Genomic DNA, 72089 nt, shown 5'->3' with positions numbered 1-72089 from the left:
ACAACGAGGAGCCAGTTGCACCCCAGCCCAACACTGACTCAGGTCCATCTGAAGCAGCTGAACAGAAGCCATGTTCACCTGGACGTGACTCAGCCGACCTACAGAGTCCAGGCCAGTCTGACCCCAGCCAAGGTTCATGTTAATTCTGTCCTGTTTTATTTTGTTTTATTGTTTCTCCTCTGACTGATTGAGATGTCTGGTCTACTAGCTCCTGCTCGTGCATTTGAAGCCTTTATCCGCCATTCAGAATGTCATGAATCATTTAATTAATCAAGTAGTATTTTCCTGATTCACTGTTTAAAGATATTTGATTATTAATCACATTTAGTCTGTGGCTATCTGATCCTCTGAGATACTGCCGTTCATGTAAGACAACCAAATAAACTTGCAATCTCGTATATTAACATGTTCTTTTGTATGTTTTTGCAGTTTCATTTGCCTCCCTTTATGAAGTGAGGACAAAGATTTCTTCGGGAGGATTCGGCACTGTGTTCCGAGGGATTCACAGATCTGATGATCAGGAGGTATGGTCCCTTATTTATTCATTTATTTATTTATTTTAAACATGCAAATCAGACCATTGATCAAGGCTTAGATCAAAGCATGTCAAAATCATTTTGAAAGGAAAATTGTGTTGGTCACAGTATGTAATGTTATTTATTTATAGACTCTAAAGATTTAATGTGAATTTTCTTTTTTTGCAGGTTGCCATCAAATTTATCCCTAAGAGGAGCACAGACCAGTATATTAGGAGGGTAAGTTGGCTAACCTTAATGAATCTATATAAATACACATACAAATCAAACATACTCATAGTAAGCCTTTTTTTCCTCTAGGCTGGGTATCCCAAGCCACTGTTGATGGAAGTAGCTCTAAATCTCCTGTTGAAAAAAGCTCCTATAAGCCCCAACATCGTGTATATGCTGGAATGGTTTGAGGAGGAAGATCAGCACATCCTCATCATGGAGTATCCACAACCCTGCCACAACATAAAGACGTTACTCAAGTACAATCGCCATAAACTGGATGAGACGCCGGCACGCAGCTTGATGTTGCAAGCAGTGCTCGCAGCTAAGCACTGTATCGATCAGGGTGTCTTCCACCGCGACATCAAGCTAAATAACCTACTCCTCAACACAAGGACCATGGAAGTCAAATTAATCGACTTCGGCTGCGGGGACCTTGTCAAAACCTCTGGCTACCAATATGAATTCAGAGGTGAGCTGGCTTTTTCTGTTACTAGCGCAATAAGCTCTAATTGGATCAGATCATCTTGTGTGTAGTGATTTGTGTATTGATTATAAGAACAGATATGTGAAATAGACAAATGGATATCTGCAAAAGTCATCAGTGAATTGAGCTGAAAATCTCTTGCTTTGATGAGCAGGACGATATCGCCCACCTGAGTACTACACGAAACACAAATATCACGCGGGCCCAACAACAGTCTGGACACTGGGCCTTGCACTGTTCAGAATGGTAACTGGACATCATGCTTTTCAAACTGAAAAGGACATTTTAGCTGGCAATCTGACCTTTGACTCCAGTTTATCCAGAGGTGAGAGAATAACACAGACAGTAACACACATGATCTCAGGGAGTTCTTAGCAAAAGCAAATCCCTAAATATCACATGCAAAGTGACAGAGAGGACACTTAAAATGATTCAATGATATGCAGAATCCAGGGAACAAATTACAAACACACTTTAACACACAACATGCTGCATATTGTGGAATCTTTTCCGCACATGACAACATTTTTGTCCACGTGACACACTAAGGACATACGTGTCTAACCAGCAGTCTTATGAAAACCTCCAGAATGCCAGGATGTGATAAGCCGGTGCCTGATACGTGATCCAGACGACAGAGCGACATTACAGCAGCTCTTAGATCACAGATGGTTTAAACAGGAAGATGATCCAGCAGTAGCTCAGGAGTCAGGTAGTGTAACGTAGAAGTGAAGAAAGTGCATTCAAACTAGTAATTGTGAAAGCTGAAGCAGTGCTATCACAAGCTTGAAGTTGTCTTATTAATTAAGCAGATGAATCAAATGATTTCCAGTGAGGACAAGCAGAAACCATCAGACAGCCTGAAGATCCAGAGGAGCAAGTTCAGTGTAGAAAAGGAGCACAACATTGAACAGGAGCACACTTAATGAAAAAAGGAGCACATTTCTTTGCACTAAAAGGAGCAAACTGTGAAAAGTGTAAAACAAGTATTACATCTTATGCTTTATATGTGTTAAAGGGGTCATATGATGTTGCTAAAAAAAACATTATGTTGTGTATTTGGTGTAGTGGAATGTGTTTATGTGGTTTAAGTTTAAAAAAATATTAATTTCCACATAATGTACATTATTAGTGCTCCTCTGTGCCCTGTCTTTCAGAAACATAGATTTTAACAAAGCTCATCGGTCTGAAAAGCGAGGTGAGCTCTGATTGGCCAGCTATCCAGTGCATTGTGATTGGCCGAATGCCTCAAGCGTGTGACGGAAATTTTACGCCTCTTGACATACTGTGATGTCGAGTCTCAGCACGAGGAGACAAAACCAATAAAACCCATTACAAACGAGGCATTTGTTGCATTCAGTGGAGACATAATTACTTACACTGTCTATTTATGTGTTGTGTTGCACCGCTTGACAAAAACAGCACCACAGTATCAGTTTAGTTTTGTCTCAAAGTGCCTTAAAGTCATAACCAGCCATGAAGAAAAGACTAGATGACCAAGTTAATGACTAACTTGTAAGAGTAGCAGCCTATAAGTTTATGCAATCAGTTTTACAGTTTTACAGTCATTGCTTGTGGATATAATAAAAAAATAAATAAAAATCATATATATATAAATTATTTTTATAAGACTTCTCTTATAAAAAGAAATTTTTATTTTATGGTAAATAGACATGTTTAATGGTAAACATGTTGAAGATTAGCGGACAAGCAGTTTCTAAAGTCTAAAGTGTACTGCGTATTGAAGCACACACAAAAACCTCTCACTTCAGTGGGGGGATAAAAGAAGAAGGATGGGCCTCCTCTCGTAGGTCTCCGATTGAGAAATGCTGTCCCGCGCTTCAGACATCTCACAGGTATCGCACAATGGATGCAGTATTCTGTATTCATATTCTCAGATTCAATGAGGCAGTCTAAAACAGTGAATGAACAAAGTCACTGACAGTTTTAAAGTGCCTCACTCATAGAAAACTGTGTTCCACTTCCAAGAAGTGGTACTTCTCATCCAGTGTGTGACCCTCTTTACAAATTGTTTTGTGTAATGTTTAAGCTCCTGGTTGGAGGATTTTTTGACCCTCAAAACTGTCTTGTGGGTTGATTAGTGTATTACCAGCATGGCTGATTTTCACCTGTATTTGGCAGATTGGTGGGTGTTAATTTAAACCCCTGTTCATGACGTAATGCCAATTCAGCTGTCAGGTAGAAGTTTGCTGTGGAGCTCGGCAGACATGTACATTGAGGATGCATCACAACTGCCACCCTACTGTAACCTAACATGACTAATGGGACACCCTACTCCAGGGGTTGGCAACCTACGGCACGCGTGCCAACAGTGGCACGCAGAGGGATAATCGCTGGCACGCAAGCAATGAGGAAAACTGTATAATGACGTACAGTTTGATGTAATAACTTCTCATAGTCACACAGCCTGTTAGGAGCTACAAATACTATTAAAGTGTGAGAATTAACTTGCATGGATGCACGTGCAAACACTGCACATACTAGGTGCTTCAGATCAAAGCCTCGGTCTAACAGCACTCGTCAATGTCAAAATCACTGAGATGGCCAATCAGATCAAAGTAGGCGGGGTTTACTGTTCACAGAAGCAGAGCGCGAAGCGTCAGTTTAACGTTAAAGAGAGTGAGGTAAGATGAAGCTGCAAATCAATTAACATTAGTCAACTTTTAATAATACGTTTTACCATAGAAATGTTAAATGACCTAAAGCTATATCCAGTGATGAAAAATTTTCTGAAATATGGCCATTTTGAGAGAAAGAAAGTGGGGGGCGGGGGGGGTAAATTGTCTCTCTCTGCAGACAATGAAGCGATTTTGCCCCTTTGTTGTTGAGAAATATATTGTAGCGATTCAGTATCGATTAATAAAAGTAGCGTGACAACACTCATAGGTTTATGAGCTTCTGAATGCTACTTTTTGCACAGCACGATCTCAGATCTCTGTGTGCGAGTGGTGTGTGTTGTGTGTGTGTGTGTGTCTGTGTGTGCACGTTCATCAATTAAAGCAGTGCATTAACGTTGATTAAACGTTAAAAAAACTTTTTTTAATTGTATAATAAAAAATTGTGTATGTACCGTTTAAATACAGAATTATATCGGTGTGTGGGGGGGGGGGGGGGGGCTGTGCACACTTGGCACAGTGGTTAACCATAAAAATAAAAAATGGCACGTCATGCCGAAAAGGTTGCTGATCCCTGCCCTACTCTCTTGTGAACTTAACACACAAACTGCAAGCCTGCAAGACAACATGTGCACATGAAGTGCGTTACTTGGGACAGTTAGCTTGTATTTGACTGTGGTCATGTCAAGTCAAGTCAAGTCACCTTTATTTATATTGTGCTTTAAACAAAAAAGATTCAGTCAAAGCAACTGAACAACATTCATTAGGAAAACAGTGTGTCAATAATGCAAAATGATAGTTAAAGGCAGTTCATCATTGATTTCAGTGATGTCCTCTCTGTTCAGTTAAATAGTGTCTGTGCATTTATTTGCAATCAAGTCAATGATATCGCTGTAGATGAAGTGTCCCCAACTAAGCAAGCCAGAGGCGACAGCGGCAAGGAACCGAAACTCCATCAGTGTCAGAATGGAGAAAAAAACCTTGGGAGAAACCAGGCTCAGTTGGGGGCCAGTTCTCCTCTGACCAGATGAAACCAGTAGTTCAATTCCAGGCTGCAGCAAGGTCAGATTGTGCAGAAGAATCATCTGTTTCCTGTGGTCTTGTCCTGGTGCTCCTCTGAGACAAGGTCTTTACAGGGGATCTGTATCTGGGGCTCTAGTTGTCCTGGTCTCCGCTGTCTTTCAGGGATGTAGAGGTCCTTTCTAGGTGCTGATCCACCATCTGGTCTGGATACGTACTGGATCCGGGTGACTGCAGTGACCCTCTGATCTGGATACAGACTGGATCTGGTGGCTACGGTGACCTCGGAACAAGAGAGAAACAGACTAATATTAGCATAGGTGCTATTCTTCTAATGATGTAGCAAGTACATAGGGTGTTATGGGAAGTGTTCCCGGTTCCGGTTTACCTAATTAATGCAGCCTAAAAATCCTTTAACGGATTTGGATATTAAAAGCATATTAGTGTGTTATGTGTGAGCCAGGTTAAAGAGCTTCCCAGGGGCATGTCCACAAGGGTAAAAATGAGCTCTGCCACCCCAAAGAGAGAGTGGGATCGGAGCGGAGTGGGAGAGTAGCAGCAGGATTTTAACTGAAGCGATTTCTTTGAAAGTCAGTGAATGGTTTTCACTTTCTCGAGCGCTCCACTACTGCTTCATTTTGAGAACAATTAATGCCAACAGCCCATAAAACAACTGCATATTAGCATGGATTGAAGGCTAGACAGCAAGTGAAGGCAAGTGTGTGATGTTATAGTTCTGAAGGAACTGGATACTCGATATTGATTGGGTGAATGCACATTTTAAACAGTTTATTGTACAGGTGGTTAAAGGCCATTTTAAGCTGGTGCTGCCTATATGATTGTAGCGCACACAAACACAAACAGTAGCTCACACTTCAGATACAGATTGCAAGCACAAATAAACAAAAACATATTGTCAACACAGTCAGTAAAATAGCTTAGAAACTGAAAAGAAATTAAAACCCACTGTAACACTTTCTATGAAGCCTGTATTAATAATACATTATAAAGGTATTCTTAAGGAATTATAATGAATGCATAATGCATCATAAAAAACCTTACAGTATAATATGTTATATCATCTCATAAATATTCATAAGAACAGTTGTAATATATTATAATATTTACTTATTTGTCGTTATACTGTAGCTTTATAACACAATGTACAACCCGAATTCCGGAAAAGTTGGGACGTTTTTTAAATTTTAATAAAATGAAAACTAAAAGACTTTCAAATCACATGAGCCAATATTTTATTCACAATAGAACATAGATAACATAGCAAATGTTTAAACTGAGAAAGTTTACAATTTTATGCACAAAATGAGCTCATTTCAATTTTGATTTCTGCTACAGGTCTCAAAATAGTTGGGACGGGGCATGTTTACCATGGTGTAGCATCTCCTTTTCTTTTCAAAACAGTTTGAAGACGTCTGGGCATTGAGGCTATGAGTTGCTGGAGTTTTGCTGTTGGAATTTGGTCCCATTCTTGCCTTATATAGATTTCCAGCTGCTGAAGACTTCGTGGTCGTCTTTGACGTATTTTTCGTTTAATGATGCGCCAAATGTTCTCTATAGGTGAAAGATCTGGACTGCAGGCAGGCCAGGTTAGCACCCGGACTCTTCTACGACGAAGCCATGCTGTTGTTATAGCTGCAGTATGTGGTTTTGCATTGTCCTGCTGAAGTAAACAAGGCCTTCCCTGAAATAGACGTTGTTTGGAGGGAAGCATATGTTGCTCTAAAACCTTTATATACCTTTCAGCATTCACAGAGCCTTCCAAAACATGCAAGCTGCCCATACCGTATGCACTTATGCACCCCCATACCATCAGAGATGCTGGCTTTTGAACTGAACGCTGATAACATGCTGGAAGGTCTCCCTCCTCTTTAGCCCAGAGGACACGGCGTCCGTGATTTCCAACAAGAATGTCAAATTTGGACTCGTCTGACCATAAAACACTATTCCACTTTGAAATAGTCCATTTTAAATGAGCCTTGGCCCACAGGACACGACGGCGCTTCTGGACCATGTTCACATATGGCTTCCTTTTTGCATGATAGAGCTTTAGTTGGCATCTGCTGATGGCACGGCGGATTGTGTTTACCGACAGTGGTTTCTGAAAGTATTCCTGGGCCCATTTAGTAATGTCATTGACACAATCATGCCGATGAGTGATGCAGTGTCGTCTGAGAGCCCGAAGACCACGGGCATCCAATAAAGGTCTCCGGCCTTGTCCCTTACGCACAGAGATTTCTCCAGTTTCTCTGAATCTTTTGATGATGTTATGCACTGTAGATGATGAGATTTGCAAAGCCTTTGCAATTTGACGTTGAGGAACATTGTTTTTAAAGTTTTCCACAATTTTTTTACGCAGTCTTTCACAGATTGGAGAGCCTCTGCCCATCTTTACTTCTGAGAGACTCTGCTTCTCTAAGACAAAGCTTTTATAGCTAATCATGTTACAGACCTGATATCAATTAACTTAATTAATCACTAGATGTTCTCCCAGCTGAATCTTTTCAAAACTGCTTGCTTTTTTAGCCATTTGTTGCCCCCGTGCCAACTTTTTTGAGACCTGTAGCAGGCATTCAATTTTAAATTAGCTAATTAAGTGGATAAAAGTGTAAAATTTCTCAGTTTAAACATTTGCTACGTTATCTATGTTCTATTGTGAATAAAATATTGGCTCATGTGATTTGAAAGTCTTTTAGTTTTCATTTTATTAAAATTTAAAAAACGTCCCAACTTTTCCGGAATTCGGGTTGTAGACATTGCATCAACTTTTACAATGTTTCTCATAGTTATAATGTATTGTAAGTCTCGTATCTTGCCATTTGTCTGATGTTACTTTACGTAAAGCGCTCAAAGACCACTTATGAGAAATAATAATAATATTAATAATAAAAAACAATTCTCTCAAACAGCCATAAGATCAGATATCAGATCAGGTTAATGTGTAATATGACACATTTGCTTTTAACTATTTTTACTGTAATATCAGTTTGATTATTTTGATGGTACCCTTTAGAGAGCTGTTGATAAGTAACTCTGCAACTATATCAACTAGCAGTCATTAGAGTATTAATATGTCTGCTACTGTAAATATATGCTAACACTTTATTATGATGGTCAACCAACAAATAAACTGACTATAAGTGTCTATGCAAGTACATCATCTTATTCTACCAGACTACATTCTACCATTCTTGAGCATACTGATACTCTAATGAGAGTTAGTTGGCATGTAGTTGCAATGTCACTTATGGTCGATTGATTAAGTGGACCATCAAAATAAAATGTAACCATATAAAACAGAGTATTAAGCTCACATCAATTAATTAACATTTGTTCCACAGGAAACACTAAATTCACACTTAACATCCAACCACTCACAAGCTGTAGTAAGATATGATACAGTCCATTATACTGTAAATAAAGTAGATTTAATATGGTGTTGATTATGTGTTATAAATAATCATTCTCTTAAACTTATAACCACAAATGCGTAAGTATTATGATGTATTATAATTTTTTTATGATTAATTCATGAGTTGATATAATATATTATAATGTTTTTTATAATGCATTATGCATTCATTATAATGCCTTAAGAATACCCTTATGATGTAAGGCAAGTTTATTTATATAGCACATTTCGTACACAATGGCTATTCAAAGTGCTTTACATAAAAGAAGTCTTTAAGTAAAGCCCGACCCAGTTTTCCAGTCTCTCTAGTAGTATGTTATGATCGACAGTGTCAAACTTAGCACTGAGATCTAGCAATACCAGCACCGATATTTTGCCAGAGTCAGAATTTAAGGGAATATCATTTATTATCTTAATGGGTGCTGTCTCTGTGCTGTGATGCGGTCGAAAACCAGATTGGAAATTGTCCAGGTATCCATTTGAGTTTAAGTATTTGTTCAGCGGTTTAAAACGACCTTTTCTATAATTTTGCCTATAAAAGGAAGATGAGATATTGGTCTTAAATTGCCTCAAATGGTGTTATCAAGATTGCTCTTTTTCAGGAGGGGCTTAACAACTGCATTTTTCAGGGAGTTTGGACATGTCCCAGAAAGAAGTGATGCGTTCACCATTTCTAAGACATCTGCTTCTAAACACTTAAGCACACTTTTGAAAAAAGATGTGGGAAGTGTGTCAAGATAGCAGGTTGACGATTTTAGGTGCTGCACTATTTCTTCCAAAATTTGCTATCAATTGCTTAAAAAATAGACATAGTATCTTTTTGATATTGCGGCCGATGTCATTGCTGATATGAAGCCCCATATGTATTATAAATACAGGCTTCATAGAAAGTGTTATCAAACCCACAGCTTCATGAATAGTTGAGAGATGCTGCTTAAATAGGACTTACTGATATGCAATCATGCTCTCAAAAATGCATTCAAATAATCTTATCTGCCTCTCTTTCTGTGGGGGGAATGATGGAGACACGAATAAACAGGCATGACAGACAGAGTCCAGGGCGCTGATGAAGGAGAAAGGAGCCAGGGAGGAAACACGGAGGGGCCCGGAGCAGGAGGAGCCCAGCTAGACCCAGGCCACAGCCATGATGTCAACCCACTGTAGAGTCGATGGAGGGAGGAGCCATAGTGGAGGAATGGCTGCTGACCAGGGGGTGACCAACAGCGACGGAGCAGGTTGTGGAGGAGCCCGAGGTGGAGAGCCAACGAGCCAGGGGGATGCTGGGGATCCAGGGGGCCAGGATGGAGCCGAGGGCTCTGGCGATCAGGTGCGAGAGTCAACTGTCGTGCTGCCAGACGACAGCGGTGGAGGAGGCAGGAGCGGGTGGGTGGGTATCCGTGAGCCTCCGGGCTCTCAGGGCTGCCCTTGGGGATCAGAGCCCACTCCTGACTGGACTTGGGGACAGGGTCTCTCTTTCGGCCCTTTTGGACTGGGAAACAGGAGCCCACTCTGGGTAGGATGTGGGAACAGGTTATGAAGGAGGGCTGGATGTGACCAGCGGGGATGAAAGAGAGAAGGGGCAAGCTGTTTCCCAGTCTATAATGATCATGCTCACCCTCAGCCGCGGTGCAGGGGGCGGAGCGCCACTCCACACTCACACCATCCACGGCTGGCTCCTTGCAGCAAGCACGGTAGGCTGGGCTCTGGGAGTAGATCTAGTGACTGCATCCTCGGAAGTGACGTGAGAGGTGATCCTTATCTCACCAGAATCCACTCCACAAATGCAGCAAAATCCTCGAGGACAATCTTTGGACGACAGCGCTCTGCACTCAATGTTTAGACTGGTGACGAAGAACACACAGAGCCCATCGTCCGGGTAGCTGGTGATGTGTTCTAGCAGCAAACAACTGTCTAGTATGGTCCTTGAGAGCTTTGTCCCGCCGCTCCAGCAGGAGGAGGAGCTATTCGGGGTGAAGAAGGGCATCCATCCAGTTAAACACAATGGAAATAAAAACACTGAGAGAAAACGGGAAACAAAAATGGATGTGTAGACACATGGAGGTGACGGTTTAGTGTTGGGTCTGCTGTCATGAAGATGCTGTGGTAAGAACGATGGAGACACAGAGACACGTTCAACAGTCTTTAATGCTTGAATCACAGGGGAAAATCCACAACAGAAACACGGGAAACACACAACATCCAACAAGTAGACCCAACAAAAACAAACTGAACAGACTGGAGCTTTTCAATCAGAGCAATCAGGAGAACTCAGGTGCATGGAATGAGTCAATAAACTGGTACACAGACCACATGGGGAGGGAAAACACAACTAAACCAGTCCAGGGGCATGACACTATCTGTATCTGATTTAATAACGGTTAACATAACTGATAAAAAATATACTGTTATTTTCACCCTTCCAAACAAGAATCGACAGTGACACATTTAACTTTTTAACGTTGATAACCTAAGCTTGGCATATTGCATGTCTTGCAATAAAAAGTAAATGTAATGCCCACCTATAGCTGACTTAAATAAAAGAAAAGAACACATTTATCTATTATTATTATTATCTGATCAGGAGAAGATACCTGCTCAAGGGCTCTTATGTTTATATTTACTTTTAGCCAAAGCAACCAGCATTGCATTGAAAATATGGTATTTTCTAGTCATGTTCATACATTACCTGAGGTGGAACCCATGATTCAGGCTTTGCTAGCACCTTACTTTACTGATTGACCTGATTTACAAGGTCGGAGAGAGCAAGCCAGCATCATATTAATACAAAAGATGACCCAGAATGATCATCCACTTCCTGCTGCTGCCTCATGATGGTTTTCAACTTACAGTAACCAATTATTACGTGTTTATTTTATGTATTCTGTGGTTCATGGACATTTGCCATCCCGTTTTTTTCTGTTCCTGTAGCTCATCCGATACAGGTCCCTACTAAGTTTCCATTATTTCCATTATGGATTCGATTTTTAAGAAATATAGAGTAATCCACTGTAAAACAACCTTTCCTTAATGGAGTCTTGGTTCCTCCCAGTGTCGTCTTCATAAGAAAACATCTGTCTATAAAGCTGCTTTGGGACGATATGCATTGTGAAAAGTGCAAATGTTGTGCAATAATTTCCAATTAGGTGCTTTATATTAATATGAAGCTTTCCAAATGAATTGTTAAAAAATACAACTGAAAGCATACCAAGTATTTTGCTAAAAGAAGAAACTAATTTAAACTTCTCAATGTGACGATTTCACAAAAAAAATGGGGCACACATTTTGCAAGTTTTTTCTCAACGAACATGTTTTCTCGTTCAAAAACTAAAATTGCAATATTGACATTAGCACAAAAACTTCAAATCAGGATTTTGACATTATTTTGATCATCATGTTCATCATCATTAACGTTATGCATATATAAATGAACATTATGTTATGGATGAGGAGGCACTACACCAGCAAGGAGGTCGATTTACATCAACTAACTATGAACACACACACACACGTCCTCTACACTGCAAGAGAAACATTCACAACATAAACCTTCATCCCTTCATTTGCATAAAGTACAAATCAACATTAAAAATAGAATTTACATTACACGCTCTTTACTCTCTCAACTTATGTGTTTGTTTCTACTCAACACAGTTGTACAGTTACGGTAGAATATAATCTTAATAAATTACATCATCATATACAAATATGACAGCGTGGACCCACACGCATTTATACAGGTATGGTACATAGTGATTTCATCGCAGTCAAAACCAAATTAATACAATATGGTACCTATGCATTACAGTGTTATTTTTTCAAAGCGTTGATCTTTAGTTACCCAACATTAACAATAACACTATTATTTTCTATACATAAACAACTCATACACACTGATTATAATAAAGAGGATACTCCCCAATACGACAAGCCCGATATGTGTACCCTTCGTACTTCTTTTTGTGTACATATTACAGAATACTTTAACAATCCGAGGTCTTTTTTTTTCTCTTTTCTTTTTTCTAGACTGAACAGTTTTAGACAAATCACAAAGGTGCTGGGGGATCTTTCCTCTGAATGTACTATTCATTTTTTCACTCCCATACTAAACCCCATGAACGATGCACATCCACATATTCACAATTTAGTTTGAGTGATGCCACCTAGAAACAAATTTCAATAACAGGCACGTGAGAATCACGGCTTGTATTATCAGAATCATAGCTTACCATCATATAGACTTCAGCAGTGAGAGGAATAAACACAAAGGGTTCCCAAAAAGTATTTGGACACTTGAGTCACACTTAAAAAATTTGATGGCTTAGACAATAAAAATGTCAAAATCCTGCACATGGTTTTAACCATCTATCTGACAAACCTATAACTACTTTTTGTGAAATTTTTGCTTGAAAAGTGTACTTGTGCTATCATTCTTTCAAGTATATGAAGTGGTTTGATATATATTTTAATATAAAAATGGAAACTGTCATCATTTACTCTCCATCAAGTTGTTCCAAACATAAGAAGATACTTTGAAGGATCTGTGTAACCGAACAGTTGACTATGTTGCCTATGGAAGTCAGTTAGCTAATGTTAATTGTTTGGTTACACATGTCCTTCAAAATGTGCTCTTTTTTGCAGTCAACAGAAGAAAGAAACAAAAGGTTTGGAATAACTTGAGGGAGAGAAAATGAATGGGTGAACTATCCCTTAAAGTGTCCAAATACTTTTTGGCTCACTGTACAGTATGTTGCCTGCAAATCATAGTTTGGCATCATGTTTCAGCTTTTATTTTAGTATTTCAGAAAGATTTTTATACGCTCTTAGTTAACAGGCCATGAAACTACATAGAATCAGTTAATCAGTTGTGAATATAGATAACAGTAGCTTTTGAGCTCGATGCATGTGGATGTACAGGGGTGGAATTCACTGATGGATTTAGCTTTGCATACAGTAAGTAGCCCAAATAAAGCATAGGAAACATTCATGTCCATCTGAAGAACCTTAATTTGGTATCAAGAGGTGACCATGAACAGATGCCAAATATAGATAATGCTGATACAAGACCTTCTTTAACATGATTTTGAGAACAAGAGATGACTGTGCATTGATCAACCAGTTAGACATTTTGGGCTATGTTCAGAACAACATGCTTGCTTATCATATGCATACTGGGAAAAGTACACAAAGTTCATAAATGCATGGAATACCTGGATGATTTTGTTTATTTACAACATAGCACGGACCCCGTTATGCAATGTGCAGCTTGATGAATAAAAAAACCACGGCTTTAAATAATTCAATTGAAGTATCATTCAATTGAAATTCAAGACTGATTGTATTATGTCATGATACCTGGATGCCACTTGCATGCAATAATAGATCTTAGCCAGGTTAGACACCACGTTGAATTTAACGAAGCTGTGAGGGATAGACTTACAGTCTTTACAATGGCACACACTGTATGAAGGTCCTAGATCGTGTCATTTTGCCGAATCACAACTTTCAAAACACTTTGGAGTTTTTGTCTACTGAATGTTTTTCGTAAAGATGTTGTTAAACACCAATACAATCCCTCACAGTCTCGGTTTCATTCCTGTCAAAAATTAAATACACTACCCTGACGGAGGTCTATTGCATGATTCTGTTGTAGCGTAATGCTCACTGTTTCACATGCTATCTTCAATAATAGTTTGCGGTATCCATACTGCTGCTTAGGTAGTATTCTGTTCTGAACATAGCCTGAGATTGCCGTCACTTCCAGGTGAGAGGTTAACATGAGTCTGCTGCCCTCTGTGGTCACTGTGGGAACTGCATACAGTACAGATGGCCTGAGGAATCAACGGCTACATGCTCCATAGCACATGCTGCTATGTATAAAGACACAGACATCAAGAGAACGATACCTAATATAATAATCAGCGCAACGAGGCATAGACCGGTGGTGAGAGTAAGAGAAAAACCGAATAGCCCGTTGTGAGTCATTTTCTGTTTAACACGTGACACTGGACGAGTACCCCATAACTGCACACCGACTCCATTTGATGAACTTTGAACTAAAATACAGCAGCGTGGCCACATGGATATCTGTTCAGCAGGATATTATGCTAATGTCAGTAATAGAATTTCAAATCACATTTAATCTGCACATATAATGTGTGTAGCCTGTACTTGCATAACTGATGGGTCATTTCTTTGTTTGTTTGTATGTATGTATATACTTTTTAAATATTTGCAAATAGATATTAGTAGTGAGCAAGCTCTTCCTCTCCTCCCAGATAAGATCAATATATACATTGTGGTTTTCTTTACTAAGATTTTTGGATTTTAAACAAGACTGCATTGCACATCTTCAGGGAAAGTCGTTCACGTTAAGTCTTTGGCATTTTTGCCATGTCGATCGATCGGACAATCAGAGCTGCCTCCAAAGGTGTGTTGTCCTCCAGTCAGGTGATCAGATTTCCTCAACGTAGTTGGCCGGGTATAAGCCTGTCTGGCCACTGTCCATACGACCTCTGCACCAGCCCTGGTCATCTTCCTCTTCGATCTTTGTTAACTCATCACCTGTGGGTGACACAGAGTCCAACTGAGATACCCAACGTATAGTCATGACGTATAGTCAAAACATCATGCGGTGTGTGGATGTCTTCATTTTCATCATTTACATGAATCCTTCACTCGTTCCAAACCTGTATGAGTTTCTTTCTTCTGTTGAACACAAAATAAGATATTCTGAAAAATCTTAGTGTCCGAACAGTATTTTTGTTTCCTACTATGGGAGTCAATGGTGCCCATCAACTGTTCAGATACTAAAATTTTTCAAAATATCTTCTTTTCTGTTCAACAGAAGAAAGAAACTCATAAAGGTTTGGAAAAAGTGGGGGGTGAGTGAATTGTGAAACAGTTTTCAACAACTTATTCAGCAAAAACTAAACTATGTTTTTGCTCTAGTCTGCCTTAATGATATAGTGATGATCTTACATCATTTATTTTTCTTTGCTGTACTTCACCTGCTTTGAAGCTTAGCTCATCCTGCTCTTGGCCTTCGTAGTCGTAGAGGGCTCGCACCCGCACTCCTCCTCTGCTGCTCGAGTCTTCCTCAAAAGAGTTCGCTCCGCCGTTCGTCTCGTTGCCCGAGTAGCCCGCGGGCTGCTCGTCATCTGACCATTCTGTGGAGTACGCCTGGTTCTTTTCATAGCTGCTCACACTAATCAAAGACAGGGCACACATGCTGTTAGCAGGAACCATTCCACCTTAGTTTGTGCACTTGTACAGCTATAAATTAAAACCACAAGTTTTACAGCCAGATGCCAACAGAACTTTTTGAAGTTTGGCTTTTTGGAAAACCATCTATGTGCATCATGTCTCAATCAATCAATCAATCAATCAATCAATAAATCAATCAATCAGTGCTCTGGGGCTGAATTATAATGAATGGTCACAATACATGATGTTTTTACTTGAGATTTAAATGTGCACAATACTGTGAACACTACGATCATTTTTAAGTGCTTTTTAGTTTGTCCATTTAGACTTAGATTAAGCGTCCAGTGTAACCCCTGCCAAAGTAAATAAAAATAGCTATTTAATTACCACAGGGTATGCATAATATATCTGGCAAAATTACAAATAAAATTAAATGTTTTAAATATCATGATTTATAATGCATCCGCTCAGTCAAATTAAAAGTCCTGAAAATCCTGTTGATAATTTGCTATAATGCGTTCATCATAATTTTAAGACAGGGCTGTTATTACTGAAATAAAAGAGATATCAAATTATTATTATTATTTTCATTTAGTTGGATATCTGGCATATCTGCCAGCTCAGAAAAGCTGAAAAGAAAAAACGCAGCCATTTCATTATTGGCTAATGAGTCTGAAACCGCCACATGCATTTCAATCTGCAGCAGGTTTCTAGTAAATATATATTTGAATAAGACCACCTCAAAGCCATATATGGAGTCCAAGGCAGCAATTGACACCTATGCCCCACGGAAGAGAAGGGCGAGGTCAGCAGAGCTCATTAACATTTAAAGAGACATGCACCAAAATGGCTCGCTGTGAACAGAGCTGTTTTTGACAAGATAAAAACGGTGTTGTTTTACACGACCATTGAGGTTTTATATTATATTTTATATGAGGTTGTATAGTTTTATATTTATATAACTCAGCGTAATAATACCTACAACCTTTTATTCTCTAAAAAAAACATATAGTCAACTCAACTCAGGAACCCTGTACAGGCAGAATGTTTTTTATTTTTTTGTATTTTTTTTAAATCAGAATAGAGTTCTCTGTTGAACTCCACAGAATCCATTTTTTTTAAAGCGTGAAGATGACAGCAATCCTCCTCTAAAAAGAGAGCACTGTAGATCAGTGTTGTGGGTACTCTAATTACTTTTTTCCTGAAATGTGTAACTTAACGCGTTAGTTTCGTGCGTAAGTAATCAGTAACTTCGTTATTTTTTAAAAAAAGTAATCCGTTATTTTAAGGAAAGGAAAATCCCGACTGCAGCCTGCTTTTTGTCAGACAGTAGGCCTAGGTCTACTGTGCCACCTGCGGATGTATCAGCGGAGCCGAAGCTCTGTGATCGTAAAGTCAATGGCTGTGGAAGCCGCTGGGGAAGGCAGAGATGATGTCTGACCTGCCGCGGTCTCCTGGTTGACCTGCATGCTCTGTGTTCGGAGTAGCAGGAGCGACTCCATCTGGCTTCTTCTTTTCTCTCTTGGCAACAGCATTGGTGGCTTCTGGGTTATATTCCTGAGAGGAGCACATTCAGAAAAGAAAATCAGTATTTCACTATAAACACCAACTGAACATTCCCATTTTTTTTTTTTCAGGAAAAAACTAAGTTCATTTAACATGCCAGTGTACACAGTAAAGAAGAGAATAGTTTTCCCTGAATCTGTGTTGATAACCTGAAACTACTTTATAAAAATGATGAAACATATAGTTTTGGAACATTCTTTTTTTAATCTAATTTAACATCGTTTTAAAAAATGGTTTAAGAAAATCAACTTCTAGATGGCAGAAATCATGCAATTAACCCTTTCATTAAAGCCTTACTGGGATTTAAAATCCTGTGACTACTTTGACATGTGACAATTAACCCTTGGTTCCTGTATCTTTTAAATAAACCCAGAAACCTTAAAAAGCCACAAGACTGATAAAGCTTTTTTTTTTTTGTTCATTAAAATGTGTGTACCTCAAACTGGGGCCAGTTCATATGCATGCCAGGACCGTGATTATTACTGAACCACTTGAGATCCTCTTGTGTGTTGGCGGCCAGAATGGTGCGTTCAAACTCACGGTACACGGACGAATAGCTAGAACATGAAACAACACACACAAACTCATGAGTGGGCTCTGACAAGTACACCTAAACTAGACTAAACATGAACTAGACAACTGTATTGGAAAGAACTGCGGAAGAAACATGAGCCACTGGGTTCATTCAAAGTAACTGATGACATTAAATAGACAGCTAATACATTCATGAACACACCATCTCAGTGTATAATGACTTATATTACATCACCAAATCACTATTGTGTTCTTCAAGAGACTATATTATTACCTAAAATGAAAAAATACACAATTGACAGACTGTAAAAGAACAATGCTGTAAATTGAATGTGAGCAGCTCAGATCATTTGATCACAAATGAGATCTGGATTTGGTTTTGGTCTCAGCAAAAGCTATTATCTTTGTGACTGTGGGGTTTACACCGACTTTTGGTTCTCGGTGAGGTTTAGGTGACGTTTGATGTCCAGGAGGACCTCTTTGAGGAAGGTCAGTCGCTTGACCTCGTGCTGCTGGCATTGGTCAAACACCAGCTCCATGGACTCCATGTACTGCGGTGTGCACTTCGACAACTCATCCAGAGACTTCTCGTACTTCTCCTTCGCCTGCAGCACACACACAAACACACAGCATGGGACACAGTCAACATTAAAAAAGAATACGAAGCTAAGTTGCACAAAAGTACCTCTGAATATGCTATTTCTGTGCTTTAAACATGGCCATAGATGAAAATCACATCACCAGTGTGGATCAATCCAAGAGCATTTAGAGCAAATACTTGAATGTGTTTCATCATAGTTTCGCGCACCTTCTGCACGTCCTGTTTGCATTTCTCAGTCTTCTCGTGGAGTTTCTTCTGCTGGTCAGGAGTCGCGGACGCATCTGCCTCACGGGCTGCAGCCAGTTTCTCCTCTTTACATGCCATGTGATAGGTCTTCTTTGCCGTCTCCATCTGCAGCCAGACATGCAACACTTTAACTAAGCGCAATGCTGCAAATGAATGGATGAAGCTTAGAGAAGGGTTAGTTTAACTGACTGTTATAACAGAGTCAGGCTCAGTTTTTTAGGACACTACAATGCTTTCAAGAGTTGTCCCAAACCAGCTTGCATCCTTCCAGGCTTTACATATTTTAAAGTATCATAAAAGTAGACTATGTAAACATAATGTAAGCATAATACGTACATCAGCTGAATATTAAATATGCATTTAAATTGCTGATATGCATCATTTACATGCATATTAATGGAATCATCCCATGAAGGTACAGAATTTACATAATTAAAATCATATTATGTGTACCTCTTTGAGTTTCTTTGCCCAGGGTTTCTGGGCTTTCTTGAAGCCCTCCTCTGCCTCTTTGGTTTCCTTGAAGCCACCGATTATCTGTCTGTGGTACGAGTCTTTCTGCCAGTTCTTCACCTTCTCGACATCCTCGTTCATCAGACCGTTCTTCACCTCCTGATGAAGTTCACTCACCTTATCGGCCTCTGTCATCATGGCTAACCAGGCCCGCTCCACAGAGCCGTACTGAGGCCCTGGCCACACACACACACACACACACTATCAGGAATGCATATAATAATATACTAAGATGACTACTTTATTTGCATGATTTACATCACAGGTGGCTTTTTCCAGAAACAGTTCTGAAAAATGTAAATAACTGCTTGAAAAACTCTTGAGGATGAAGAAAGAAGCTTTAGATTTCGGACCTTTCTCGATCAGTTGCCTCCACCTTTTGGACCATTCAGTGAGCTGCTGGCTGTAGGACTTCTCAATCTTGGCACGCTCCTGAAGGCAGCTCATCAGATCATTGCAGAGTCGATGACCGTCGTCAGTTCTCTTCACAGCACGCTTATAATTTCCCACCTAAGAAATCATATTACATAGAACTTGATACACAATTCTGCTCAAAAGTTTACATAACCCATGTACAATCAGCAAGATGATATTCTGAAAATTACATTTAGTACTGCTCTGATGAAGCTGTTTGACATAACAGATATGCTTACCATTTAACACTTTGGGGTCGCTAAGATACTGTATTTTGAATGTTTTTGAAAGAATTCTCTTCTGCTCACCAAGACTGCATTTATTTATTTGATGAAAAATATACATAACATGATAATATGTGACTCTTTCTGTGAAAAGTGTGAAGTCTAATCTCAAAATTTGATTTCAACCATTAATTTCACTATGATTCCAATCTTTGACATGGTCTTAGTCAGTAATAAAGATATCAATGTTACTTTTTCACAGAATGTTCTTTACCTTATGAACAATAAATCAACAAAAAACGACTTTAGCTGGGTTTTCACAGACAGGGTCACATATAATCATGGCATTTTCCCCCAAAATGTTTGGAGTTACTCATATAGGAACACTATACAGTGTACCATTCCCCTGGTGCCTGCAGGTGGCATCAGAAAGGAAAGAGTGCGGGCGATAAGAGGGGGGTGGGACTCATTCATTCTGGTGCATGTGAGGTTACGCAATGACTGCCACAGCTCTGTGTCCGAGCACTCCTCCAGCTCTAATCCTGGATGAAAACCAATGTGTCCTCACTGCAGTTATGTCAACAGGAATTTATAAACAATACAGGTTATATGAATACATAAAATGATTGAATATTGTCAAATGCTGAAAAATACTGACATAAAGCTCTAGAGGGCAATATATGGTGCAGGGGTCTCCAACACATCGCTGGAAAGCTACCAGTAGCTCGTGGCCTGATTGGAGGGAGCTCTCCAAGACATAATTTTCATCTAATCAGAGTGAGCTAATATAGACAGGTGTCCCACCCCTCCAATGCAAATTATATATCTTTGTGTTGACTTGAGGTTATTTTAATCATCCCATTTCGCATTTTAATCATCATTAAATCTGTATTTGATCATAACGATTGGAAAAACTCACGGTAAATACTGAACTGCTCAGCCTTAAGCAAAGTTAGAAAGAGTCTTATGCAGAGTAGGTTTCGTTTTGTGTGAAAACTTGACTGAATTAAGGCAGACTGCTGAGAGAAATGTATGATTGAATTAATTCTATGAATGCATTAGGGGAAACCGACCGTCTTCAGAAAAGTGTTGATGGCATTTTCTTTTCATATTCCCATGTGAAATGCATAATTAAGCAGTGTTTATAAGTACAGCACTGCTTTGTTTACAGCGGTTACCAGGAAACAGTTTTATTTCGGCTGTTCCATATGCGCCACCTGCTGTCAGACAGTGGACTTACATTTTCATTCAGCCGTCTGCAGTTTGTGTTCAGACCAAAGCAACACTAGGCCAAAGGTTTGTTGTAAATATTAACCAGTCGATGGTAAATAAAAAAAAATGTTTATCTTATGTTTTTAACATAAAACTTGTTTTAATTATTTTCATGAAAAAAGAGTCAGTACTTTTTTAACTTATCAAATTAAGTTACGATTCACCTTCATATTCTGGTTACCTATACAAAGTTGTATTAAGCTGTATCAACTAAAAAATAATGAACTACTTTTTGTGAACATTTTAAGGCAATTAGTTTCTGTTGTTTTCTTAGTATACTCAACTTATTACATTTTGCAGTGTAGTATTCCATTCTGAACAGCCTTTAGAGTAAAGTCCTTCTTCTAGACAGGTTATATCTCATGTTCAGTTACACTGACCTTCACACAAGCTCTGATGAGTCATATAAGCCTGTAAATAAAAACCCATAGTAGCCCAATAAGTCAGACGTGAATCAGGCACTTCCAACGCTTTCAGACTGCAGTCAGGATGCAGGTGCTGCTCTGAAACTCAATAGACCTTGGGCTGGAGAATCGACTTAAAAACTGTTCAAAAACACACAAAAATCTTGGTCTACATCGCTAACTGAGCACTGATTGAATATGCGATTACTTTGACCTAATACTGACATGATGTTAAGATTGTAATGCTGCCAGAGCCTCATAAAGGGTGATGTTAAGAGCTCTGGCAACATCACAGGAGCCGACAGTGTCATCTAAATAGAGCTCATTGAGAGCTTTCTGGCAGATTGTGATACTGTGAACACAGCATCCTCCTGTTTTCCAACCAGAGCTGGCTAAAAAACAACACAACTATTGATGACCGGCTGAATAACTTAGCAATGCAACATTTAAAGGAAGGAAATGGTGGTCTTTGTACCTCCCAAAAGCTGTCCATGGCCTCATCAGCGACAGCGGATTCATCGTAAGAGCCAGACATGGTGCTGGGTGATGTGAGGCAAGACTGAACACGTCTGCAGAAAAGCGGACTTCCTCAAGCACTAAAGAGAGAGAGACAGAGACAAATTAATGTATGAATGACATTGCACTCGAGAATAAAAAATAAAAACTGGCAAATTCATGAAAAAGCATAAGCAAAATTTACACAAACATATGTCTGAAATTAGAAAACACTAGATGTCATATTCAAAATAAAGAAGCCAAATATTAGAATATGTAACATTTTTCATGGCCAACCAGATTTTTTTTTTCTGTTTGTTGGTTTGTTTTTTGTGCTAGTATGCAATATATTGGTTATCAGCAGAATGAACAACGCAGTGCTAACAACATAATGTTATCAGTGATGATGCTCAGTCATAGTTCAAGATGAAGAACACTTCATGAGCCTCACCGTTGTTTATCAGAGTTTATTGAAAAAAATCAGACAAGGACTTTTAGAAATCAGACAGTCAAGAGGTAAAATGAAGTAGAGACGGTTTCTTTGACATTCATGCATTTGCTTGTGAAAAGGAAGTGTGTTTAGTTATAATGAATGTGCACTTGTAGTTTACTTTAAATGTTGAAAGCATTTTAAAAATGTTTTTGCATATATAATATTAATGAGATAAATGATTGCTTAAGTGTATTTCAAGAGACACTTTCATGATTGTTTCTTAAATATTAAAAATATGTTTTTAAATTTAAAAAGAGCACTTATAATAATGCCAAATTAACTTTTGCCATGTTTTAAAGCAGTTATTTTACATTAAAAACACTTATTTTAATGTGTTGACTGACATACTAAAGTGCATGTAAAGTTATTTTAACAGTAGTGTTTTCCCCAATATTACTTTTAGAGGTCATATATTTCAAATGTACTAAATTGTACACTTTAACCTAAAAAAAGACTATTGAAAGTAATCATGAAATTACAAATGAAGATGAAACAAGCCCTTATTATTTCAACTAATTGCATTTCATATACATTTAAACTAAAACATTTTCATTTTGGAAACCATTTGCAACATTCATATTGCAAATAATATGCAACTAAATATAAAAAAAAAAACTTTACATTCAGTTCATAGTCAAGTCAATATTCTACATTCAAAGTTAATTATTTCCATACTAAATACTTTTTAAAAGTTTACTTCTTTTTCACGAGGGTTTGACAGATGTGTAAATCCAAAGCAGCTCTGCAGTTTAGAAAGGTAAATATTTTAGCACTTAATGACTTCCCTGGGAGTCAAACCCATGATCTGATGCGCTGCTCTAGTGTTTGAGCTTCAGAAACACTCGTTTGACTGAGTCTGCTGACTGTGTGCAACAAAACCTAGAAATGCTGCTTCCTGCTACTTCATTAACACATTTACCACAAATTATTTATCAGTGGAAAACAAACTGTTGTGTATACTGTAAATAATATTTACATCAATAAACCAGAACCTGTGTGACCTGCTCTACTAGTCTACAACATGGGCTTCACAAAGCTAGAAGTATAGCTGAAACAAATATACATTGATATCACAGTAAACCTGGACCCCTGAGCAATGGGAAAGTGAATTTGGTTTAATGAGTCTTTAACCCAGTTCCTAAAAACCCAAATTCCTTAAGCCCACGATGTCTAATGACACATACTGAGCACAACAGAGGACCCATAATGACACAGACAGCCATCTGGCAAGAGTCTTCAGGTTTCATCGTGGCTTTATAATAGCCAAGTAATATGAAGCATTTAACATTAAAAAAGCATTAATGATGTCTGCCCTACAAAAAAAAAAAAAAAAAAAACTTGATTCACTGAAGAGTAATTCATTACCAGAAAGGTTAAGACAAATACATAATTGAACATAAATGGATGGTTCATTGAGAATCTCTATATTAAGTTCTTAAAAAGCTCTTTTCTTCATGAACAAGAGCAACTGTACACTAAACAAAACTTATTAGACTATAAACCGTTTACACTGAATCAGTTCTTAAATCTTAAACTTTATTTTGCTCAGCTCACTGTCAGATTACCTAGTTTTTTTTGCATCAACATACAGTCTTACTGATTTGAATTAGAATTGCCCATGAATCATGTCATTAAAAACTATATCAATTTCACTAATATTATGTGTCAAATTCATAAAAATTTAGATGAAACCCCATGTTACACGGCAGACATGAAGATGAATGACTCATACATTACATATCTCATTTATGATTACTCAGTCAGCATTTAAATATTATATCATAGAAACATTGAGGCGATCATGTTAAGAGATTATTTTCATCTCTTTTAAAAGGAAACAAACATAACCCAAAGAAATGTATTCTTAAGTGAAGTGACATTCAGCCAAGTATGGTGACCCATACTCAGAATTTGTGCTCTGCGTTTAACCCATCCGAAATGCACACACACAGAGCAGTGAACACACACACACACTGTGAACACACACCCGGAGCAGTGGGCAGCCATTTATGCTGCGGCGCCCGGGGAGCAGTTGGGGGTTCGATGCCTTGCTCAAGGGCACCTGAGTCGTGGTATTGAAGGTGGAGAGAGAACTGTACATGCACTCCCCCCACCCACAATTCCTGCCGGCCCGGGACTCGAACTCACAACCTTTCGATTGGGAGTCCGACTCTCTAACCATTAGGCCACGACTATTCCTGTATTCAATACAGTGGCTAAATTAATGAAAAATAAAGCATCAACAGGTGTTGACATTTCCCAACATCACTTTATAAACTACTTTACCTCCAAGATCGATACTATTAGCCATAAACCATGTTGCTGTCAGCTACAGTATCACATCAGACAGTGCACTATAGACCCCCTGAGGAACAGTTCCACTCATTCTCTACTATTGGAGAGGAAGAATTGTATAAACTTGTTAAATCATCTAAACCAACAACATGTATGTTAGACCCTATACCATCTAAGCTCCTAAAAGAGGTGCTTCCAGAAGTCATAGATCCTCTTCTGACTATTATTAATTCCTCGTCATTAGGATATGTCCCCAAAACCTTCAAACTGGCTGTTATTAAGCCTCTCATCAAAAAACCACAACTTGACCCCAAAGAACTAGTTAATTAAAGATCGATCTCAAATCTTCCTTTTCTGTCCAAGATACTGGAAAAGGTGGTATCCTCACAATTAGCCTTTCGCCGAGCCCCGCCCCCCTTAGTTACTGTTGCTACTTCCGACAAACAAATGGTCAAACACGACCAGCGCAACAGATTGCCATGACGGGAAGAGGTATACCCGTGCGTGTCAGTGACCTTTTTTGTAGTAATACCTCCGCGATATCCTCCAGATCGAGGCTAAAGGGGTTACAGTATGCCGTGGAGGGGAAAAAACGAGATCTGAGAAACACCATGACCTGTACCTCAAATGTAACCAGCACAGCCTTGTGTACCAGTCATGCTCTTGCACTGCCGGGAAAGTTCTCTTTCATATGTTATGGTCTATTAATTGTCTATTGCGAGTAGCTATTTTTATTATTATCTTGGTGAGTAAAGGTTTTAAAAATGATAACTAAATACTAATTAAATCTTAAATGCATAATGTAGACATATATGCTAGCCTATATAGGCTAATGTTGGCATTATTCTTTTATTAAATTTCAGCTGCTATGGCGAAGCAAATAAGGCAGAGTCTTTATCTTAATTAATTTCGTTATTGCCAAATACCCATCTTAATTTAGAATTTATCTTAATTAAAATTTCTAAGAAAGACTCATTTTTATTGGTGCGTTGGCCTATTTATAGGCTAAATGAGTCTTTACCTAGGGCTATTTAGAGTTCTGAGATGTTACGATGTCACAGAGGACTTATTTTATTTCTTTGTTCAAACTTCCAAGTGGCCTATTACGTTAGTCATGTATAAATTATGTTAAAACATGTATAAATGACTCATTCTTGACAAAAGGCAAAAGAGCTGCATGTGTGCGCACATTTGAATAATGTTGGGCTGTAAACGGGTTCGGGCTTTTAAAAAGCTGTCAATCAAAATGTACTTGTCTGGCTCGGGCCGAAATCGGTCGGGCTCGGGTCCTGTCGGGCCTAACTTTTAAGGCCCGATTACAGCTCTATTCTAGTGTCCGATTTACAAACGCTGTGGGCGCACCGCTTCACCATCTTGCTTGGAGTCAAAGTTTGTCGGAACTGCCTCACATAGTAACGGTTGCCTTACATAGTAACGGAACATAATTAGCCGGCGAAGGGCTAATTATGTTCCATCTTAGAGAAAAATGGTATCTGTGAGGATTTGTACTTATCTTACCACCATCAATTTCGTAGCAGTGAATGAAGAGGTATCATATCTATCATAAGTGCAGTATGGAGTACCTCAAGACTCAGTACTAGGGCCATTACTTTTCACACTTTACATGTTACCCTTGGGAGATATCATCAGGAAGCATGGTGTTAGCTTTCACTGTTATGCCGATGACACTCAGAGAAGCATACCAATTAAAAAAATTAATGGAATGCATAGTCAATATAAAAACCTGGATGAGGAAAATTTCTTACTGCTAAATTCTGTGTTGTGATATTCTGCATGTAATAACCTAGAATGCTGTCTAAGACTTGATGGCTGCTCTGTCAATTCTTTGTCATCAGTTAGGAAACTAGGTGTGCTATTTGATAGCAATCTCTTCTTTGAATGCCACATTTCTTTCATTTGTAAAACTGCATTTTTCCATCTCAAAAATATATCTAAATTAAGACCCATGTTATCAATGTCAAATGCAGAAAGGTTAATTCTGTCAGGACAGATAAGGACCCAAGAGAGGATGAGGCTGAAAATGGTAACTTTATTAACAGAAGGAACGTCCTAACGTCCAAAAAACAAAAAACCCAACTCGGGAAAAAACTCAGTCTTAACTTCCAACTGCACAGCGGGCAAGTCATGCGCTCAACCTCCGAGAGCGCCAGGAGAGGAGGAGCAACAAATCCAAAACGGTAGGCAGGAGAATGGTTGAACAGACAAGGGGTCAAGCGAGGTGCAGACAGAGCTGAGAACGGCGGGCAGTATCAAGGTTAAAAAACAGTCCAGGTCGAGAACCAGAAGAGCAGTCCGAAATCCTCTTGAGGACAAAGCACACGTTACACCAACTGGGCAGACAAACCAACGAGCGTACTGACCAGAAAGGAGGAACAGGACAGAACCAAAGCCAAACGCCAAAACATCACAGAACACACTGACAAGGAGGAGTGAAAATCAAGCAGAATAAATAGGGTGAGTAACGAGATAGAGGGAACGCGTCAGACAAGCCACAGCCTAGATTGCTGAGTGAGATCAGATGGCGCTAGAGCGAAGGAAAGAAAAACCAGAGAAAATATATTAAAAGTCAAAGAGAGAAAAATGGAAACAAAATGAATACTAGTGTAGAAAAATGAGTAGAAGCGGAAAAAAATATAATAAATAAACAAAGTAAAAAAAAAAGGAAGAAAAAAAGGACAGATCATACCCGAGTCCTGACAAATTCATGCGTTCATGCCCTTAATGGCTAGATAATTGTAATGCTTTATTGGGTGGTTGTTCTGCACGGTTAATAAACTCAAAATGCAGCAGCTAGAGTTCTTACTAGAACCAGGAAGTATGACCATATTAGCCCAGTTCTGTCAACACTGCACTAGTTACCTATCAAACATTGTATAGATTTTAAAATTTTCATTATTACTTATGAAGCTCTGAATGGTTTAGCACCTCAGTATTTGAATGAGCTCTTGTTACATTATAGTCCTTCACATTCACTGCATTCTCAAATCTCTGACAATTTGATAATACCTAGAATATCAAAATCAACAGCTGGAGGCAGATCCCTAATCCCCGGGAACACTTCCCATAACACCCTATGTACTTGCTACATCATTAGAAGAATGGCATCTACGCTAATATTTGTCTGTTTCTCTCTTATCCCGAGGTCACTGTAGCCACCAGATCCAGTCTGTATCCAGATCAGAGGGTCACTGCAGTCACCCGGATCCAGTACGTATCCAGACCAGATGGTGGATCAGCACCTAGAAAGGACCTCTACATCCCTGAAAGACAGCGGAGACCAGGACAACTAGAGCCCGAGATACAGATCCCCTGTAAAGACCTTGTCTCAGAGGAGCACCAGGACAAGACCACAGGAAACAGATGATTCTTCTGCACAATCTGACTTTGCTGCAGCCTGGAATTGAACTACTGGTTTTTTTTCCATTCTGTCACCGATGGAGTTTCGGTTCCTTTGCCGCTGTCGCCTCTGGCTTGCTTAGTTGGGGTCACTTCATCTACAGCGATATCGTTGACTTGATTGCACAGATACTTTTTAAATTGAACTGAGCTGGATGATGACATAAATTAATTCAATAATGAACTGCCTTTTTGCATTATTGACACACTATTTTACTATTTAATGCTGTTCAGTTGCTTTGTTACAATCTAAATAGCTAAAATCGCTATATAAATAAAGGTGACTTGACTTCACTTTACTTAATATCAGGAATAGCACTGTGTTCAGTTGGGTTTCAGTAATGATATTAATATTTCATGATTTCAACAGCGAGACAGTCCATATTTAGCTCTCCCTAATTCAGATTATGAGGACCAAAGTGAAAGAACATTGTGTCTCCGCTAGAGGCATCTTAAGAAGTAATTCCATAAGAGTAAAGAATAAAGGTCAGTTTACACAAAGTATGATAACTATACAATATCTTAACTATAACTTAAAGTCTTAATAAATATTCTAATTCTTTGACAATAGTGAAGTCCACACCACAGTAGGGCTGTCAACGAATATTCTAAATTCGAATATGTATTCGAATAGTTTAAAAAAAACGAATTTCGAAGATGAAAATTAATATTCGAATAAAAAAATGTGGAAAAAAAGGCCCGCGGTAGTAGAGGCGTGGTTTGTCTGCTTTGCGGGTGGGCGCGCTAGCGCGCCTGAGGGTTCAGGGACAGGTCACAGCCTCACAGGAGTCGCACTGTCTGGCACAGCATCACTGCTGAAAGCTGACTCGTCTTCATGGAAGATGCCAGCAAGTGCAGAGCCCAACTCGACCGCAGCAGAGAAAATGAGGTAAAATTGTTGACCCGCGAGATTTAAGATACAGTTAGCATACCATTCGACAACTAGCAACATGAGGTCACATCTCAAAAATGTGCACCCAAATGAGCATGGCATAATGTGTGGAACTCCAGCTAAACAGTCACGTCTTGACACTTAACGTTACTTTGCATCGCCTGCCGCAAGCACTTTGTCTGCAACATGACAAGAGGCCATAACGGATAAAATAATTTCATTCATTTGTAAGGACATGAGACCGATCAGTATCGCGGATGGGGCACGCTTCGGGGAGTTCTGTCAAGCAATGGATCCGAGGTTTGATTATTTATCGTTTCATGTCAAGGAAAAGTTCCATGTTTACCACAGCACAACTCGCTCGGAGCATTCAATGTCAGTTCTATATGCTGTAAAACTTCAATTTATATTAATAATATTTGTTTCAATCACTGAATTAAGCCTGCTATATTTGGGACAGTCGCGACCTTATTAAATTGCTAGCACAAAAATTTGTTTGTTCATTTAAACCATTATGCACAGAGAACGTGAGAGAGCGTGAGGTCTGCAGTCTTGGCCATTAGTTGATTTCCTTGTTTTTGTGTAGGTAATACGTTGTCATATATGTTTAAACTTAAATAGACTATCTATACAAGTAGTTATGTCTCTTTGTATTATTTTTGCCTGTTATTGACGTAATGCGCGTCATTGACAACATGCGCAACCAGATGTTGGAATAGTTTGAATATTCGTGTATTTTTTAGAGGGAATATTCGAACGTCAATTTTGAGCAATTTTGACAGCCCTACACCACAGCTATAATGTCAACAACACAGAGTAGCAATATTGATGGAAATGCTTCCACAACTATCTCTTTTAGCTGATGAATAATAAAAAACATTGACAGCCAATCAAAATCCATCCGACTTTAATGATCTTGAGCATTTAAAGTTGAAAATGACAATACTGCAGCATATGATATACATATAACGTTATCATCCATTTTTGCTGATGGCAATATATGTAGGTTCCATGACATATATTATTTTATATATATGTTATTTTGCTTGGTGCAAGCATTTATGCTAAAAGAATTAGAAAAAAAATCTTGCTTGTGTAGGATACAGCAGATTGCCATCATCTGACATACTTTGCAGGTATTGGACAGAATCACCTCAGCCTACTCTTTAATATGTTGAGAGTCTTGTCTAAACCACATATATATATATATATATATATATATAATGCTTCTTCATAATATATACAGTACTTTAGGTTTTAAGTACACTACAAGTTAACATTCAACACAATTAAGTATACATTTCTACACAAGGGGATTGCACTTAATTGTGAGTAGTTGGTAAATAAGACAGGTAAACAAGACAGAAATGTTTGTGCACTGATATTGTGTGCATAAATTATAGTAAATATGTTTTTTTTTTGTTTGCTTGTTTTTGTTTTGTTATATATTGTGCTTGGTATGTCATGCCAATAAAGCAATCTAATTTGAATTGAGTGGTACAACTGAAGTGGTGTGAAAAATGGCTGGATCTGCCCATTTTCCAAACTGACTAATTACAGTGATTAGACACGTTGTAACATTTAAGCTTAAGGAAGGTTAAGGAAAACAGTCTGGCACAGTGGTATAATGAGCACACTCGCACCCTAAAGAGAGCAGCCTAAAAGAGCCCCTAAACAAGGTGCTTAATGCTGTTCAGTTGCTTTGTTACAATCTATATTGTTAAAGTGCTATATAAAGAAAGGTGACTTGACTTGACAAGACTGTTGTAGCCCGAATTGCTTACTGCAAAGCATGCTGAATCTTCTGCTATATTATTGTGTGATTATGAGTTTTGGATCATCTAGCTATTTAAGTGTACCAAAAAAGGTCATTTATAGTGGTATACTGACACTGAGATGTTTTAGATAGCGTCATACAGTTTCTCTGTGTGTAGATTACAGCTCTGCTCACTCTCAACCAGTGTTGGGAAGATTACTTTGGAAATATAATAGGTTACAGATTACAAGTTACCCTGTTTAAAATGTAATAGTAGTGTAACTTTTTCAATTACTTTATTAAAGTAATGTAACTAATTACTTTTGAGTACTTTTGATTACTTTCTAAATTTGTGAAAATTAAAGAATAATAAATAAAAGCATATACATCAACTTAAATACAGATATCTAATAAGCATGTGACGTTTTCTGTGTAATAAACTCCTGAAACATTGGTGTTTTTTTGAAACTGCTGTCTCTGTATATGATGATAGTTTTCTCAAAATAAGTAAAATGCACATGAAGTGACAGAGCAGTTCTAGAAATTATATTTATGTGTTCGTGTACTCCTATATTGAGGCAGCAGAGGTTGAAAACACTGCGAGCTTCAGTAGGCCTATGTGTAGAAAATGAAACCATGTCTTTGCCATTAATTTACAGGAGGGGCGGACTGGGAAAAAAATTCATACTGGAAAATTCAAACTCACACAAACAAATTCATGGACAAAACTATTTTTTTGTATGGACCTGACATAAAAAAGGTTTAAATCTTTAATTTGGGGACATGCAAAATAATTAAAAGTTCTCTCCTGAACTGCACCTTCACTTCCATTTTTCTCTTCAGTCTCTTTATTTTGCCCTGTTATCCATCTCTCTCGTGACTTTAATACTCAAGATTGAACAAAACTATACTTTACAATACAATACTTTACAATACTACAATATCTTTATAGAAAAATCCTAATACTGTACAGGAGTCATGTTTTTCCCTTACAAAAATTAACCTTGCTTTTATTAGCCTATATAAAAGTAAAATAACCTTGTTTTTTTTTTGCAAATGGATTTGTATTTATTTTTAAATAAATACATTTGTAAAATAATTTTACATTTTTGGTTACCACAGTTAAACAATAGTAACCATTTTCCCTGGGTTTATAGTTAAATATTAAAATGTTAATTTTCGTAAGGGTTGTGTTGTTGTCTGTCGTAGCTCCCCCTAAACCTATAAAAAAAATCTGATTTTTTTTTCAGCTAAATTACTACTGTAACATTACAACAGATAATAATGATGTCCTTTATATAGTATTTTGAGTGATGACCGATGAGCAACGTGCTGCTGCTTGATTAAATAAATTAAAAAACAAAGACAAAAAAGCATCTTTACAGATGAAACTGACCTGAAACCCTGAACAGGAGTTCTGCTTCTCTGCTCCAGCTGTCCACTCTCTCTCTCTCTCTCTCTCTCTCTCTCTCTCTCTCTCTCTCTCTCTCTCTCTCTCTCTCTCTCTCTCTCTCTCTCTCTCGCATTGATTACTCTGAGTCTAATCCAAACCGTTTTGCGGAGGCGCGGAGAGCGCAAATTATCAAATGGCGGTTTCGCAAATGATCGCTTTAGTACATTCGGCAGGCAATTATACAATAATGATATTAAATAGTGGGGCAAAATCGGCTGCCAGGCCACCGGGAATTGTCCCGGTTCTCCCGGTGTCCAGTCCGCACCTGATTTCCACAGACACGCAGAATGTGCAAGTCATATATTGCATTTTTGGGGCTTTATATTCACAGACACTAGTCGATGTCATGTTTTGATTCAAGTGTACTGACCTACTTTTGATTTAGTCATCCAAAATGTGGCATATTCCGTCCGCGTTAGGCATTTCGTTTTTATGACTGGATTCTACGAACCAGACTGTATTTCCGCATCCCGGAAATTATTAGGGCAGTATGTCTCAGAATAGTCAGTGCAATTTGGGAAATAAATCAGTTAAATCTGTATGTGGATGTGTGTAAATATTCAAATGTAATCCCCTTTGTAATCGTAAAAAATTTCATAAGTAACTGTAATTTAATTACTCATTTTTTCTTAGTAACTGTAACTAATTACAGTTACAATAATTTTGTAATTAAATTACGTAACGCCGTTACATGTAACTAGTTACTCCCCAACACTGCTCTCAACCACCTTCATGAGACGCACAGGAGGTTTTTTTACCACAGTACTGTAATACTTCACACATATGCTGCACAATTTTAACTATAATTTACTGGTCACACTTTCATTTGGGGATCGATTCTTACCATTAACTATCTATTAACGGCGCCCTTTGTCTCAATAAACAATAATCTGCTGCTTATTAACAGTTGGTAAGGTTGTTGTTAAGTTACATTTTTAATAACTAGTCCCTAAAATAAATCTACTCCAAATGACAAAAAACCTTCCATGCACAAAGTATCCATCTCTTTGTTTTGATAAATCAATCTATGAACTTACCACCGGAGAACCCATTCACAGACAATGGTAGGACTTTTAAGGATTATTAAGTAAAATAATCCAGATATGATTACACAGGTCCAGTCGGTGATATCAGCAGTCTTTATTGTGTTAGTTCAGTACTTGTTTCTTATGCGGTCTTGGTTGTGGAGTGCGTCTGGAGCTCATGCAGAGGATAATCCTGCAGTGTTCCACTTGAATGGCTTAGACGGCATGAGATGAGGGGTTACAGGGAGGAGCGAGAGAATGAGAGAGAGAGAGAGAGAGAGAGAGAGAGAGAGAGACAGAGAGAATGAGAGAGAAAGAGAGAGAGAGAGAGCAGCAGCAGCTACACTTACACTGAGATCTCAGCATCAGGGGGCTTCAGTCTGACTGTGAAGACCCTGAATGAGAGGCACGGTTTGGCCAATTAAAACATGGATCAAATTATATCACGCAATCATCAAAACAATCCTACTGTATGGGAGTGAAATTTGGGGAGCAATATTAAAATTTGAAATTTTAGATAAAAGTTTAATAGAAAGAACACAATAGGAAGTTGCAAAAAAAAAACATTCTAAGTGTAAACAGAGGCACTTTCTAGCAATGCCTGCAGCGCTGACCTGGGCTTATACCCCTTACACACTGAAATACCAAAAAGAGCTGTTTAATAATAATCAAATATAATCAATTAGACAATTAAGATAAAGACAAATCCTTTCAAAATATCGACTCAGTGATCATGATTTGGAAATTGAGAAAGTGTCACGTTCGGTGATACAAAAAACGAGGAGAGATCCAAATGCAGGTGTGAGATTTATTAAAAGGGCAAATCCAAATGGGGAAACAGTCCAGGCAGGGTCACAACCAGAAAATCCAATAAAACATGAAAACAAAACAAAAACACACGGCGAGAGCAGACTATGAAATGTATCACACATAAGACAAGGACTCCGTGACAAAGACTCAGACAGACCGGGTATAAATACACAAAATGATAATGGGGAAACTGGAGACAGGTGGGGAACAATCAATTAACTAAAACAAGGAGGAAGGTGACCAAATAAGGATACAGGAAGTGATAATATGACAGACACCGTTGGAACGGAGGACACCTAGTGGACACCCAGGGAACACAACCCAGACACTGTGACAGAAAGGAAGACATAAAAGATCCTGGACACCGAGAGAAGAGCGATTATACAAACACTGTGAGCTGAATCAAACAGAGGATGAGAAACACTTTCCTCTCGTCTGCTCCAAATACACCACTACAAGAGACATACTCTCCACAGTCTGAAGCACTGAATTGTTCATTCTTTGCTCTAAATGACTAAATTACACCATACACACCACATCAAATGGTTAATCCATTGTATTCATTTGGTTTATTTTACATACTCTTTATTGTACATAATTGTTACAATTAATATTAGATATACTGTTTGCTCTTTTTCCCTCTTATTTATTACTCATTTATTGTCTCCTTTATTACTTTGGTGCTGTTATTATATTCTGTATTTTACATATACTTCAAATGCTTTGGTAACACTACAATACAAATGCCATGCCAATGAAGCAGCTTGAAGAGAGAGAGAGAGAGAGAGAGAGAGAGGTCCTGTCGGGAGGCAGCACACTGGGGAACATTGTGATGGAAAGCTTCTGGGTCGCTCTGGTGAGGGGAAATTTGTGCACTTTGTGTTTTTAAGATGAAGCTGTGGAACCCGTCATATTGTAAAATTAAACTCAACAAACAATCACATCAAACCAGTCAAGCTGACCAATAACTGAAGCTTAAGCTTTGATTCTCTAGAAAAACGCTCTGAAACGGTGCACCTTCAGAGCTGGAATGACAATAACCACATCACACTGCTACTACAATACTACATCCAACATGTGCATCTGGAAAATAGCTTGTCAATCTTTCCTCTGTTTTCAGGACTGTCCGTTCATTATTTGAATAATTTTAAGGTAACATTTAAGATAAGGGTAAACATGCTCACTATTAACCAAGGGTTTTTCCACCAAGGGTTTTATTGACAGAAAGCAGGTAGTTGTTAAATATAAAGATTAAAGGATCTAGAATATGATCATGCAGAATAAGACATTAATATGTGCTTTATAAGTACTAATACACAGACAATGTGCTAGTAATATGCATGAAAATAAGCAGTTAAGGAGAGACACCTCAGGTGAAGAGGGTAAAAAGAATAACTAATATATCTCCATATTTACACAGTTGATTGATTACATTTATGAACTTTTTCTGAAATGTTATTTTTAAATATGAAAAAGGGGTTGAATCTTATTATATACTCACAATTTTGCATAAATTATCATATTACTCCTTAAATCAGAAAATACTAACAGCCAGAAAAAAACTATATTTTAGGAATACAATGTATAAAACCAAGCAAATTATGTATGAACAAACCCCTCTGTAAAAACATTTAGAATATAGAAACGGCCTTTAAAGATATGTATTGTTATTGAAATCTACTGATGCAAATAGATAAAGTGCTATAAATATACACACACATATATATATATATATAGAGAGATAGATAGATAGATAGATAGATAGATAGATAGATAGATAGATAGATAGATAGATAGATAGATAGATAGATAGATAGTCAAAAGATTTTTCTTTGCACTAGTCTATTAAAATACTACATGAAAAAAAAAAATCCAAAACCTCAAAACTGACGGATGCATGAAAAAACAGTTTTTGTCTATATGTCTCACCTTAATAGTGAGTAAGTGTTTCCTAATGTAAAGTGTTACCCAAAGTAATTACAGAATATGCATATAAATAATCACAATCAATAAATGAATGACTAAAATATCGATCATTATATCAATACATAAACATAATTAAAATAGGATACATTTCATTCAAGTCATTATATTAATGTTGCAGATGGAATATAGACACTAATTGGTTAAGTCACTATATTTCCTCATGATTGTTGTCTGAAGTCACAGCTGCTGGACAGATCTGGATTGACATGCAAATTCACAAAAATATGTTTTCTTTATGGTATGGTTGGATAAATATGGTTGGAAATCACATTGTTATTGATTTTATACAGAGGTCACAGAACATTATTAAACATGCACATTTTTAAAGGAGACATTTTTACAATTGTAGTAAATGAATGTGTTAAATTGACTTTTATCCACAGCAGTATGGCCGGCAGCTAGCTAGCACTGAGGTCTGTCTACCAGTCGAGCAACAGGAACATCGAAGACATGAGCATTAAACGCTAAAGGACGTTCTTTAATTAATAGTAATTGGGACTCTGGCTTGTGCTGCCCACGTGAGAGACATAATTAATTTCTGCAGCTTATAGTACATGTTGTCACAATTTCTTGAAGTGAGGTTAACAGGATGGGTTTCTTTGGGAAAGCATGGTGAAGGGTTAACACATGTCTAGTGAATGAAAACTGCTGTACATACATGTAAACCTATTATAGTAAGTAGATTTCAGAGACTGCTGCTAAATATATCGCACTCATCTACCTGCAGCAACAGGGTTTGCTGCAGACAAGTCTTATGAATTTACTCAGATGAACTGATATTGAACAGTTTTCTGTTATTGCCCCTTTGATAAGTTTTATATTCATAAATACTCTGACTTAGAGCATGCAAAAGCAATAAGTGCAACCATAATACATGCTCTAACTTTTTGTATGCTAACACTCTTGTGTTACGTGCAAAATGCATTTTCAGTAAAGAATTAATTACATACATGCACAAAGATTGTGAAACAATGGAGTTAACAACTCATTTTGGGAGAAGTTTATTCGATTACTTTTGTTTAAAATCACTCATGATGATTTGCAATGCATCGCTGCATTCAGAACAGCTGATCTGAAACAGATGAGAAGGCAGTTCAAACCAAACTTTTTAAATGTGTTTGACTGGACACATCCCTGCTCTTCTCTGTCATTTAAAGCTCATAAAAAGCTCCACTCCATCATTTGATAAATCACTGCGGCCATGATTGCCAGATAGTTTATATATATATATATATATATATGTGTGTGTGTGTGTGTGTGTGTGTGTGTGTGTGTGTGTGTGTTTGTGTGTGTGTGTGTGTGTGTGTGTGTGTGTGTGTGTGTGTGTGTATATTGCAAATATAATATTTAAAGACTTTTGACTTTCTTCATTAAATCTTCAGATAATATGAATGTCTTTTATCATATTAATGATTTGAAATAGTTTGTGATTAAAATTAACATTAACATAATCATTACTGCTACAGTAGATTACATTTAATTTATCTTAAAACATGTTTCACAGGGGTGTCCAGGGAGGGCTGGCATAGAAATCATCATTATTTCAGTATAAAAATGTGTTTGATTATAATGTACTGGACTGTTTTAGTGCCTAAAACACAACTGAGTACAATTAATTTCTACTTAACAGTAACTGAGATATTTGTTAATTAGATCAAGTAATACTGAGTGAATATGACCGTTTCTGTATTATTCCTCACCTCCAGGTATTTTAATAAACGGGCTCACTGTAGCTTTATTGATCATTCAGCTTCTCAAAACTCCCAAATGCTTGCTGTCCAACATTGCATACTCATGGATGAGACATGCAGATAGTGATAAAATACATACACAGTTTGCAGCTTCAATTGCCTTTTTGGAGATTTCATGACCGATGACAGAACTAGTTATGTATTATCATATTTCTTGTGTGGGTTATTTTTGATGAAGTGAGTGTGCTCCACATATCAGCGTACTGTTGAAGAGTGTGCGCTGTGAGCACAGTAAAATGGCTGATGAGACAGGAAAGTGTGTTTTTGACTGCGGGTGTTGCTGTTGGACAGTGTTTTCTCTACTTCCTGTTGGCCTTCTGTAGCTAATCCTAGCTCCGTGTAGCTGTTTTTATTTTTATTTTTTCTCTAACTCTCTGTTTTTTAAAGTGCTAAAATATAACTTAATTCACACTTCTGATATTATCGATCAATCTTATCAGATTTTTTGATCGTTCAATTTTATTTTATTTCCGTGAGTGCAGTACACCTGCAAAGCATTAGCACTCGTTAGCTTGTCATTAGCGTTTTCATTCGAACCTATCGCTGTTTTCTTTTCTCCTCTCCTTTCTCTCGCTCCAGTTTTTCACAAGTTCATCAAACAACCGCAGTAAGAAGTTTCATCAAGCACGGTGAGTAATGGCTTCTCCTGCTATTGTTATTTGCACCTCTTGCCACATGTACAGTTTATCTATCTCTGTCGCTGATGAGGGATTCACATGTGATAAAGGCAGGAAAATAGTTAGGCTGACAAAGGGCAAAGGGGGAGGTGTTGCTTCAATTTATAACAATGTTTTCAGGATTTCTCAGAGGGCAGGCTTCAAGTATAACTCGTTTGAAGTAATGTTGCTTCATATAACATTATCCAGAGAAACAAATGTTAATGATAAATCCCCTGTTATGTTTGTACTGGCTACTGTATACAGGCCACCAGGGTACCATACAGACTTTATTAAAGAGTTTGGTGATTTTACATCTGAGTTAGTTCTGGCTGCAGATAAAGTTTTAATAGTTGGTGATTTTAATATCCATGTTGATAATGAAAAAGATGCATTGGGATCAGCATTTATAGACATTCTGAACTCTATTGGTGTTAGACAACACGTTTCAGGACCTACTCATTGTCAAAATCATACTCTAGATTTAATACTGTCACATGGAATTGATGTTGATGGTGTTGAAATTATTCAGCCAAGTGATGATATCTCAGATCATTATTTAGTTTTGTGCAAACTTCATATAGCCAAAATTGTAAATTCTACTTCTTGTTACACGTATGGAAGAACCATCACTTCTACCACAAAAGATTGCTTTTTAAGTTATCTTCCTGATTGTATCCAAATTCCTTAGCATATCCAAAACCTCAGAACAACTTGATGTAACAGAAACTATGGACTCTCTCTTTTCTAGCACTTTAAATACAGTTGCTCCTTTATGTCCCAAAACCTTCAAACTGGCTGTTATTAAGCCTCTCATCAAAAAACCACAACTTGACCCCAAAGAACTAGTTAATTATAGACCAATCTCGAATCTCCCTTTTCTGTCCAAGATACTAGAAAAGTTGGTATGCTCACAATTATATTCCTTCTTAGAGAAAAATGGTATATGTGAGGATTTCCAGTCAGGATTTAGAACGTATCATAGTACTGAGAATGCTCTTCTTAGAGTTACAAATGATCTGCTCTTATCATCTGATCATGGGTGTATCTCTCTATTAGTTTTATTGGATCTTAGTGCTGCGTTTGACACAATTGACCACAACATTCTTTTGCATAGACTTGAACACTTTGTTGGCATCAGTGGAAGTGCATTAGCATAGTTTAAATCGCACTTATATGACCGCCATCAGTTCGTAGCAGTGAATGAAGATATCGATCACAAGTACAGTATGGAGTACCTCATGGCTCAGTACTAGGGCCGCTACTCTTCACGCTTTACATGTTACCCTCGGGAGATATCATCAGGAAACATGGTGTTAGCTTTGACTGTTATGCTGATGATACTCAGCTCTATATTTCTTTATAGCCCGGTGAAACACACCAATTTGAAAAACTAATGGAATGCATAGTCGATATAAAAAACTGGACGACAAGTAATTTCTTACTGCTAAATTCTGAAAAAACAGAGGTATTAATTATAGGACCTAAAAACTCTGCTTGTAATAACCTAGAAGACTTGATGGTTGCTATGTCAATTCTTCGTCATCAGTTAGGAACCTAGGTGTGATATTTGGTTGCAATCTTTCCTTAGAAAGCCACGTTTCTAGCATTTGTAAAACTGAATTTTTCCATCTCAAAAATATATCTAAATTAAGGCCTATGCTCTCAATGTCAAATGCAGAAATGTTAATCCATGCATTTATGACCTCAAGGTTAGATTATTGTAATGCTTTATTAGGTGGTTGTTCTGCACGCTTAGTAAAAAAACTACAGCTAGTCCAAAATGCAGCAGCACGATTTCTTACTAGAACCAGGAAGTATGACCATATTAGACCGGTCCTGTCAACACTGCACTGGCTCCCTATCAAGCATCGTATAGATTTTAAAATATTGCTTATTACTTATAAAGCCCTGAATGGTTTAGCACCTCCGTATTTGAATGAGCTCCTTTTACATTATAATCCTCTACGTCCGCCACGTTCTCAAAACTCAGGCAATTTGATAATACCTAGAATATCAAAATCAACTGCGGGCGGCAGATCCTTTTCCTATTTGGCGCCTAAACTCTGGAATAACCTACCTAACATTGTTCGGTAGGCAGACACACTCTTGCAGTTTAAATCTAGATTAAAGACCTTTCTCTTTAACCTGGCTTACACGCAACATACTAAAATGCTTATAATATCCAAATCCTTTAAAGGATTTTTATGCTGCATTAATTAGGTAAACCGGAACCGGAAACACTTCCCATAACACCCTATGTACTTGCTACATCATTAGAAGAATGGCATCTACGCTAATATTTGTCTGTTTCTCTCTTATTCCGAGGTCACCGTAGCCACCAGATCCAGTCTGTGTCCAGATCAGAGGGTCACTGCAGTCACCCGGATCCAGTACGTATCCAGACCAGATGCTGGATCAGCACCTAGAAAGGACCTCTACATCCCTGAAAGACAGCGGAGACCAGGACAACTAGAGCCCCAGATACAGATCCCCTGTAAAGACCTTGTCTCAGAGGAGCACCAGGACAAGACCACAGGAAACAGATGATTCTTCTGCACAATCTGACTTTGCTGCAGCCTGGAATTGAACTACTGGTTTCATCTGGTCAGAGGAGAACTGGCCCCCCAACTGAGCCTGGTTTCTCCCAAGGTTTTTCTCTCAATTCTGTCACCGATGGCTTTTCGGTTCCTTGCCGCTGTCGCCTCTGGCTTGCTTAGTTGGGGTCACTTCATCTACAGCGATATCGTTGACTTGATTGCAAATAAATTCACAGACACTATTTAACTGAACAGAGATGACATCACTGAATTCAATGATGAACTGCCTTTAATTATCATTTTTTCATTATTGACACTGTTTTCCTAATGAATGTTGTTCAGTTGCTTTGACGCAATGTATTTTGTTTAAAGCGCTATATAAATAAAGCTGACTTGACTTGACTTTTACTGACATATAGTCTAGTCTAACAACATCTCATCAGACCGAAGTTCACAGTTGTTCCTCTGAAGCTAGTTTGACTCGCGCCTGACTCTTGAGGTGAAGCTGAAGTGTGCTTCTGAAAATCCTCCCGTATAGTGTGCTCATAAAGAGATACAGCGTTACAGATCTTAATAACTGCAGTTTTGAGTGGGATAGCCAAGCTTTGATCAGTGGTGGCTTCGGCCACCCATTGGCTCTGCCCTGGGTACAACAAACCATTTAGCCTAATTTACCTTTTTTACAAATTTTTTTAAATAAATAAAATACTATAAAAAAAAATTTTTCAGATCAAACCATAATTTGTGGACAAGCTGAAGCACTACCATGTCTCTCTGTCTTCATCATGTGACAGATGGGTTTGGCTCATCTATGCTCAGATTAAAAGAAAATGCTGCGAAAATGTATATCATATCAATGTATTTTAGTGCACTTATTTTCAGTCTGCTGTAGATAATGCAAAATGTTCTTGATTAAATAAAGCTGATACATCTATCAGAAACATTTTTACCACAAGGCGTGACATTCAAGTAAATGTCCAAGGTAAAAAATTACCAATATGTTTTTTTTCTGCAGAACCAAACACTGAGAGAAGAAACTGCCGCTGTATGTGAGGTGTACAGGTGTGGTGAGGTGATATGGACAGGAAGAGTGTAAGAGAGAGAGAGAGCCGCCCGCAGGTGAGCTCTGGCTACAGTCTGTTATCTCATCTAAGCAGCTCAGAGCAGAGCTAATATCTGAGGAGCTTACAGCACGCAAGAAGCGCATGCTGGGAGTTGCTAGGAGACAGCTCTCCCTCAGAGAGAGCTTGCATCAGAAGCAGCCTGATTGGCTGAGCCATGATTAAGCAAGTCATGTGACTGAGGTTCGAGGGGTCTGTTGTAATGAGAAAGAATGGCCATTAAGAGATTATTCATCAGAGTGTGTGTGTGTGTGTGTGTGTGTGTGTGTGCGTGCATTTGTGATCCTCTGGAAACATAGTTGTTAGTAACATCTATTTTGCAGGATGATTTTGTGATTTGCTAAGCACAAGTAAGCTAACATAAAGAGTGTTTTGTCTAGATAATGGGAGACGATCAGTTGGACTCCCCCTTCAGACGTTCAGTGGTTTATCTCTGCACGTCACACACTCGTAACGCTCCCATCGGATCACTGGCAAGAGAAGATGTGGCCAAAATAAAGATGCCAGAAAGTGAAAGAGAAACAGGAGGAGGATGAGAGGTGAAGATGGCTGACTTTCAAGGCTGCACTCCCAAATATTTGTAATTTCACTGAAATTATGATTTTATTTTTTGAATGCAGATCTGTCACAGTGTCACTTCAATGAGAGTAGAGTCACAGACACAGTGACTAGACCAGAGGGAAAGTAGACTGTGTATTTGTGCATGTAAAATTCATTTATATTTATATTTATATATATATTCAAATAAAAATCTACTTGAACTAAATTAAAATGTCCAACTAGCTGAAATAAAAAAAGTATATACTATTTATAATATATACACTATTTATATTTAACTTTATAAGAAAATATTCCTGTCAAATTATCATCCCATAATGAAGCACATTTTGTATACAGTACATTCTCATTTACTAAACACAGGCAAAGGAAAGCAGTTTAACTAAAAATGCCTGTCTGCCATCAGGATTTAACAAACACAACGCACACACACATTACCCTTCATTTAAAAGAGGAAGACACTGGACATATGCTGCTATAGGAATAATCTGCCACACAACAGTGCATTAAACAATAAGCTAGTTTGTTGAACAGATGTTCTGTGCGCTTCCACAGAAACTATTCCCTGAAGCAGGTGATGTTATTAAATCCAGCCAACTCTTTTTTATTTTTTTGAAAACAGATAGTAACTACTCATATAAGACAAATATATTATCAACCAACATGAACCTGTTGTTCTCTCTAATGGTCAAACGTTGTCAAGATCATCAGATCTCAGACGTGAAACAGGACTGGAAGACTTATCAGATGAGATCCTTCTTTCTTTATAGTTATGGTTAGCATAAGTGGGCTATCAAACTTGAAATCCTACAGTGACGTACATAATTCACATCTGTGCAACTTTTACTACATGGTATTTTATGGCAATAAAAATGTATTTAAATCAGAATTTTTCATCTGCTATCATGGATGAATATTTTGCAGTGAGCACATCACAATGCATTAAGGAATCACATGATGGTTATATACAATATTGCCTCAAATGTTGAGCACAAAGACACATTTCTACTTTTAATTTGAGAGATTTCTGCAATGAGACACAATGGGATGTTTCTGCTTCTATTTTGAGTGAAAATAAATGGTTTGAGGTTTGATCTGACATTCATTTGGTTACTCGCCATCAAACAGACCTTTTTTATCCAATGAGATTTGAATTGATTTAATACAGGGACAGGAAGAAGCTAGAGGCTATGTGTCTTGCTCAAGGGCTCAACATTGAAAGGCTACAGTATGTTCCTGAACTAATATCCAGTGATATCGTCGACTTGATTGCACAGATACTATTTAAACTGAACTGAGCTGGATGATGACATCACTGAATTCAATGATGAACTGCCTTTTTGCATTACTGACACACTATTTTCCTTTTTAATGCTGTTCAGTTGCTTTGTCACAATCTGTATTGTTAATGTTCCATATAAATAACGGTGACTTGACTAAGCCCAAGTTACACAACAATAATAATAAAAACACACACTTTTCTGCTGATTCCTTATGCTGAAAGGATGGGTTCATGGATTTAGCAGAGAAGACTACTCAGCCCAGAAATATAATCAACAGACAGATAGGCAGAACCGGACGTCTACTTTTAATGTAGGTGAGAAAGAAAAGCACTCATTTCTCCACTACCAGATTTATGCTGTTTGGATTATTAAATGCAAAAAAGAGAGAGAGAGAGAGAGAGAAAAAAACAGTAATTTCCCACTTGCCTATATTTTTATTCAATTCACTTTGACAAATACTGTCCTCAGTACAGTATAGACAAAAACCTCAGAACAACTTGATGATGTAACAGAAACTATGGACTCTCTCTTTTCTAGCACTTTAAATAAAGTTGCTCCTTTACGCTTAAGGAAGGTTAAGGAAAACAGTTTGACACCATGGTATAATGAGCATACTCGCACCCTAAAGAGAGCAGCCCGAAAAATGGAGCGCAGCTGGAGGAAAACAAAACTATAGGTATTTCGTATTGCTTGGCGGGAAAGTAACATATCCTACAGAAAAGCATTAAAAACTGCTAGATCCGATTACTTTTCTTCTCTTTTAGAAGAAAACAAACATAACCCCAGGTATTTATTCAATACAGTGGCTAAATTAACGAAAAATAAAGCCTCAACAAGTGTTGACATTTCCCAACACCACAGCAGTAATGACTTTATGAACTACTTTACTTCTAAAATCGATACTATTAGAGATAAAATTGCAACCATTCAGCCGTCAGCTACAGTATCACATCAGACAGTGCACTATAGACCCCCTGAGGAACAGTTCCACTCATTCTCTAGAAGAGGAGAGGAAGAATTGTATAAACTTGTTAAATCATCTAAACCAACAACATGTATGTTAGACCCTATACCATCTAAGCTCCTAAAAGAGGTGCTTCCAGGAGTCATAGATCCTCTTCTGACTATTATTAATTCCTCATTGTCATTAGGATATGTCCCCAAAACCTTCAAACTGGCTGTTATTAAGCCTCTCATAAAAAAAACCACAACTTGTCCCCAAAGAACTAGTTAATTATAGACCAATCTCGAATCTCCCTTTTCTGTCCAAGATACTAGAAAAGGTGGTATCCACACAATTATATTCCTTCTTAGAGAAAAATGGTATATGTGAGGATTTCCAGTCAGGATTTAGACCGTATCATAGTACTGAGACTGCTCTCCTTAGAGTTACAAATGATCTGCTCTTATCATCTGATCGTGGGTGTATCTCTCTATTAGTTTTATTGGATCTTAGTGCTGCGTTTGACACAATTGACCACAACATTCTTTTGCATAGACTTGAACACTTTGTTGGCATCAGTGGAAGTGCATTAGCATGGTTTAAATCGTACTTATATGACCGCCATCAGTTTGTAGCAGTGAATGAAGATGTATCCTATCGATCACAAGTGCAGTATGGAGTACCTCAAGGCTCAGTACTAGGGCCGCTACTCTTCACACTTTATATGTTACCCTTGGGAGATAGCATCAGGAAACATGGTGTTAGCTTTCACTGTTATGCTGATGATACTCAGCTCTATATTTCTTCGCAGCCCGGTGAAACACACCAATTTGAAAAAACTAATGGATTGCATAGTCGATATAAAAAACTGGATAACAAGTAATTTCTTACTGCTAAATTCTGAAAAAACAGAGGTGTTAATTATAGGACCTAAAAACTCTGCTTGTAATAACCTAGAACACTGTCTAAGACTTGATGGTTGCTCTGTCAATTCTTCGTCATCAGTTAGGAACCTAGGTGTGCTATTTGATCGCAATCTTTCCTTAGAAAGCCACGTTTCTAGCATTTGTAAAACTGCATTTTTCCATCTCAAAAATATATCTAAATTACGGCCTATGCTCTCAATGTCAAATACAGAAATGTTAATCCATGCATTTATGACCTCAAGGTTAGATTATTGTAATGCTTTATTGGGTGGTTGTTCTGCACGCTTAGTCAACAAACTACAGCTAGTCCAAAATGCAGCAGCAAGAGTTCTTACTAGAACCAGGAAGTATGACCATATTAGCCCGGTCCTGTCAACACTGCACTGGCTCCCTATCAAGCATCGCATAGATTTTAAAATATTGCTTATTACTTATAAAGCCCTGAATAGTTTAGCACCTCAGTATTTGAATGAGCTCCTTTTACATTATAATCCTCTACGTCCGCTACGTTATCAATACTCAGGCAATTTGATAATACCTAGAATATCAAAATCAACTGCAGGCGGCAGATCCTTTTCCTATTTGGCGCCCAAACTCTGGAATAACCTACCTAACATTGTTCGGGAGGCAGACACACTCTTGCAGTTTAAATCTAGATTAAAGACCCATCTCTTTAACCTGGCATACACATAACATACTAATATGCTTTTATTATCCAAATCCGTTAAAGGATTTTTAGGCTGCATTAATTAGGTAAACCGGAACCGGAAACACTTCCCATAACACCCTATGTACTTGCTACATCATTAGAAGAATGGCATCTACGCTAATATTTGTCTGTTTCTCTCTTGTTCCGAGGTCAACGTGGCCACCAGATCCAGTCTGTGTCCAGATCAGAGGGTCACTGCAGTCATCCGGATCCAGTACGTATCCAGACCAGATGCTGGATCAGCACCTAGAAAGGACCTCTATATCCCTGAAAGACAGTGGAGACCAGGACAACTAGAGCCCCAGACACAGATCCCCTGTAAAGACCTTGTCTCAGAGGAGCACCAGGACAAGACCACAGGAAACAGATGATTCTTCTGCACAATCTGACTTTGCTGCAGCCTGGAATTGAACTACTGGTTTCGTCTGGTCAGAGGAGAACTGGCCCCCCAACTGAGCCTGGTTTCTCCCAAGGTTTTTTTCTCCATTCTGTCACCGATGGAGTTTCGGTTCCTTGCCGCTGTCGCCTCTGGCTTGCTTAGTTGGGGACACTTCATCTACAGCGATATCGTTGACTTGTTTGCAAATAAATGCACAAACACTATTTAACTGAACAGAGATGACATAACTGAATCCAATGATGAACTGCCTTTAACTATCATTTTTGCATTATTGACACTGTTTTCCTAATGAATGTTGTTCAGTTGCTTTGACGCAATGTATTTTGTTTAAAGCGCTATATAAATAAAAGTGACATTGACATTGACATATTTGGCGCCTAAACTCTGGAATAACCTTCCTAACATTGTTCGGGAGGCAGACACACTCTTGCAGTTTAAATCTAGATTAAAGACCCATCTCTTTAACCTGGCATACACATAACATACTAATATGCTTTTATTATCCAAATCCGTTAAAGGATTTTTAGGCTGCATTAATTAGGTAAACCGGAACCGGAAACACTTCCCATTACACCCTATGTACTTGCTACATCATTAGAAGAATGGCATCTACGCTAATATTTGTCTGTTTCTCTCTTGTTGCGAGGTCACCGTGGCCACCAGATCCAGTCTGTGTCCAGATCAGAGGGTCACTGCAGTCACCCGGATCCAGTACGTATCCAGACCAGATGGTGGATCAGCACCTAGAAAGGACCTCTACATCCCTGAAAGACAGCGGAGACCAGGACAACTAGAGCCCCAGATACAGATCCCCTGTAAAGACCTTGTCTCAGAGGAGCACCAGGACAAGACCACAGGAAACAGATGATTCTTCTGCACAATCTGACTTTGCTGCAGCCTGGAATTGAACTACTGGTTTCGTCTGGTCAGAGGAGAACTGGCCCCCCAACTGAGCCTGGTTTCTCCCAAGGTATTTTTCTCCATTCTGTCACCAATGGAGTTTCGGTTCCTTGCCGCTGTCGCCTCTGGCTTGCTTAGTTGGGGACACTTCATCTACAGCGATATCGTTGACTTGATTGCAAATAAATGCACAGACACTATTTAACTGAACAGAGATGACATAACTGAATCCAATGATGAACTGCCTTTAACTATCATTTTTGCATTATTGACACTGTTTTCCTAATGAATGTTGTTCAGTTGCTTTGACGCAATGCATTTTGTTTAAAGTGCTATATAAATAAAGGTGACATTGAAATTGACACAGTGCAGGTCTTATTGCAATTTAGAGACTTCTCATAAGCTTTATCTTAACCCAATTAACCCAATATTAAAGCTGCAGAAATAAACTGATAAAAACATCAATGCACTGCTGTCATGAATCTGGTATATGAACTTTCATCCATTCACCACCAGAGGTCACCCGCTCACTACATGGACTCCGGCACTACACCCACTGTTGCACTTCACCCGGGACTACAGTTCCCATCACCCATTGCACTAATTGCAAACACAGCTGAAGGCACTGATCTCACACACACTGCTGAATATGCTGATTACACTCACTATATAAACACTCACTCAGACACCTTCAGGCTGCCGAGTATTGTATGCGCTTATCACTAGTTAGCTGATAGCTACCCTACGGAGCCTGCCTTTTTTGAGGTGAAGCTTAGTCTCAGTCCTGCCTTGCCTGTTTCCCTGTGTTCTCTTCTTTGCATGATTGCCTCGGATTACCTCTCTTGTTTAGCCCTGTTTGGATACTGTTTGCCCCTGCCTGGACCTTGCTTGTACCTGGATTATCCCTCTTGTCTCACCCTGCTGGATTATGTTTGCCGTGGACTGACCCTTGCTTGCTTCTCGGACTGCTCTAGCCTTTCCTTCTACACGCCTGTTTGCCATCACCTGATCTATGCCTGTTTCTTACCATGTCTTGTCAATAAAAGCTTTGCATATGGATCCGCACGTCTCCCGTCTGGTTCGCTCCGTGACAGAATACTCGGCCCAAAAAGGATCCAGCGGCTTCACTGATGAACTTTGGCCAGGCCTGGACACAGCAAAGATATTGTTAGCCCTCAAACAGGGTACACGATCACTGGAAGGCTATATTCAAGAGTTTCTGGCCATTGCTCATTATTCGGATCTGCCGGACTGTGTATTGATAGACTTTTTTTGTGATGGATTAAACCAACCTCTGAAATCCCAATCAATCAGTGAGGGTCCCCGCTCATCTCTCGCCCCGTTAATGGACTGGGCTTTGCTGATTGTCGGCTCCGCATTCACTGTGGGTGTCACAGAGGCACGCGACCCCAGATTTATTCACGTAATGACAGCATCAATGAATTCAGCATCACAGCACAAGATGGCCGCCTGTCCAGAGTCATGGTCCAAGATGGCTGCCAGCCCAGAGCCACAGCACAAGATGGCTGCCAGCCCAGAGCCACAGCACAAGATGGCTGCCAGCCCAGAGCCACAGCACAAGATGGCTACCAGCCCAGAGCCACAGCACAAGATGGCCGACTCAACGCCTGAGTCTCAAGACAAGGTGCCACCGACTCACCATCATAGAGGGCGGAGGAAGAGGAGACAGGCGCCTACCATTCCTCAAAGTCCGGAGAACGTTCCCGAGCAGGCCGCTGCCGTCCAGGAGGACGTTCCCGAGCGGGCTGCTGCCGTCCAGGAGGACGTTCCCGAGCAGGCTGTCGCCCGTCCCCGAGGCGGTGACCGATGCCGTTCCGGAGGCCGAGGCGGTGACCGATGCTGTTCCGGAGGCCGAGGCGGTGACCGATGCCGAGGCGGTGCCCGATGCCGTTCCGGAGGCCGAGGCGGTGCCCGATGCCGTTCCGGAGGCCGAGGCGGTGCCCGATGCCGTTCCGGAGGCCGAGGCGGTGCCCGATGCCGTTCCGGAGGCCGAGGCGGTGCCCGATGCCGTTCCGGAGGCCGAGGCGGTGCCCGATGCCGTTCCCGAGGCTGTTACCAAGGCAGTGCCCGAGGCCGTTCCAGAGGCGGTGCCCGAAGCCGAGCCGTCTCACTTCTCCACAGGCAGTCCAAAGTCAAGTCAGGTGCCCATTGACCCTCCAGAGTCGAGTCAGGTCCCAGTGGACCCTCCAGAGTCGAGTCAGGTCCCAGTGGACCCTCCAGAGTCGAGTCAGGTCCCAGTGGACCCTCCAGAGTCGAGTCAGATCCCAGTGGACCCTCCAGAGTCGAGTCAGGTCCCAGTGGACCCTCCAGAGTCGAGTCAGGTCCCAGTGGACCCTCTAGAGGCGAGTCAGGTGTTTGTGGACCCTTTAGAGTCGAGTCAGGTGCTCGTGGACTCTCCAGAGTCGGGTCAGGTTCCAGTGAACTCTTCAGAGTCGAGTAAGGTTCCAGTGAACTCTTCAGAGTCGAGTAAGGTTCCAGTGAACTCTCCAGAGTCGAGTAAGGTTCTGGTTGACCCTCCAGAGTCGAGGCAGGTGCCCGTGGACTTTCCAGAGTCAATTCAGGGTTTTGTGTACCCTCCAGAGACAGGTCAAGTCACCGAGGACCGTCCAGAGACAGGTCAAGTCACCGAGGACCGTCCAGAGACAGGTCAAGTCACCGAGGACCGTCCAGAGACAGGTCAAGTCACCTCTAACACCCAAGAGTCAAGTAAAACAACAGTTAAACTTCATGAGTCAAGTCTGTTCCCTGTTGACTTCTCAGAGTTAAGTCAGGTCCTCATTGATCAAGTCCCTGTTGTTTTCCCAGAGCCTAGTCAGGTCACCGTTAGTCAGGTCCCTGTTGATCTCCCAGAGTCTAGTCAGGTCACCGCTGACCGTCCAGAGTTAGGTCAAGTCACTGCTGACTGTCCAGAGAAAGGTCAAGTCATCACTATCACCCAAGAGTCAAGTAAAACAACAGTTAAACTTCATGAGTCAAGTCTGTTCCCTGTTGACTTCCCAGAGTTAAGTCAGGTCCCCGTTGATCAGGTCCCTGTTGATTTCCCAGAGTCTAGTCAGGTCACCGCTGACCGTCCAGAGTTAGGTCAAGTCACTGCTGTCCGTCCAGAGTCAGGTCAAGTCACCTCTAACACCCAAGAGTCAAGTAACTCAACAGTTAAACTTCATGAGTCAAGTCAGGTCCCCGTTAATCAGGTCCCCATTGACTTCCCAGAGTCAAGTCAGGTCCCCGTTCATCAGATTCCTGTTGATTTCCCCGAGCAAAGTCAAGTCACCGATGATCTTCATGAGCAAAGTCAAGTCACCAATGATCTTCATGAGCAAGGTCAAGTCACCAATGATCTTCATGAGCAAGGTCAAGTCACCAATGATCTTCATGACCAAGGTCAAGTCACCAATGATCTTACTGAGCAAAGTAAAGTCACCAATGATCTTTATGAGCGGAGTCAGGTCATCAATGATTTTCATGAGCAAATTCAAGTCACCATTGACCTCCGTGAGTTAAATCAAGTCCCAGTTGATCTTCATGAACTAAGTCAAATCACCACAGATCCACCAGAGCTTCGTCACATCTCAGCCGAACTCCCCGAGCCTCGTCACGTCTCAGCCGAACTCCCAGAACTCCTGTCCTATCCTGTCATGGCCACGGAGGCCAGCTACCATCTCATCACGGCCACGGAGGCCGCAATTAACCTGTTTATGTTCTCTATTTCAGTCCCACCTGACCAGACTTGCTCTCCAGTGCCATTGACTTCACTGTGGTGGTCCTCTGCTCCGCCCTGGTGGGTTTCTGTCCTGTCTTCTCGGCTGTGGTGGTCCTCTGCTCCGCCCTGGTGGGTTTCTGTCCTGTCTTCTCGGCTGTGGTGGTCCTCTGCTCCGCCCTGGTTGGCTTCTGTCTGTTCTGTCTCGGCTGTGGTGGTCCTCTGCTCTGCCTTGGTGGGCTTCGGTCTCGTTTGTGGCGGTTCTCTGCACTGCACCGGTGGCCTTCAGTTCTGCCGGCTCCGCCCCGGTGGGTCCCAATTCCACCTGCTCCACCCTGAAATCCCTGCTCTACCAGTCTTGCCTCAGTCCCTGTGCTCTCCACTTCAATGTGGACCTGCACCTCTGTCCCTCCCCCTGTTCCGCCTCGGCTCCACCACCCTCCTGGATTATAGTGAAGTAGGAGCATCTGGAAGCCGCTTCTTGGGGCGGGGCTATGTCATGAATCTGGTATATGAACTTTCATCCATTCACCACCAGAGGTCACCCGCTCACTACATGGACTCCGGCACTACACCCACTGTTGCACTTCACCCGGGACTACAGTTCCCATCACCCATTGCACTAATTGCAAACACAGCTGAAGGCACTGATCTCACACACACTGCTGAATATGCTGATTACACTCACTATATAAACACTCACTCAGACACCTTCAGGCTGCAGAGTATTGTATGCGCTTATCACTAGTTAGCTGATAGCTACCCTACGGAGCCTGCCTTTTTTGAGGTGAAGCTTAGTCTCAGTCCTGCCTTGCCTGTTTCCCTGTGTTCTCTTCTTTGCATGATTGCCTCGGATTACCTCTCTTGTTTAGCCCTGTTTGGATACTGTTTGCCCCTGCCTGGACCTTGCTTGTACCTGGATTATCCCTCTTGTCTCACCCTGCTGGATTATGTTTGCCGTGGACTGACCCTTGCTTGCTTCTCGGACTGCTCTAGCCTTTCCTTCTACACGCCTGTTTGCCATCACCTGATCTATGCCTGTTTCTGACCATGTCTTGTCAATAAAAGCTTTGCATATGGATCCGCACGTAACCCGTCTGGTTCGCTCCGTGACAACTGCAAGTCACTTTCTGATTATTTTCTTTTCTTTCAAAGACTCAACTTTTTATTAGAAGCAACCCATCAAAGAGATATATTTCATTTGTTTCATATAACAATAACTCCCAAAGAATTGGCTATAAACAAAAAACAATGACAGCGATTGCTGGACAATAGTGTATGCTAATTTCCCATTCCAAATGCACTGAAAAGTGCTGCTGTACCATTTTTTTGCAGACTGTGAGTTCATTGCTATGATCCTGACCACTAGTCCAAGAGCTTGTGTAGCACTGACACACTGACAATCAGTATGGTTTATAGTCTTGTCAATGCATGCACGCTTTGTGTTGTGTATTTGTGATTGAAGAAGACTGTCAGCTCCACCTGTGGGTTGTGAATTGCACCCCATCCTCTTCTTTACAAATATCCCAGCAGTCACTGTTCTAGAAACTTGAAATTCACTATAGCATCTATAAAGACAGCCTTCATGCTTTTAATGTTAAACTAGCCACAGATAGACAGAATATCTTCTCAAACCTTATAAACAGTAACTTAAACAACACTCAAACTCTTTTTGCCACTGTTGAGAGACTAACAAACCCCCCAAATCAGATTCCCAGTGAAATGCTCTCAGACAGCAAATGCAATGAGTTTGCTTCCTTCTTTTCTGAGAAGATCATCAATATCAGGAAGGTGATTGGCACATGCTCAAGTAATGCAGAGGTCAGACAGATTTGGCCACAGTATCAAAAAGATACTATGTCTATTTTTGAAGCAATTGATAACAAAATTCTGGAAGACATAGTGCAGCACCTAAAATCGTCAACCTGCTATCTTGACACATTTCCCACATCTTTTTTCAAAAGTGTGCTGAAGTGTTTAGAAGCAGATGACTTAGAAATGGTGAACACCTCACTTATCTCTGGGACATTTCCAAACTCCCTGAAAACTGCAGTTGCAAAAAAGAGCAATCTTGATAACACAATTTTGAGCAATTTTAGACCAATGTCTAATCTTCCTTTTATAGGCAAAATTATAGAAAAGGTAGTTTTTATTCAGCTGAATATATACTTAAACTCAAATGGATACCTGGACAATTTCCAATCTGGTTTTCGACTGCATCACAGCACAGAGACAGCACTCATTAAGATAATAAATGATATTCGCTTAAATTGTGACTCTGGCAAAATATCAGTGCTGGTATTGCTAGATCTCAGTGCTAAGTTTGACACTGTCGATCATAACATACTACTAGAGAGACTGGAAAACTGGGTCGGGCTTTCTGGGATGGTACTCAAATGATTCAGGTCAAACTTAGAAGGGAGAGGCTATTATGTGAGTCTAGGAGAGCATAAGTCTAAGTGGACGTCCATGACATGTGGAGTCCCACAAGGGTCAATTCTTGCACCACTCTTGTTTAGCCTGTATATGCTTCCACTAAGTCAAATAATGAGAAAGGACCAAATTGCCTATCATACCTATGCTGATGATACCCGGATTTACCTAGCTTTATCTCCAAATGACTACAGCCCCATTGACTCCCTCTGCCAATGCATTGATGAAATTAATAGTTGGACGCGCCAGAATTTTCTTCAGTTAAACAAGGAAAACACTGAAATCATTGCATTTGGAAACAAAGATGAAGTGTTCAAGGTGAATGCATACCTTAACTCTAGGGGTCAAACAATTAAAAATCAAGTCAGGAATCTTGGTGTGATTCTGGAGACAGACCTTAGTTTCAATAGTCATGTAATCATCTAAAAAAACATTGCAAGAATTAGATGTTTTGTTTCCAGTGAAGACTTGGAGAAACTTGTTCATGCCTTCATCACCAGCAGGGTGGACTATTGTAATGGGCTCCTCACCGGCCTTCCCAAAAACACCATTAGACAGCTGCAGCTCATCCAGAACGCTGCTGCCAGGATTCTGACTAGAACCAGAAAATCTGAGCATATCACACCAGTCCTCAGGTCCTTACACTGGCTTTCAGTTACATTTAGGATTGATTTTAAAGTACTTTTACTCGTATATAAGTCACTAAATGACCTAGGACCGAAATATATTGCAGATATGCTCACTGAATATAAACCTATCAGACCACTCAGATCATTAGGATTGAGTCAGTTAGAAATACCAAGGGTTCACACAAAACAAGGGGAGTCCTCCTTTAGGTACTATGCCGCCCGCAGTTGGAATCAGCTTCCAGAAGAGATCAGATGTGCTAAAACACTAGTCACATTTAAATCTAGACTTAAAACTCATCTGTTTAGCTGTGCATTTATTGAATGAGCACTGTGCAATGTCCGAACTGATTGCACTATATTTTACGTATTCACTGTATTTTATGTAAAATCTTTTTTTATTTTTAACTGTTTTAAATTCATTATTTTTCTTCATGGCTATTTTACTTTCTTTTATGTAAAGCACTTTGAATTACCATTTGAGCCATTTGGCTAGCTATTTTGCTGAGGGCACACACAACTGAGTTTGAATGTCCGTTTGTTTCGTTTGCTCTCTTACAGCATCGGTAACTGAAGCAGCAGACTTTCTTTTTCAGCAGATCTTGCTGCTTTTTATTTAGCTTGCTCTGTTAAACCTCTTTTCCAAGCATCAGTTCAGGTTATTGTGATAGAAACAGGATGAGTTTGGGACCTCTCTGTGAAGTCCACTTCTTTTATGATATGTCTTGCTTAACAAATTACACCTGATTCTTATGAACAATCCAGATGAGATTTTCTCTTAGAGATCATATGATAAATAGGACATTAGATTTCTTGACTTTATTTCAGTATTTCATATATTTTATATTAAAAAAGCCTCAGCTTCTTCCAAAGGTACTCAACTAGATCTATTGCTTGACAATATTAATATGCATCAAATTCAAGCCATTTTCATCCCTAACAAGAACTCCTAAACACATCCTCAAGAATATTTGTGAAGGTTTGGTTTCACTCTGTTATCTCATATTTAATAATAATTTCAATAAGTCTAAAAATGGTAATGCTATTTATCAACAAACTGTTTCTAAAAGAATCAAACATCTTCAGAAAAGACAATAGATCATTTTATTAAAGTGTCCCATGGGTTTTTGTAAATGGCCTTTCACACAGTGTGTATTAATGCAGCTGAATGTGAATGAAATCTGTAAAGTTGTAAAGCTGAAAGTGCATCATAAATAAAGTTATCATCTCTCAACAGAAAGAGTAGACTCTGAACCTCTTAAACAAGTCATTTGTAATTGTAATTCGAATCCCATTTCCGTGAAGTTCACATGTCACAAGTTAACACATTTGCATAATGCCCACCCGTGAACATCCCGCAAAAACTTGAACCCCCCTCAAAAACTTGTTGGTGTGGATAACATAATGTAGAGAAGATGGTATGCACTGTGCTCAGGGATGGGCAGTATTTATGATACATGTATTTCAAATGCAAAATAGTATTTTGTAATTTGTATTTGATAGGGTTGATGAAAATCGCTTCGTATTTTGTATCAAAATAACAGTATTTTGTATTTTTGTAGTTTTAAAATACTGTAAAATACTTAGTAAGAAATCTACATGATGACATGATAACAATGCGGCCTTTGATTGGTGCCTACTCAATATGCTTGTTTACCCAAACTTGTTGAGATCTGCGGGGTATTCCAGAAAGCAGGTTATGTGACATACCCGGGTATGTTTAAGAGTAAGTAAATGGATAACCTCAACTTTCGGTTCCAAAAACGGAGGTAACTTTCAGGTTATGTTAGTTGTCATAGCAACTCACTCTCTGAACATAACCTGCTCCAGAGCAGCTTCTGTTCCAGGATTAGTTCACTTCAGCGAGCCTTCAGTGGGCGTGACAGATACCGCACAACATTATATAATATTAAAATATGTAATATAGCCTATTATATATATATAATATAATATAATAAATATAAGTTAAGCTAATATAAGTAATAAATAATGTAATATATTATTCTAATATGATTATTTCTTTTATTGGCATATATAAGTGTTATCTGGAAATTATGTATTAAGAGGTATGTATAAATTATAAAACACTATGACAAGGTAATGTTTAACTTATATATATTTATATATTTTATTTATTATATGTTATATCTCACTGCATGGAGTGGCATTTTTCTATAATGTCTAAATTCTAAATCAAAATACATATCTGATATGACTTAATGTATAATTAGCATAAAACAAACAATATAATTCACATTCTCAAGTATTAAAGATTAAATGGAAAAAAATAAAAATGATGCATGGCGCGCTTTTTCTTAGCGTCCGTTTCTATAGTGACTCGTCGATTCGTCGCTCTGTTGAGAATGTCTTGAGTCTTAACCAGGAACATACTCTGAGTTGAATTAACTTACTCCCGGACGAGTTTTTGGAACCACATAGCTCGAGTAAGCAAGGTTTGGGGTTAATCAACCGAGAGTTCAGGTTTTAGTTCACGGTAAGTTAACCCTGCTTTCTGGAATACCCCCCAGAACAGAAAATGTGTGCATATGGAAGAAGGTGGTCAAGGTGAGAAATGTGCAGTCTGCCAACTCTCCATCTTTTTTTTATTTTATTTTATTTTTAACAGTTCATGTTCAGTTTTGGTGTTCGTTTTAGTAGCCGAGGCTAAATAGTAAACTATTATACCAAGCAGCAGCCCCACAATAAACATTAGCTTCCTACTTTCAGCCTATGTTAAGTTTGTCAGTTGTACACGAAAAAAATAATTATATACTGTTTCAGTGTTGTACAACATTACATTTTAATTCCACGAAATTGGTGTAATATTAAACTCGCGTGGAGCAGGCAGCATTAACTGTGAGCTGCTCTGAGAAACTTGTTGTGTTTAAAGGCATCAGTAGCTAAAGAGACCTCTGCAATGAAGTCCACAGGCTACACACACTCATTCAATACACTCCCTCCCTCACACACACATTTTCTTTCTCACCCACATTCAACACATACGTTTGACTGTTTCTGTTAGAAAGTTTCAATTGTTTTGGAATATCTGCTCTGTAGTATTCTCTTTTGGATTATAAGTAAACATTCTTACTACACTATTAATGTGTATGTGTCCACTACTTCTATGTCTCTCAATGGATTCAGTGGTTGGAGTGTGCTAATACTCCTTGACAAGTTCTGTTGCTACTTTCTGATTACGTTTCTGGCTACATTAATAAACAAAACATTGATCCTTTAATAATTGTTGAAAAGCTAAAATGATTGTTTTCAACTTCCAACTAGGCGTCCAATGATTGATAAATAAATGTTTGATTGCTGAATATTGTACCCTAGTTGAAGTAGCTGTTTAGTAGGATCATGATTTTGCATACCATTGCATACCTGACACAAAATATATTATAATATGTATGATTAACATTCAAATGATTAATTAGATAGAAACTTGTTGCTAAGAATTCAGGTGCCATCACTTTGTTCAGTTTGCCATCACTGTTTGTCATTAAATGAAAGTGTTGCTTATGCAAAGTAGGCGCTTCATTACAGAACACCAAGTAACTAAATTAGGATACAATTATGAGTCATTCGCAAACTGTTTAACAATAAACATTGTTTACTTTAAAGCTAACCTTTATCTGGTAGATCACAGGGATCTGTGAATATTTGATCTCTTAACTGGTTCCATATGTCAGATTTATTGCATGACCTGGACAGAGAAAAGCTGTAGCTATCAAACATTGTTTACTTCATCAACTGTAATGTAATGGTGAAGGGATAGATCAAATAGTGCAATTGATGGAAGGTTTGCGAAGAAATTTCATGCTCCCTTTTAAAGGTATCGTCTAGAATTTTTTAAATACAAAAATACAGTAGTTTATTTTGATACATGGTATGGCTGATGTATTTTGTAGTTTATTTTAAAAGTATCTTTGCCCAACCCTGTCTGCACCTTAAATTCGGTTTATGTTCACTTCCAAGGAAAAGGCTGTGAAGAATCAGTGGTTAAAATTCTTCTTTACTTCCATACCAAAGCAGTATAACCACAAATTCATAATTTCACTGACAACTGCTTCACCAATTCCCTGCGAGTTCAATACAGGATTTGTAAACGGGATTCGCTTGAACAGTTTGCCTCTCCGAATCACAACCTGTAAGTGTGATTAATAATTGTTTCCTTAAAGTTCTTTCGAGCGTTCAAAATAGGTAGTGTGTTGTGTTGTGTATACAGTCACTGCAGCTGTACCTCTCCAGCTAACTCACATTATAGCTCTGATAATCAGCTGTGGGCCGCTATTGTGTCGAAATGTGTCGATTAACATAGAATGTCTGTCGTTCTTTTTACTTGGAGTCATGATAAAGGATGGAGCAATACGTTGGTTTACAAACTGCAGTGCTTTACCAGTACTCCATGTATCGGACCAATCAGAGCAGAGAAACATCATGCAAAGAAGGGGTTTGGAAAGATGAATCTTCAAACAAATAGTTTGAAAGTCGTTGAGAAAAAAGGTAAAATTAAATGCATATTATAGGAAAATTAAAGTGTTTTTTGACCTTGCACGGATGTAAACCTGTTGTTGGGGACTCCCAAAACTAATTGTAATGGTAAAAACCTTCATATTCATCCGGAAGAAGGAGGTGGGAACCGGCGGACAATCAAAATGAAACTTTGATAACAAAATTAACACAAAACAGTGCACCAGCCCCTCACGGACGACTGGTGCGCTCAAATAAAAAACAAAACATAACTAAAAGCCCAGGCCTGGTCCTCTCTCGTCCTTCACTGTCGTCGCTCCAGTTTTATATCCTTCCATCTCCTACGTGGGACTCGAGACCGGCAGTGGGTAGCAGGTGTCACTGATTTCCCAATCATTGCCGGCCTCCCTCCTTGTTCCCACGTCCCTCGGCCCCGCCCCACTCGCCACACTAATATATGAACCTTTCAAACAGCTTAATAGGAGCACTTTAAATGATACCGTCTCCGTATGCACTGATAAACGCCAAATAACAAATAGCCAACTAAATAAGTGTATAAACAATTGTGCTATAAATGATAATGGAATAGGATTGTGTAAGATGCAGGGATGTACTAGGATGTAGGGGTAACAAAACAATATAAGAATATTGCACATTTTTATTGCATAAGTGGGGAACATTTAACTGTTCATGAGGCAGATTGTCTGTGCGAAGAAACTGATCTAGTGTCTGATTGTCCTGGTATTTGCAGCTCTGAAGCACCGGCCAGATGGCAGAAGTTCAAAAATGGGGCAACTTGGATGTGAGGGATCCAGAGTGATTTTCTGAGCCCTTTTCCTCACTCTGGATGTATACAGATCTTGAAGGGTGGGCAGGGGAGCACCAATAATCCTTTCAGCAGTCCGAATAATTCTCTGTAGTCTTCTGATGTCTGATTTTGTAGCTGAACCAAACCAGACAGTTATTGAAGTGCACAGGACAGACTCAATGACGGCTGAGAAGAACTGTGTGAGCAGATCCTGTGGCAGGTTAAACTTCCTCAGCTGGCGAAGGAAGTACAACCTCTGTTGGGCCTTTTTCACAATGGAGTCAATGTGATTGTCCCACTTCAGGTCCTGAGAGATAGTGGTGCCCAGGAACCTGAATGACTCCACTGCAGCCACAGTGCTGTTCATGATGGTGAGTGGGGGGAGAGCAGGGGGGTTTCTCCTGAAGTCCACTATCATCTCCACTGTTTTGAGCGTGTTCGGCTCCAGGTTGTTAAGACTGCACCAGACAGCCAGCTGCTCCACCTCTTGTCTGTAAGCAGACTCATCACCGTCCTGGATGAGCCCGATGACTGTAGTGTAGTCTGCAAACTTCAGGAGTTGCTCGGTACGCAAACTGCAGGGGGTCCAGTAAGGGTCCAGTGATGTCCTTCAGATAAGCCAGAACCAGTTTTTCAAACGACTTCATGATGACAGACGTAAGAGCCACAGGTCTGTATTCGTTAAGTCCTGTTATCTTGGGTTTCTTTGGAATGGGGATTATGGTGGAGCGTTTGAAGCAGGAAGGCACTTCACACAACTCCAGGGATCTGTTGAAGATCTGTGAAAAATTGGTGGCAATTGGTCAGCACAGGTTTTCAGACAGGCTGGTATAAAGCTATCTGGGCCTGGTGCTTTTCTTCTTTTGTTCTTCCTGAAGACCTGGCGCACATCATCTTCACAGATTTGAAGAGCAGGAGGTATGGAGAGGGGGATTGCAGGAGGTGTTAACGGATGTGTAGGGAGATAGTCAGAATGGGTGTTGGGGTTTCAAATCTACAATAAAACTCATTTAGGTCGTTAGCAAGTCGTTGATTAGCCTCAGTGCAAGGGGATGGTGTCTTGTAGTTTGTGATGGCTCTCAGTCCTCTCCACACTGAAGTTGAGTCATTGGAAGTAAACTGGTCTTCCAACTTTTTAGCGTAGGTCTTTTTAGCCGCTCTAATCTCTTTGTTCAGTATGTTCCTGGCCTGATTGTACAATACTCTGCCCCATTTCTGTAGGCATCCTCTTTGGCCTGACGAAGGTGTCTGAGTTTTACTGTAAACCATGGCTTATCATTGTTGAATGTTAAATAAGTCCTGGTAGGAATGCATATATCCTCACAAAAACTAATATAGGATGTTACAGTCTCTGTGAGTTCGTCCAGATCGGTGGTAGCAGCTTCAAAAACACTCCAATCAGTGAGGTCAAAACAAGCTTGTAAATCCTGCTCTGTTTCGCTTCACAGTCCATCTCTTCACAGTCTAATGTGTGCATGGTAGACATATTGCAATGCATTTAAATGGCAAGGGGACTTTTCCAAGTCTTTCTTAATATATGTGTGTGATTTGATTTCCTCTGCTCTGGGTGATTTATGACTACCTAATGTCCTTATGTCATATCAGTGGCCGGGCATGTTTCTGGATGAGCTTCTCAAAGGTCTTCATGTTGCATGACAGAGAGAGAGAGAGAGCAACGTGTCCTTGAAGGATGTAGGCCAAGGATGACTTCTGAGGTTTCTCATCTGTGGCTCCAAACTATTCAAGGACTGGCATGCCTTCTTTACGAACTGGGAGAGGAAGAACAGATACCGAAGGACCCATCAGAACTGGATGCCACTCATTGGCACCAAGACTGATTCTGTGAGGTCGTCAGGCTTGTTCCTCCAGTTTCTCAAGCTCTCCCAGTTACAGACAGGTTAAATAACATCCCTGGGGCCCTCCTTGAGTAAGATGGTGCCGTCGGGGATAGGTGCCCTATGTAGAGTGTGTGATCTGGATTAAAGGGGCACCCTGGACAGACATTATGAGCATCTCAACATCTTACTGTAGAACAGAATTTCAGTCTATCCTTACCAGTTTTGTATTTCTTAGTCAAGACAAATACCAGATAAGCTATAAATCACTTTTTTAAGCATTGCTGAGTAGCTCACACACAATGCTGACCGTATAAAAGCCCAACTGCACATAACTGACGAACCCCAGCAGCAGAGGTGCATGGCATCACTCACACACAGCCAGTTTCAGCCAAGAAGACAACAAGAGCATCCTGAACTCACTAACACCAACTTGTGTATCAGCCAGCAGCTAATACTTACTCCAGGCCAAACACTGCAAATCACCAGCGCTCGCTACCTTATCAACACAGCTAAACGCTGCCTCAATGACTTCTCTACATAAAACTACTTTTTAATTAAAATAAAATAAATAAAAAAGATATACTTTAATGATTAATCAGATTTGTCAACTAGCGAGGTCTGTAATCAATTAATTCAGTCATTAAATAGGCATTTAGCAGTCATTAATATGTGTTGCTGCAGTTTCATTGATTGTACTGAATCGTCTCTAGAAAAACTAATCATTACAGCGCCAAGTGAACCGTGTTAGACAACTGTCCAAACGTTTGTTCAGGTTTGTTAGCTCGGAGTAACTGCAGATTTAGGGGGTTCTTAAAGTAACATTTGTACAGCAATGATGCACACGTTTCGCAAGGTTTTTTTTTTTTTTTTTTTTTTTTTTTTTTTTTTGATAATTGGTAAATTTATGGATAAAATAATCAGATGTTGGATTGGCAGTTAATCTTGGAACAATTAATAAGATAAATGGCTTATCAGTTTCTTTGTGGCTAAGTAATAGAGGGCATCTCATAAAGTAATGCAGTTTATAGAAAGATCAGTCTCCTAAGTACAAAAATGCAAGTAATTTATTTACAGAACCACAAAAGAGCCATTATTTACCGTATGCTTTGAAACTAAGATATACATATTAAAATGTAATATTCTCAGAACATTGGCTAAGCAGCAAAAGTAAATCGTTTTCATTAAAACGAACAGAAGTATCTGTTGCAGGATTCAGTCCTAGCCACTTTAATTTTTCCATGAACAACAGCATCTATTTTATTTGTTTGTTACACATTTAAAAAATAATAATCTGACTGTCACATCTACGTATACCAGGTTCTGATGTTCCTGGTTGATTATTTTAAAGCATCTTTCAATTCTAATTTATACACGACAGTAAAACATTTTAATAATATTTATCATACCAAAGAATTTCATCTGACAGTTGCCTTTAACTCTTAGCTTTGATGCTTTCAGTGTGGACAGCTGACTTAGTTAAGGTTTTGCTGAGCAAGCTAATGCTATAAAATCCAAGCCATTTAATTAATGTACGTGATTATTCATAAAGCATATTTTATTTCTTTAAGTGCCATTCAGGAGATATTACAGAGGCTTTGTGTGCTACTGCAACTCCTAAGAGCACAGCTAGCTACATGCAAAGAGAGCGCTGCCAGACACAAGTCCTCAGTTAAGACTCGCCCTGTCAATTAAATAGATATTTCCTGTCAGTGTGAAGCAGTGGCAAGGCCAGGTAAGAGTCAGCGTGCCACTGGTTCACCCAGACTGAAGGCTGAAACAAACAGACACACCATCAGTCAGTGTAGCTCGCTAGCATAGTTCAGACTGATTTCAAACTATATGTGCAAACATGAGAAAACATTTTTTGAAACATGAGAGAAACTGTATATTTAATCTGTTTCTCAAACAAAGATAATTGCTTTGGTAAAGCTTCATCCATTTTTTGTAGTTGTATAGGAAAGAGCAACCAACACAGTCTTCATATATTCACTTCTGTGTGAAGAAGCTGATAAACTCAATGGTGGCATTCAGTAATCACAAGCAGATGTGCAGTTCACACTACAGTACATGACACGTGCCTCAAAGGTGCAACAAACTCAACATCAGAGCAAACGGCACAGTAAACAACAGAGACATCCATGCTGCAGTGCATGCTGGGAACCAGAGTCCTGCCACTGAAGAGACGGCACTGACAGCTGCTCAACACTGGCGAGTGGCACACGGATGTGGTGTACAAGCTGAAGCAGTCCCACTTTCTCTGCCAAAGAACAAATCACTCTACACAGAGATCTGTGACAACGATGTGTCAATCAACTCTGTCGAAAGGTATCGTATAAAGAAAATAGAAATAGGCCTTCACTGCAAAAATAAGTTGCCAGTGGGCTAAGAAAAATAATCTTAATTCAAACGGAAAACAAGATCATTTGTTTTGCCCCAGTGGCAGATATTTTTCTCCCAAAAGAAAAAAGAACTAACAAAATTTTGATAATTATTTTCAGAAAACAAGACCTAATATCTTAAGTCATTTTGCTTCTGAAGTAAATGTATCTTGATTCAAGAATGTTTAGATATTTATACTGTAAAATAAGACAAAAATACTAAAGAACATTATGTTAAAGAATTGGCCTTGGAAACAGCATTAAAAATAGTACATATTTTACATTAGTTTGCAGTAAGCAGACTGTCCTGGCATTTAGTTTATTCTTTGGCTGGTGTATTCAGCAAGTGTCTTTCTTTCTTTCAGTCTGAAGAAATCTGTGATCCTCGTGTAAACTATAAATTTATGTGGAGAAGCCCAAAAAGTGTCTGAAATTTATATTTCACAAGATCCCTGATTATTTCAGTTTGATCTTTCCAGTTTGTGCGATACATTTCAGCACAGATTGTTTTATGAATCGTCATAATGCAGCTTTACAAAGAGGCTATTTTTGAAGGATGTGACATTTAAAATTATATTTGAAATGACAGCAAACTCACAGCAGTGTGACCGATTGCATTTCATTTCACATTTGATTTATATGTGTGCATTTTACAGAACATTTCAAGTTCAAGTTCAAGTTCAAAACAACATACAAGATGGAAGTTGTCGAAGACAAGTGATTCATAAGGAGATAATTATCTTAGAAATGATGCAATAACTCAGGAAGGCATAAACTAATACACAGCACAACTCTGCATTATAATAATCTAAAAAACAACCACTAATTTATGACAATGCAGAGGACTCATGATTTGAATGTTGTACTTTGCTGCCGTTAATCTGGACATGTTCTCTTAAGAAAAAACACGGTACCATACACTGATAGACATTTTACTGTATTTTTGCGGTAACTTACTAACCACCCGTTTACAGTAGCTTACCACAATTTCATTTTACAGTATACCCTGACCACAAGATAATTGTACAGTAAAATATCCTTGCTGCAACTTAGTTTTACAGTATAACAATATTACAATAACTTTACTGTACTTCATGTTACACTATTTAACCAAATCTTTGAATATTTAACATGAACGTATGTATTGGATTTAATACATTCCAAATAAGAGTCCATTTACAACAGTATAATTTTTTTATTCGTTGTCACTTTTAAAAACATAATTTTTTCAGTGTGCTTTATTCTGCAACATTAATAATTATTATAATAGAGAACTGAATTCATCAAAACAAATCAAAGCAAAGATCATGACAATATGGCAACAAAAAGCATCCCAGTTGGTCTTGTCTAGCCTCCATAACCACTGATGGCTGATCTGAAACAAAACAGAGGGAAAATGTGTGAGAAATGGGTTTATCTCATTATCTTTATGTCATGAATTTATCTCATCTAAATTTGTTTATAGACAGCCTTTGGGTGCAGTTAGCTCCTACTGACACACAAGCAAAAGGGAAGGAAATGAGGGAACTACAATGAATGAATATGTGAGAGATATTGCATACGTCTGTGTGAATCTTTAGCATAAATGATTATAGACTATTCAGTATTTAATTAAAATGGCAAACCACATGTGCTGGATGCTTGATCTTTTTTTTTTTTTTTTTACATCTTTTTAATGTCTTAAGACTGATTACACAGATTTGCTGTGTAGCATAGCTGCAGTTAATCTAATGTTAATATAATGCATCTGATAGTTAGTCAAAACACATACTTACAAAGCCAAAGATGCTCTGTGCCGTGGTTCTTACAAGAGCCTTTGGGGTGCATTAGCTTCTGTTGAAACAAGCAAAAGAGAGAAGGAGAGGAACCATCATTTCTCATCAGTGATTGTTGACTAATCACTAATGATGATAAATCTGATAAATCACAGATCTAGGATGACTTCTAGATTGATCACTTACACAATCAAATGACAATCAACACTGAAAAAAAGAGAGAAGAGAATATATAGTATAACATAAAAATGAATATGAAAGTTCAGAGAGCACTAACTTTGATAAAACTTTGCTTCTACTAACAAACAAGAAGCCATAATAAGGAATGTATTTTAACTATTGAATTAATTTCTTTACTTGTTTTTCTTGGGCGTATGCACAGGCGTAAATGTTTTCATTGCTGTTGGTAATGGATTACATTTTAAAAGGAAGTTTTGTTAAGTAAAAAGTACTTACCTCAGGAAAACTCGAGCTGACGTCTGACGATCCTCTCAGAAGGGAAGTGTGTTATGTGTGCACCGGACACAAACCTCAGTTTAAATAAACTCTGCCAGGTTGTTGCACTGGCTTTGCTTTCAAATATAATTTAGATTTTGTGGGGTGTAAGTTTATATATATATATATATATATATATATAATTTAAAAATTACATTTATTTCATCACACTTGTGCTTGCCCTGGCATTACCAAAAAAAAAAGTGAAATCTGTATTTCACTGATAGCCTACTGAAAATCGTGGAAATGCAATTGTGGATTTTTATGTATGTATTTATTTTAATTTTTCCTTTATTAGAGGAAATACTAAAGCTATACACATGCTGGATAATTTTTAAATGATAGAAATGAGAATGCAAGGTCATGTTTTTCATCTGCAGAATGTAGTAGCACTTCATTTACAGTAGCACTACTGCTTTTGTGCAAACAGTACTGAAAAATTCCTATTAGCAGTAAATTACTGTAAATGCTGTAAAAATACCCAGAATACAGTGCATATTACAGTAGTTAACTGTAAATAATACAGTACTTGCAAATGAAACCATTTTGCCCTTGATCGAGACACATAACCGTGGGTTACTTCAGGAGGACAGAAGCTTCAGCATCCAGAGATGACCTCTACAGCCCTGAATATCAGAGGAGACCATGTTAACTAGATGCGCCCCAGAGACAGACCCCCTATGAAGACCTTATCACCTCGACCACCATCAGCACAAGACCACGGGAACCAGATGAGTCCTCTGCACCTGTGTAGCAGCCTGGAATTAAATCACACCATGATGGTTTCGTCTGGTCAGAGGAGAACTGCCCACCCAACTGAGCCTGGTTTCTCCCAAAGTTTTTCTCCATTTCTGTCCCTGATGGAGTTTGGGTTCCTTGCCGCTGTCGCCTCTGGTTCGTTAGTTGAAGACGCTTGACTGATTGCACAGACACTATTGGAAGAGAGCTGAACTGGATGATGATATCACTGAATCATCAATTAACTGAATTTTACTCTTTTACAATCACCAATGAGCTAAATATTACTCTTTGTTATTGTCCTCTTGCATTAATGACAAACTATTTTCTTGTTTAACACTGTAAAGCTGATTAACACAACCAGTATTGTATAAAGTGCTATACAAATAAAGGCGACTTGACATACTTGAAGCTGTGAGCTCATGAAAGTCATGGAAAAATCCCACCTTCCCTGATGAATAAAGATTCAGAGATTTCCATCTCTTGTTAAATTAGGCTCTTAAAATGAAAGATGTTTCAGGTTGATGTACCGACAGCGTTACACACTTCATTACCTTGAAGCTTTTACATACAGTCATTCATTAGTGTTTAAGATGAAATCTCAGATCCATTCAGTCAGTGTTGGCTGTGTGATCTCAATGCATCTACCAATATTTTATGTCCTGCTAGAACATAAATCATGATTAAACTCTAAATATGAAAAGCTTATTTCCTCTCTGTTGTGTTGTGGTATATCCATTTCAATACAAATGCAGGAAAACATGATAATAAAGGCTTATAATGATACAGTACACTAACCTGATGTGTTTCACACTGCCACCCAGAACGTTTGCAATGTGTGACAAAATTTATGGCAATTTCTGACAATGTCTTGTTTTCTCTGACTTTTAATTTTTAAACCCACAATACTGTCATTTCTGCTGTATTTAACAGTATTCATGAACAGGAATGGAAACGCTAGCTAAAGCCATTTTCTAAACTCTTAGTATCATACATTAGATGTGGTTTTATCACTTTTAGAGATAAAGAGGGCACATCTGGTTTCAGCACCGCGGACAGCTCCACCCCACAGCCAACATACACAACTAACAAACGATATTTACCCGAGCAAAGTCATCACACTGCGAGATATCTACACTGTCGAGTAATGTAGTAAATATGATTGAGCTAAATAATCAAACAAATTATAATATTTCCTTTTGTAATCCAGAGCTCCCTCTATCAGCAAAAATACAGAGGAGGTGAACTGAAGATTCAGTGATACTGGTCTTTAACCTCCACTCTATCATATAATGAAATAATTTCATATTTAAATGAACTGACATTTGGTTTCAAAAATCACCATTGATCAAACTACTCGAGGACTCGTGTGTATATGCGTATAATAAGAGTGTGATGTTTACGACCATGAGAGAGTTGCCTGACAGATGTGAGCTGAATGAATGTGATTTGATTGGTTGAAAAACATGATCTGTATAAGCATTCAGTGGGTGACGCATCAAATCCTGAAGCCCATCAAAGTCTTCATCTCTTTCTGCTCCGAGTACAGGAATAAGGCTTTTCATGCATTTAAACATGGTTAAGGAATGAGACCGATTTAAAGCACTAGCTAGCCTACTTATCATCATACTACACTATTTCACAAAATGAAAACACAGGTTGATTCGTATCTCGCGCTGTGTGCTGCTGAATGTCTCTGTGATGCTTCGGGCTTTTCTTCATCGATGACTGTCAAGTGTTGTTGTTGTTAGCTGTTACATAACGACCAGTCGGGACACATTCATTCATCGCACTCCTTATATTTCCCGACAGGTTTTATTGCATTTCATTTCAATCGTACATTTGGTAAAATATTCCCAAACAGATTGATAGCCTGTTCCTATACTTCAGATGTGGCGAGGTTTTCTTGTTTTGTTTTAGGCCATCTGCCAAACAGAGATGCTACTGAAGAATAATAATTGAAGAAAAACATCTATGTCGATGAAAGCATTGGTGGTGTGTCATGGTTGATGCTCATAACGTTAGAAATAACCGTGAGGAGATCCTAAATTATCAACATGGCCTTGCTCAGATTTGTCTTTGGCTAAAATGATTGATTTGCGCTCAACGTGATTTTGCTTTGAGTGAAATTCCCGATATTTTATTAACAACTGTGACGTTTTTGTTTAAAACATGTCTATTTACTCGCAAGATGGAAAGCCTGTATTTAATGGTAAGAGCATTGATACAATCAAGTAAGGTCATAACGACGCGACTGAATCGCTCGCTATATTATGTATTTTATTTTCTTCTTATGAACACATAGGTGTTTAACATGATGCCGTGATGTGCACGAAATGCACCGTAAACAAGCAATGTTTAGGATATAACAGGCTTGAACAGAAACACTTTTACGCAAAGCAACACCCAAGTCAAATATGCAACATACATTAATATTCAGCATAAGCCGAAACATGCAATCATTATTGTTTCCTACCGAGAATGAGGGACGAGCTCCGTGCGGTTGTCTCGTTGCAGTGACAGAAGGTGACCCCGCGCGCGTGTCCCTCCGCATCCACCGGATCACGATGTGCGCAGCGATGTGCTCGCGCACTCTCCGCCGGTGGGGGATGGTTCAGTTCAGCGCGAGCTGTCTGTCCTTCACACGCGTGATTCCCAACGACACGGAACCACCGCGAACCATGACGCGAGGAAAGCATGTTTTACTGACTTCTACAACCCAGTCCGTGTTTTAGAAGAAGTGTATTATTTATCAATTGTTTGAATGCTGCTTCATGGGGGTACAATACTTTATCTCTTGATTTATATTCCTATAAAGCTCTCATACAAATAGTGCTGTATATATTTTTTCGTCACCACAGACTCCACCTCTTGAAAGGAGCATGTCATTTTATTCTTCTGGAGTCTTTAGTTTTCAGTCTAATACTGAGAGAGTGGAGTCAACACATTGAGGCTTTTGTGTGGATGGCTCTATTCATTAATGCGTATGATACACCCATGCCTGCTCTTCAGGTTAGCCAAACATTCAACAGTTATATAATCTCTGCTCAGAGGATATACATATTATGTAAAACACATTACATGTGATGTCAGTAAGACTGACAAGTACTCTTTCATCTCACTTATAAAGCATTATATGAATCTGATTACAGCTTAATATCCCTCACAAGAATGGCTGTGTGGGAATATAGCCAGGTGATGCACCCAAAATTTCTCAGAAACTGAAGCTCTGTAATTCATGTTCACTGTTCCCTTTACTCTGACCAGGGGACATTTACAAGAACAGTTCACCAATAAATAAATAATGCTGAGAGTGTCCTCACCCTCAGGCCATCCAAGATGAAGACGAGTTTGTTTCTTTATTAGATTTGGAGAATGCATCAGTGTCTCATCAATGGATGCTCTGCAGTGAATGGGTGCCGTCAGAATGAGAGTCCAAACAGGTGATAAAACCATCACAATAATCCACAGCACTCCAGTCCATCAATTCACATCTGCAGAAGACAAATGCTGTGTGTTTGTAGAAACAAACATTTTTAACCTCAAACTGTTGCTTCGTCTAAAATATGAGTCCATAATCCATAATAACACATCTCCTGTTGTTTCTCAAATCATAATCCAGCCACGTTTGTTAGAGCTGTTTTGATCTGTGCATATTTCTCTTCTGATTCAGATGAGATTTTTTTTTTTTTTTTTTTACTGGAGAAATCAGTGGATTATGGACTGGTATTTTAGTCAGAAGGAGTAGGATAAAGTTCAAAACATCTTGATTGATTTCTTTCTTATAAACAAGCAACTTTTGTCTTCTCCAGACGCTAACTAATGGAGTGGTGTGGATTATTGTGATGTTTTTATCAGCTGTTTGACTCATTCTGACGGCACCCATTCACTGCAAACCATCCGTTGATGAAACACTGATGCAATGCTACATTTCTCCAAATCTGATGAAGAATCAAACTCATCTACATCTCAGATGGCCTGAAGGCCAGTACATTTTCAGCAAAATTTTTGGGTGAACTATTTCTTTAATTAAAATGAATTATCACTGGTTTGGGAAGTCTTTATGAGGCATTATTTCCTCTGGCTCAGATTCACACAAAGACCGAGAACACAGCCACACAGAGCTATTTTAAGTGTGAATTGCTCCCCCAATCCCATCTGCTTCACTGTTTGTGTAGCTTCAGTGTTTGGTTCTGAAGCGTGTTCATAAAGACATTGAACATACTGAATCAGTCATGAAACCAAGTGTCATCCGTTCTTCAACCTTCTGTTAGTCTATAAAATATTGAAGAAGGTTGTTCCCTTATTCCACTACAGGGGATCCCTGTCATCTGCTTTGCCTTGATACAGGTGCTTCTCAGTAAATCAGAATGTCGTGGAATAGTTCATTTATTTCAGTAATTTAACTCAAATTGTGAAACTTGTGTATTAAATAAATTCAATGCACACAGACTGAAGTAGTTTAAGTCTTTGGTTCTTTAAAAAAATAAAAATTGTTTTAGTGAATAGTTGGCCTTCTGGATAGTATGTTAATTTATTGTACATGTACTCAATACTTGGTAGGGTCTCCTTTTGCTTTAAACACTGCCTCAATTCAGCGTGGCATGGAGGTGATCAGTTTGTGGCTCTGCTGAGGTGGTCTGGAAGCCCAGGTTTCTTTGACAGTGGCCTTCAGCTCATCTGCATTGTTTGGTCTCTTGTTTCTCATCTTCCTCTTGACAGTAGCCCATAGATTCTCTCTGGGGTTCAGGTCTGGTGAGTTTGAGGCCACACCAACACCATGGCCATTTAACCAACTTCTGGTGCTTTTGGCAGTGTGGGCAGGTGGCAAATCCTGAGAAGCACCTGTATATGGCGTAGAAATGTTTAGGTTCTCACTTCCTCTTCTCTGTCTGGGGAAATGCGTTTAAGGGTAACATACTCACAAGCATTGTTAATCCTTGACAGCCCGACCGTATTCTGCACCTCAAGTCATGTCTGAGCTGGGTTCACAGCTGATCCTCTCCAAACACACTCTCTCAGACCCCAAACCTCCAGACTAACCTGAGAACATCCTGTGACAAATTTAATATTTAACCAGGACCCATGTGGCCCAACAGAGCTAT

The 72089-nt window shown here is 39.0% G+C and overlaps 2 protein-coding genes across 3 annotated transcripts in view; one reads left to right on the top strand and one right to left on the bottom strand.

The window, feature by feature from the left end:
- The window catches only part of LOC132129480 (serine/threonine-protein kinase pim-2-like), a 4071-nt gene extending 1515 nt beyond the window's left edge, over positions 1-2556 (top strand). Inside the window, exons 3-9 of the mRNA XM_059541100.1 lie at positions 1-132; positions 430-524; positions 705-755; positions 837-1218; positions 1388-1558; positions 1823-1945; positions 2046-2556. The exon at positions 1-132 is cut by the window's left edge and continues 84 nt beyond it. Of these exons, the coding sequence (XP_059397083.1) occupies positions 1-132; positions 430-524; positions 705-755; positions 837-1218; positions 1388-1558; positions 1823-1945; positions 2046-2068 (977 nt within the window). The 3' untranslated portion in view covers positions 2069-2556. The remainder of the gene's footprint in view (positions 133-429; positions 525-704; positions 756-836; positions 1219-1387; positions 1559-1822; positions 1946-2045) is intronic.
- Positions 2557-13990: 11434 nt separating this feature from the next.
- Positions 13991-69605, bottom strand: LOC132129282 (protein kinase C and casein kinase substrate in neurons protein 1-like). 2 transcript variants are annotated; one of them, XM_059540808.1, is made up of 10 exons: positions 69461-69605; positions 21772-21892; positions 19336-19492; positions 18923-19158; positions 18431-18574; positions 18052-18227; positions 17525-17645; positions 16964-17079; positions 15327-15523; positions 13991-14880 (listed from the first exon to the last, which is right to left on the bottom strand). In XM_059540808.1, exons 2-10 carry the CDS (start codon positions 21829-21831, stop codon positions 14771-14773), a joined length of 1317 nt encoding a protein of 438 aa, XP_059396791.1. In that variant the 5' UTR covers positions 21832-21892; positions 69461-69605; the 3' UTR covers positions 13991-14770. The 2 variants fall into 2 exon arrangements, with proteins under 2 accessions (XP_059396791.1, XP_059396792.1); XM_059540809.1 differs by lacking the exon at positions 69461-69605 and adding an exon at positions 33135-33305.
- Between the last annotated feature and the right edge of the window lie 2484 nt (positions 69606-72089).

This window comes from Carassius carassius, chromosome 46 (assembly GCF_963082965.1).
Source record: "Carassius carassius chromosome 46, fCarCar2.1, whole genome shotgun sequence".
Lineage (NCBI taxonomy): Eukaryota > Metazoa > Chordata > Actinopteri > Cypriniformes > Cyprinidae > Carassius > Carassius carassius.
Note: the sequence above shows the minus strand (reverse complement) of the source record. Positions and strands in the feature narration are given on the sequence as shown.

Excerpts from the sequence above, each read along its gene's own strand:
- LOC132129282 (XM_059540808.1), bottom strand. The coding sequence starts at position 21,831 with ATGTCTGGCTCTTACGATGAATCCGCTGTCGCTGATGAGGCCATGGAC. Across the intron at positions 17,646-18,051 it reads AACCTCACCGAGAACCAAAA|CTATTCGTCCGTGTACCGTG; the intron begins GTCGGTGTAAAC and ends TTCATGTTCTAG. Across the intron at positions 14,881-15,326 it reads TGAGCTAAGCTTCAAAGCAG|GTGATGAGTTAACAAAGATC; the intron begins GTGAAGTACAGC and ends TGTCACCCACAG.